This window comes from Marmota flaviventris, chromosome 15, assembly GCF_047511675.1.
Source record: "Marmota flaviventris isolate mMarFla1 chromosome 15, mMarFla1.hap1, whole genome shotgun sequence".
NCBI lineage: Eukaryota > Metazoa > Chordata > Mammalia > Rodentia > Sciuridae > Marmota > Marmota flaviventris.
Genome location: NC_092512.1, coordinates 53,807,212 through 53,879,300, shown reverse-complemented (window position 1 = coordinate 53,879,300; position 72,089 = coordinate 53,807,212). Strand labels below are relative to the sequence as shown.

The 72,089-nt window shown below is 37.4% G+C and overlaps 1 protein-coding gene across 1 annotated transcript; it reads left to right on the top strand.

The window, feature by feature from the left end:
• The first annotated feature begins 14,114 nt into the window (after nucleotides 1-14,114).
• Stmn2 (stathmin 2) lies at nucleotides 14,115-66,885 on the top strand. The gene is made up of 5 exons (XM_027950049.3): nucleotides 14,115-14,162; nucleotides 41,147-41,242; nucleotides 46,851-47,023; nucleotides 59,460-59,651; nucleotides 66,737-66,885. Exons 1-5 carry the CDS (start codon nucleotides 14,144-14,146, stop codon nucleotides 66,794-66,796), a joined length of 540 nt encoding a protein of 179 aa, XP_027805850.1. The 5' UTR covers nucleotides 14,115-14,143; the 3' UTR covers nucleotides 66,797-66,885.
• The last annotated feature ends 5,204 nt before the right edge of the window (nucleotides 66,886-72,089 follow it).

Here is a 72,089-nt window from a genome sequence, read left to right as displayed (position 1 = left end):
AACTCAAAAAAGCAATTCCATTTACAATAGCATCAAAAATAAGGTAAAATGCTTAGGAAAAAAAACTTAACTATGGATGTGAAAAATTTGTACAGTGAAAACTCTAAAAATATTGATGAAATTTTTGAAGAAGACACAAATAAAATAGAATTACATCCCAGGTTTATGGATAGAAAGACTTAATATTGAACCCAGAGTGTTCTACAGATTCAGTGCAATCCTAATCAAAATTTCAACGAAATTTTTCACAGAAGCAAAAAAGCAACTCTAAAATTTGTGTGGAACTAACAATACAAAACAAAAACCTGAATAGCCAAAGCAATTTTGAGCACAATTAACAAACCTAGAGTCATCTCATTACTTAATTTCAAAATACAATTAGTCCTCTGTATCCATGGGTTCTTAATCTGTCAATTCAACTACAGATTGAAAATATTTGAGGAAAAAATTTGTCTACATCTGAACATGTTCAGCTTTTGTGTTCTTGTTGTAATTCCCAAAACAATGCAGCATTACACAGCATTTACGTGGTATTAGGTATTATTAGAAATCTAGAGATGACTTAAAGTATATTCAGTGATGTGTGTAGGTTATTTGCAAATACTACACCATTTTACATAGAGGACTTAAGCAACCACAGACTTTGGGATCTGTGGAGAGTCCCAGAATAGAACCTCCAGAAATACCAAGGAGAAATTGTACTATGATGCTGTTGTATTAGTTATGGTTTGCCATGGAGACAGAACCAAGAAGAGACTAGATAGATGATTGATTGATTGATTGATTATGTACATGATGTACTAAAGAAGTTAATTCATGGGACTATGGAGCCTGACTGAGAAGGCCCACAATAGGCCATCTTAAAGCTGAATATTCAAGGAGGCCAAGAGCATGGTTCAGGTCAAGTTCAAATACTACGGAAGCAGGGAAATGGATGGAATAACTCTCAGTCCAAGACTGAAGATCTGAGAACTGAGCAGGCCACTGGTGCCAGAGTCCAAAGTTTGGAGAACCTGAAGTTCTGAGCTCCAAGAGCAGGAAGAAAGAGGTCCCAGTGCCAGGAAAGAAAAAGGATGAATTTGTCTTTCCCCATCTTTTTGTTCTTTCTGGAACCCCACCTATTGTATGGTACTCACTCACACTGAAGGCAAATGTTTCTCACTGAAACATCTATGAGAATCTATTCCAGAAACACCTTCACAGAAATAACATTTAACCAGCTATGTATTACTTAATGCAGTCAAGTTTTCACCTCACATTAACCATCATATCCATAGCAATCAAAGCAACATGGTAAAAACAGACCTAGAGACCGACAGAACAGAGTAGACTGCTCAGAAAAAAACTACTCATTTGTCAGTTCTCTTCAATAAAGGCACCACATAATAAAGCTGTGTGGAAAAGAAACACACAAGAAAAGGATAGTCTCTTTGACAAATATTGTTGGGAAAATTGAATATTTATGAACAGAAGAATGAAATTGGACATCTATCTCACACCATTCATAAAAATCAACACAAAATTTGTATCAAAGACTTAAACATAAGGCACAAAGCTATAAAACTACTAGAAGAAAACAGGGCAGCATCCATTTTTAAAAGTTGACTGGAAAATTATACACCAATATACTCTTAATATGTTTTACTCTTCTAATTAAATTAAGTGAAACAATAAAAGAGAAAGAAAACATAGGGAGAAAAGTTATTTCACATTGGTCTGGGGAATTGTTTTTATCATGACCTCCAAAACACAGACAACAATAGCAAAAATAGACAAGTAGGATTATATCAGACTAAAAACCTATACAGCAAAGGAAACAACCAAGAGAGTGACAAGACATGAGGAAAATATTAGAATTACCTATGGAATGGGAGAAAACATTTGCAAACCTCAATAGACAGTGTCCTGACTTCAGGAGAGTACAAGCTCCATTGCTACAAAAGAGCACCCAACACTTCTTTTTTTTTTTAATTTTTTTTAAACACAGAGAGAGAGAGAGAGAGAGAGAGAGAGAGAGAGAGAGAGAGAAAATTTTTTAATATTTATTTTTCAGTTTTCGGCGGACACAACATCTTTGTTTGTATGTGGTGCTGAGCATCGAACCCAGGACGCATGCATGCCAGGCGAGCGCGCTACCGCTTGAGCCACATCCCCCGCCCCACTCAACACTTCTTAGTCAAGTTATTTCCATTTATAAAATTTTAATCAACCAAGAGCTAAATGCTGCTCTGATCTAAATCCATCTACCTTACTTTCCCTTCCTGGGGAATTTCATGACTATTTAACCATTGTCTATAATGTCCTGCCTTGAATTAATGTTTTCCTAGAAACTCTAATATATTATTTGTTGATAACTTAGGTCTTTAAAATAATCCATGTATATTTTGTGCTGGGCACTCTATCACAGACTATCTTATTTAAGTGTTCTACTTAACATGCCTTAGAAGTTCATGAGTGCAGTTGTGATTCAGGTTGGGTTCCCAGAAGGAGAACCAGACAAATGTGTAAGACATTTAAAAGGAAGGGGAAAGGATAAGATGGAAGGGAAAGATGGCAGAGGATCAGACTGGACTAATTATGCAGTCTTATCCAAGATTTCAAGCAATGCTATGGAGCTCCAAAGCAGAGGTGACCTTTCAAAATTGTTTCCATTTCAGGGAGAAAGTCTAGCACTTTCTTCAATCACTGCAAATAGGATGATGACCTTGGACCAAACAACTGGAGAAAACAATTTTCAAAAGGGTTGGCAGCTAAGGGACTTGGTTCTTCAGTCCAGAAGGAGAGCAAGGATATCATAGCTTAGTTTCTCCTACAGGCATGTATAAAAGAGGTTTTCTAAATATCTGAGACACCACCATCGAACATGAAGAAAAAAGAAATGACTTATCAGAGGCAGTTCAACATGCAAAGGAAATCTTGGCTGTGAATAAAGGTCACACTTCTGAAGTAAAGGGGTCATTCCATCCATAAACTATTTTTACAAAGCACCTTTCTTGTGGTTAGTTGTATGTGTCAACTTGACATTTGAATCCGTAGACTGAGTAAAGCATGTTGCCCTCTCCAATGTGGCTGGGCATCATCTAATTGCTTGAATAAAACAAAAGATTTCTTCGTGATGATCTTCTAATTAAAACATTGGTGTTCTGCCTTTGGATTTGTACTGAAACTTAAAAACATCAAGCTTTCTTGGTTCTTGGGTCTCTGGGCTGCAGATCTTAGGACTTCTTAGTCTCCATAATCATGTGAGCCAATTTCTGACAAAAATTAAATAAATATATAAACAAATAATTCTTATTATTCTCTCTCTCTCTCTCTCTCTCTCTCTCTCTCTCTCTCTCTCTCTCTCTCATCTCCTGGTTCTATTTAACTAGAAGATCCTGTCTAATATAATCCCTTAATTATTTTGTTATTCTTTGTATTAAAAGAAAATGTCTTATTTCATAAATCCAAAAGTTACACAAATATAACAATCTGTCCTTATAGAGAAAAGATATTTCAGTACTGTCTCATGTACTCTGATAGATTTAGATAGATATTCCCAAGACATTTATTCAGTGAAACCCAAATAAATTTTCAGCACTTGAGTGCATACACTTCACAAATACTCACTATGGCAAAGGCTTATTGGTCCAAATGTCTAAAAAAAAAAATATTGGTGAGGAAATTTCCTCTGGGAGGCTTAACAGGTGACCAAATTTTCTATATTTATCATAACTCAAGAAAAATTATAAAGGTAGTGCAGAACTCACAACCCTATTTCAAGGATACTTTCAATATGTATAAATGGATTCATTTAATTGTACACATCACAAAACTTTAGTAGGATTTAGTAACAATTTTTAAATTTTCTGGGTATATTGAAACTTTTCCTTGCAGAAAGTCGAATACTCAAACTTCTTTTTTTCTTATTAGTTATACATCATAGTAGAATGCATTTGGATATATACATATATGGAGTATAACTTCCCATTCTTCTGGTTATACATGATGTGGAATTACATTGGTCGTGTATTCATATATGCATATAGGAAAGAAATATTTGATTCATTCTCGTATATTTCCCATTCCCACTCCCCCTCCCTTCCCTTCATTCCCTTTTGTCTAATCCAAAGTACTTCTATTCTTCCCTACTCCACCCCCCCACCCAACTTATTGTGAGTTAACATCCACATATCAGAGAGAGAGAACCTTCAGCCTTTGGTTTTGGGGGGATTGGCTTATTTCACTTTGTATGATATTCTCCAGTTCCATCCATTTACCAACAAATGCCATAATTTCATTCTTCTTTATGGCTGAATAATTTTACATTGTGTATATATACCACATTTTCTTTACCTATTCATCTGTTGAAGGGCACTACATTGGTTCCATAGTTTAACTATTGTGAATTGAGCTGTTATAAACATTTATATTGCTGCATCACTGTAGTATGCTGATTTTAAGTCCTTTGGGTATAAACTGAGAAGTGAGATAATTGGATCAAGTGGTGGTTCCATTCCTTCTTTTTTGAGCAATCTTCATACTGCTTTCCAGAATGGTTGCACGAATTTGCAGTCCCACCAGTAATGTATATAACACTTCAACTTTGCAAGGAGAAGTTGCTGAGTTTTGCAAAAGTTAAGTAATTTAATGATGTCTTCTTTTATATCTTTATTTTTTAAATCCAAATTTACAGGAAGTTGCATGGATAAACTCCTACATACCCCTTATCTCTACTCACCTTACCTATACTCATTAACACTGATATTTTTGAAGAGTGCAGGTTAGTTTTTTAATATAAACTTTATATATGTTTTGTCACCATTTGTTCTGAACATTGGGCAGGAATACCACATCATTGATATTGTCTCCTTAACGCATATTAGTACCAAAAGGCACCTAGTGTCAGTTTATTACATTGCCGGTGATGTTCTCTTCAATAACTTAATTCAGATGGCTGCCACTAGGTTTTTTCAGGTAAAATCAACAACATTCTCTTTGTAACTAGTAAGTTATTTGTGGGAAAATACTCTGAAATGGTGTAATTATCTGTTCCCCATCAAACTTTTGCCAGGTAGTTTTAGCATTTATTAATGATTGTTGCCTGAGTCAATTATTACTATTACACTTACATAATAGTGATTTTTTCCAACTCTATCTTTTCCTCTACATTTGTTATATAACATACTATGATAATAAAAAGAATTTTCTGCTTTAGTAGAAACCCATGGTTCTTAATTAATGAGTTCTCATCCGTTACTATTAAATTTATTTTTATGGTTAGATTGTCCCCGATTTTGGCCATCAGGGTCCCTTCAAACTAGCTCCTGTGTCCTTTTTATGATCTCCATTACTTTTTAGAACTTCCTTACTTTTTGAAACAATAAAATGCTTCAGACTCATTTGAACTTCCTGTATCCCTGCCATAGAATTAGTCATGTCTCTAAACTAATCAGAAACTTATTATTTTTTTTAAATCTACTCAAATTTGTTCTCCACAGTTTTATCAATAAGCATATGTCCCCTCAATATACACTCTTAACAAGTGTATATCTTTCCTATGTATCTGAATATTCTTCCTGTGCCAATCCACATGAAAATGTGACCTACACTTTGACGAGGTCAAATATTCTTCCTGTTCTGTTTTTTTTAGTGGAGAGTGACATTGTGGTATTTCAAAAACAGAATTTGGATGCTCACCATGCCCATTGGTATAATTGCTTCTAAGCCCAAACACATAAAATCCACATGCTTCAACTGAATTCTAACCCCACCCCCAAAATCACTGCTGTTACTTACATATACAGACCCCCAAAATCACACTTGGGATGTGAGGGACAGAAGGAAGAGGTAACTAATAATGCAAGTTATGATCCCATATTTTGTCATAAATTAATTCAGAACTGTCACATGATTTATTTAACTCTACCTAGAATGTTTTGTTCTTTGTAATTAGACAAAATACATTCAGGCAGCAACTGATACCAATTATCTTTATGTTACTTCAACATGCACCCAAGGGACCATTTTTCCTGTAATTAGATAGGCCTCCCAAGCTACTGTCATCAAGATGTGACCTACACTTTGTCAAGATCATCCTGCCTTTCCAAGGACTGAAAGAATATGTTTCTGTTTCTTGTATTTTTGGGGAAGCCTGACATAGTAATTTACAAGAAAAGACCCAAGATACCAGGTATTACTAGGACTTATTTATGCTGAAATATGTGATTCCCTGTTTATAACTGATGGCAAAGGAATACAAATAAAACAGCCCAAGTTTTAGAAGCTCACCTAATCAACATAAATTTGTTGGTTACAATAGTCCTAGCTAATAAAATTGTCCCTGTCTATTTACAGAGCAACCATCTATTGAGTCAATACAATAACTAACTCCTGGGTAAACACTTCAGGAAAAGTGGACTCATTAATTTAAAATGGGGGAAAAAAACATATAGTTATTTAAGGTGTCCAGACTATCCATGGGATGGATTTTCCTGGTTGGTTCCAGGAAAATGATATATTCTGTGCCTTTATAATTATGTCAAAATGGATTCTACTGTCATGTAAGACTAAAAATATGCAATAAAAAAACTATATACAAACTGGTATTCCAAATATTTGTCTTTGTACCTTTTATATTTTCTACTAAATGATATGCAGGTGCTTAAAAATTACTACACTGCTGTGATGCTAGGCTGACACTCAGCTAGCTATGTCTTATTCAATCTGAGCTGCTGTAACAAAAATACCATAAACTGGGTGACTTGTAAAGAACAGAAATGTATTCCTCACATTTCTGGAGACTGAAAAGTCCAAGACCAAGGCACTAGCAGACTTGATGTCTGGGAAGTGTTCACTTTCTGTTTCACAGATCGTACCTTCTAGGGGTGTCCTGACACATGGAAGGGGCAAGGGAGCTATCTGAGGTCTCTGTTATGAGGCACTAATGCCATTCACAAGGAATCCACCCTCATGACCTAGTCATTTCCTAATACCATTAACTCCTGATACATTATCTTGGGATTTCAACATGTGAATTTTAAGGGGGACATAAACATTCACTCCATTGCAATGCTGCATCAGAAAGACTAAAACCATCATGACTCACTTAGCAGACATTGACCAAACAAGAAACAAAGTTATCAAAGAGAAATGATGCACTCTTTAACTTAAGTCAGGTGGAGAGTTCAACAGAAGTCCAGAGGAGTGGTCAGCAGTAGGCACATGTAGAAATAAAATAATACTTTCTGTCATTTACAGTCAATAAGATTTCTCAGAAAACTCCCCAATAAATGCCAGGCTACTGTGGGGGAAATGCTTCCCCTGCTAAGTTTTAGCTAATCAGCTTTTCCATGAACAAAAGAAATAATATTTCACTGTTCCCTAGACTGCTGTGGGTTTTGCTTATATAAGCCCTTCCTTGCCTTGATTCCACAGCTGAGTTTTAGCACATGGGAATAAATATCCACTTTGCTTCTAATTAAACTGAATACATCTGAGTAATTCTTTGATAAGATGATCCTGAATCTAATCAACCCTCTGAAGTTGACTTCAACTTACTGGAAACATGGAAATAAGTTGTGATCACATCGAAAGCAGAAGTAACATCCAAAATGTAAGAGAGTTCTTAAGACAAACTGAGCCCAATTCTGCAATAAATTGATGGTGGGAATTTGAGAAATTAAGGGAAAACTGCTCTAGATTAAAAGAGATTTGAGAACCATAAAACCAAATATAGCTTGTAGGCCACATTTGGATCCTATTTCAAATGAAACAAATATAAAATAGCATTCTTGAGACAATCCCAAAAATGTAATTATGGACTAGGTATTAAATGATACAATGAATTTATGTTAAGTTGGAAATGTATTAATACAATGGTATTTGTGTCAGAAAAGTTCCCTATTTTTTAGAGATACCTTACTAAAATATGAAAGAATTAATTTAAATGATGTCTGAGATTTCCATTTAGAAAATAGAGCAAAAATTAAAAAGAGAAAAGATACAAAGACAATGAAATCTTGATAATTTTTACTTGATTGGTTCAAGTTCATTATTGATCTTTCTTCTTTTTTGTTCATTTGAAATAGGTCATGACAAAAATTTAAGTATAGTATTTTTATATTTTGATGTTAATATTTGAGATAAAAGACTTATATATTCACAAGTTTGTGGTTGTTTCTTCTTTCCAAAAGAGGATGTTTCCTATACATTCCAAATAAACCAAATAACACAACTGCTAATCTATGGGCAATTTGTTTTCTGTTACAATAAAAAGCATTTTCCACCTAACTGCACTTTGCTCTATTTTTACTGAACCGAATTCCTTAAAGAGTTGGGTTGCTTTCTTAGCGTATTATTCAGAGAGCAACTGGGGGGGGGGGGGGTAATTCAAGGCCTGAAGAGATAAGAAGAAATGGAATGAAATTCTGTTTTCTATAGTTGAGTTTGAGGCTATGTTATGTCAAATTGAATTTTTGATGAAATAGCTTTTTAAAAAATACTACCTACATGTATTATTTCAATTCTATTTGATAATATGGCAGGATGGGGATGGGGAGGTTAAGAGGGTCAAAGAAGAAGTTAATAAATGACTCATGGGAAAATCTCTCTGAAATGCAATATAATAAAATCCTTTTGCTCTTTTCTTCCCTAAAGACTCCTCCTCCCCTTTCTACCTGTGATTTAGAAGAACTATGTTCTTAGTTAACTGATGTTAGTTGCATGTATACTGCTTTGTATATAGTAGGGCTTCTGTCTTAATAAATAAATAAATAAATAAATAAATAAATAAAATAATGCCTGTGAGAGAAATTAAGTGAGTCATACTTTTAGGTTTCTTTTCCAGTCATTTCAGCACTGTCACCATGTGTTCCCACTCAAGGGCTGTGAGCTAGGATGCTGAGTAGCATCCCAAGGGGAACCAACCTCCCAGCTTCTGTGATGTCCAACTAATATTCTCCCTGAACTCAAGTTGTAAATCAACTCATGAAGAGAAGGAGATATTCATTGCCGGAAAGTCAGAAAAGAATTTTTCAACATTACCAATTTAATATAAAGATTAAGCTTATTAAATTTATATCAAACCCCTTTTATGATTAGAGCAAGTTCATTTTCAGAGAAGTTCAATTATAAAACCATCAATAGGATTTACTACGTTTAATAAGTCATTTTGCTTCCAGGGATGGACTATACTAATTACTAATATGTACAAATTCCATTTAGACATCAAGAAAACCCTAGGTACAGAAAAGGAGATAATAATTAAGCATTTTTCATTGTAAATAACGAAGGAAAAAAATGATGAAATAATGTCCATCTTGCATTTCAAAAATAAATCTAACATATTGGCAAATTCCTGAACCAAATAGATTGTGTTGTCAATAAACAAATACAGCTCTCCCTCCTTGGAATGACTTTTTGAATAAACCATATTGGACAATTCTATTAAAGGCCTCTGATTCTCTTTGTTTTTATTTAAGCATGGCAAAATAATCAAAATGCTAGTCAATTAACTATTTTTTCCTGTGCTGTTATTTTAGATGCTTCCCTAGATATTTTCAGCTGTAACTACATTAAATTCTAAATTTCTAACCACCTAAAAATTTCTGTGGCTTTTATTTTTCGAACTTTTTTTTGTAATCAACTGAGATTAGATCAAAAGGACTAATTCAATTCTAACATGTTTTTATATCTTACTTTTAATAATTACTGTAGGATTCTTTCCCAGGCATGATTATTAATAGCAAAAAAAAAATCATATGACTATATTAGATGACATCAGCTAATCCTCCAAAGCAAACTGTTCCTCTCTAGCTTGGAAGAAAATCAACACAGGCCTCCTTGCAAAGATAATACACAATAGCCTATAACTTGCTGTGATTACAACCTCTGTTAGCATGTCTTTGATTTCCACAACTTCAATGGTTAAAGATAACAAAAATTAACAAAGGCCTTCTAGTGACATGAATTCTAACTACTTCTACCCTTTGGGGAATGAAGCAGAATATAAATAAACAACAGTAAATAGTCTAATACCTACTCCCTGCATGAGCTAAACAAAGAAGGGTATTTGGACCAAGTGTGGTAGCTCACACCTATAATCCCAGTGACTATGGAGGCTGAAGCAAGAGGACAGCAAGTTTAGTTGTGTTATTGTTGTTGTTGTTAATTTGTTCTTTTTAGTTACACATGACAATGGAGTCAATTTTGATATAATTATACACACATGGAATATCTCTTACTCTAATTAGGACCCAATTCTTGTGGATGTACACAATGATGGGATTCACTGTGGTGTATTCATAAGTGTTTATCGGAAAATTATGTCAGAGTCATTCCACTGCCTTCCCTTTTCCTGTCCTCCCCTCCTTTCCTTTTATTCCCTTTTGTCTAATCTACTGAATTTCTGTTATTCCCCTCACACATACCCACTTATTGTGGGTTAGCTTCCATATCAGTGAAAACATTCAATCTTTGGCTTTTGGAGACTGGCTTATTCACTTAGCATGATAGTCTCCTGATGCACTGGCAAATGTCATAAAGTCATTCTTTTTAATGGCTGAGTAATAATTCATTGTATATATATATATATCCCATTTTCTTTTTCTATTCATCTCAAGGCCAATATCATTCTAAACAGAGAAAAACTGAAAGCATTCCCTATAAAAAAAAGAGGATTGCAAAGTCTGAGGCCAGACTGGAGCAATTTAGTGAGACTCTGTCTCAAAACAAAAGATAAAAAGGGCTGGGGATATAATTAAGGGTAGAACACCTCTGGTTTCAGTCCCTAGTACTGAGAAAAAAAGGAAGGAAGGAAGAAAAGAAGGAGGAGGGGAGGGGTGGGGAGGGGAGTGAAGGAAGAAGGTTTAGAAACATGAATATGACTTCACTGGGTTCAATAATTTTTAATCATTTTGAAGTGTATTATCATTTATTATTATTTCATCAGCACTTATTGACAATCTACCGTATGAATCATGAAGTCAAGACCTAGGAAAGGTATAAAAATATGTATTCCTCAGTTCTTACTGTTAAAAAGTTTAAATGTGAGGTCGGCTAGGCTTGTACTAGATTCAGGCCCTCAAACCTACCTGCTTCCCCCATTTCTTCCCCCCAAAATAAGAAACTAAAAAAAGTTTATATGTATTGGAAGCCATAAACATAGTCATAGAACTTACAATTTATTAAGTATCAAAGGTGATATAAGTAGTTTACATATGATAACACTTCAATCAACTGAAATCTCTGAAAGTACTGTTGTCCTTATCTTACACTGGACTTATGTAGCCCCTATGTTTTAATTTGGGTGTTCAGCAATACCCATCAAAACCAATTGCTTCAAGGAAGAAAGACTGAAGCCCATTCCATATTTATAGCTAAATGTGCCAACAAATCCCTTTGCATTGTCAGAGCCAGTTTAGGTTGTTGTTTTTGTTTATATTATTTACAACTAAAAGTATACACAGAAAAACAGTCTTCCTCCAAAATTAATGACATTTTCTTAGGTGGGGTGGCATTTTTTTCCTTCATTTTATATTCTTAGACATTAAGGAGAGGTTTGGCTGACTTCATAATATAAAAGCCTGAAACTTCATTAAATAAACATTTGTTGAATGAATGAATTGACTGAAGAAAGGAATGGATAAATGAACAAACTACTGAAAATGAAATAATTCATCTGTTCATACTTTGCCCTTACTCCCCGCAAGGCCAAGATGCATAATAGAACAAAAGAAAATTAAAACAATAATTGAAAATCACCCAGATCTTTGAATTTGTTTAGTTTTTCTTAGCCAGTTGACAATAACCTGCTATCTTTATATTCTATTGTAAATCAGATTAACCTATTCCCTCCCCAATTGACATTATTTGAAAATCCAATAAAACCAAAGTTAGGGGACTAGTAACCAGAAAGTCAAAACAGAGAAGAGTCATGCCCCCGATAGTTACCCCTGCATAGGGTTTCCTCCTTCTCACATTCTTATCTATCAGTAAGTAATGTTCGCCAGAGAATGAGAAATTAAGACAGTAGAATTAGTATTTTGTTTTCCTTATAGTGATCAAAAGTGCAATAAATCTCACTGAACTGCCAATTGTAGTTGTTAAAGGCATTAATGCCATGACTTAGGGCCCTTTCCCCCCGTGGAAGCTGAAGGAAGTATAGAGGAGATAGCTGAGGGGAAAGAGTGTGGTGGGGAGAAGGGAAATACTTTAAAGATATTAGTCACACAGACATACTGAAGATCCCTCATCTCATGACTGGTAACTACTCCACTGAGAGGGAAATAACTCTCACATTTATACTGGGAAATGACTATAGAGACAAAATGGTTATTTATTTCCAGACCCTGCCAATTTCAATATTGCTCTCTTGCTGTGTCATAGTCACAGACCTATACAATAACAGGAACAATAATTTTTAATCTTCCTGTTCAAAAAATAATTCTATTGATCACCACTTTATTTTTTTGTTTCCCCATGATTCAGCAGATCAAAACTGCTCCAAGTTCCAGTATCTTCCTGTCATTCAGCAAGAAGTCCAAGGTGTTAAGATGTCTCTGTACAAGTTAATAGAAGATGAAGAAGTTCATTTCAGCACCAAGGAGAGTGCTCTGCTATTTAGAAATTGCATATTGTTCATGACACTAAAAAGAAATTTTGAAATGTGGCTTGATTGCTCCAAACTAATTTTTTTAATGAGAAAAATTTGTCAGGGTTTTATATATGTTCATGACTACAAGTTTTTTCAGCTTTCAAATACATTGGAATTAGTGATTCTTCACCTATTTTTTTTTTTCAACAACAAAGCCACAATTTCTTCATGGGCTTAGACTGATTCAGTGCAGTTACAGAAAAGTTAAATTAACAGGGATTAAAATTTCCATGAGAATAAGTCCTAAAATATCCCCCACTGTTATACCCTCAATACTGTGCACATGACAAATGTTCAATAAATATTTAAGTGAGAACGAGTGAATTAGTGACTGACATTCATTAAATGTACAGAAATAAATTAATATCCTATTTGTAACAAAAAAAATCATTTGTTACAGCTGGTCTCAAAGATCCTTACATGCCACACTGCTCAATCTGAAACTTAAACACATCTTTCCTTGGCCTAGATCAGTGGAGTCTCTGGATGGCAGAAAAATATCATGCCCCAGACCCTGTCTTTTGTCTTTACTAAACTTTCAATGAAATGAGTTTTTTTTGTTTGTTTGTTTTGTTTTTTACATTGCCTTAGGGAAGTCACTAAAATTTCAATCTGTGCAATCCTACCCCCTCCCCAGGGAAGCATGGCATCCACTGATGGCTCCCCCAATGCCCTGTTACCAGATGGACAGAATACAGACATAAGAACTATATCACTCTCTTCCACCAGGTCCCCATGTGAACCATGCGGTAACTACTGTCCCTATTCCCAAGCAGCCAACAGCCCCTTACTCTGTGCCAAAGGAAGAAAACACCAGGCCTCCCTGAGTTCAAAGACACTTGAGTCCAGATATAGGGAGGAAAAAAGGTCAATAATGCAAGTCTGCTCCAAGCTGCCACTGCAGCCAGACATAGGCTACCCCTGAAAGACCAGAATCTTCCAAGGACTGGGCAAAGGTGAAAAAGAAAACATGAAAAAGTAAGAAAATGGATTTTTCCATCAGTCAGAATATTTGTGAGGACTTCTCAGGCCTGTGAATCCCTTTCTCTTTTTTATGTCTATTTGTGCAATGAAACGTGTGAACAAAGTCAAGCCTCCTGGTGCACAGGTAGGCACAGCCCAGTTCTTAGCTCCTAGGAGGATTCTAGGCTAAGGCGCACTCTACTTGGACTGTACTATCAGGCCCCCAAAATGGGGGGAGCTGCCAGGGAAGGACTGATTTCCATTTCAAACTGCATTCTGGTACTTTGTACTCCAGCACCATTGGCCGATCAATATTCAATGCTTGGAGATTCTGACTCTGCGGGAGTCATGTCAGGGGACCTTGGGAGCCAATCTGCTTGAGCTTCTGAGTGATAATTATTCATGGGCTCCTGCCTCTTGCTCTTTCTCTAGCACGGTCCCACTCTGCAGACTCAGTGCCTTATTCAGTCTCCTCTCTCGCTCTCTCCGCTGCTGTAGCTGGACCCTTCGCCTTCGCCACCGCTCAGCATCTGCACATCCCCTACAATGGCTAAAACAGCAATGGGTAAGGCATCGCGCCTCGTTCTCCCTAGGTTCAACCGGGAGCTCGCCTCTCACCTTCTTGCTTAGAGCTTTGAAGGCATTCGGAGATATTTTATAAAGAAAAATACGTTAATGGTAACAGGAGCCAGGAAGGTCGGAGGTAGCTTTGGGGGAGGTGGGAGGGCAAAAAAAAAGGGAATCCTTGGAAATCTAAAGCGAAGGATTTCTTTAAGAAGATAGAAGCAGGTAAGTTGCCCTCTCACAGATAAGGAATTTACTTTTTCATATTTAAAATTAAAGCAATTGCGAGGGGAGCGGGCTCCCTTAACTGTTTGCCTTAAATGGGTTAAGGGATATTTGGGAAAGTGCTTTGTAACATCCTATATTTCTTCTGTAGTTAAAAAAGAAAATGGGAAAGGGATAGAGGGAAGGTTGAGAGAAAGGAAAAAGAAAAATGCAAAGTCAAAGCGGTCCCATCTAGGCTGTTTGAAAGATGGGTGGAGACGAGGTGGGGGAGGAGGACAGCGGGCACATTTTATGGTATTGTCTCGTTGGAAAAACCGCTAGTCCCGGGGCGCGGTGCAGGGAGGTTAAGGGAGCAGGGGGAAGGGTGGGAGTAGGACCTTTCCTTTGTTTTAGGAAAAAGGACGGGAAAGAGAGAGGAAGTCGGGAAGGGCGTGGAGGGCGCGGGTGGGCAGCTGCAGGGGCGGGGAAGCGCGCTGCGGGGAGGGGTAGAGGGACCGGGCTCAGAAGGCGCCGGGGTGGGGTTTCTTTGTGTGCCGACCAACAGTCCCCGGGGCGGGGGGGGGGGGGGGGGGAGAAGGCACCTGCAGCGCTGGGCGCACAATGCGGACAGCCCCACCCTGTGCGGAACCGTAAGGGCCCCCACCCCCAACCCCCCCGCCGGTTCTGCTTCTTCGGTGGATGGGGGCCGAGTGCGGAGCGCAGCGCGACACCCAGGAGCCCAACCCTGCGGGGACAGCGGCGCCCCGCCCCGCCCGCACTCCGCACTCCTGGCTCTTGGCCCTAGCTTCCGAAAGAGACTTGACCACTGACCCCACCCGCCCCACCGTAGCCTCATTGTCTGTTTTGGGGAGGGAAAAGGAGAATGGATTAACATTTTTTCTTTCCAGAAACGCATTGAATAGGCTGTTTCAAATCACAGAAAAAAAGGCTTCTTTGAACTCCTTTGATCGTTTTGAAGAAAAGCTTCTGGAACCTAGAAATGTGTGCAAATATACGGATAAAGATATGTAAACGTGATATAAAGCAAAGAAGTCAAAGTCTTAAGTTGGGCGTCTGAAATTTCTATTTTGTGGGTTTGACAGGGCGAACTGCCGGCAATTTCATAGGTTTAACCTATATCAGAGAGACCCAACAAGATTCCGGATCCAAGGCCTTAATTTCCCAATAGGTCTTGCGCTTCCAGTGTCCCATGGTTCAGGAGCTCAGTGATCTGGGGTAGACAGGCTGGGAGACCCCTGAAATCTGGAGGTGGCTGGAAGCACCCCTCCCCCAGGACCTGGCTGCGGAGAGGGTAAAAGCTAAGGAAAAGGCTGGATGTGGACGGCTACGCCCTGCCCCACCCTTCTCGCCTAGCTGGGAAGACCTCAAGCTCAGGACTGGAGGGGAAAGGGAATCTGGGAGGGGCCGTTGACAGGCTGAGGGTCCCGGGACCCTTTTTCCAGCCCCGCTGTCCACATCATCCCAACTCCTTTGGGGATGTGCAGACACCTGGCGTGGCTCTCAGTCCTGGCGCGGAGCCCCTCCCAGCCAGTTGGGTGGCTCTGCAGAAAAGCTGATTTGAGCCCCACCCGGATACACAAAGGCGCAGCCCCACCCCTCCAGGCCTTTAGACCACAGAGGTGACCCCTTCCCTAGGGTGCGGAAAGGTTTCTGTTCTCGCCCAACCACAGCCCACCTAGAGTTCAGGGACATTTTCCCCCTAACTCAAAACCACAATCCACCCTCAGTTTTCTCCGATTTCCCAGGATGGAGACCCCGTAGAGGGTCTCAACTAGAGACCCTCTGTCCTCCAGTGGGGCGCGGCTCAGCCCCACCCCTCCCAGCTGGGGCCTGAAGCCGCTGGCAGTTGGCCGGGTGGGGGCGCACTTGGCGACTGGGCGCGTGGAGCGCTGCCAGCCCTGCAGAGCCTCCCGCCGCGCCCTGCGCACCCCCCCCCCCCCCCTTCTCCAGAACTGGGCATTCGCCCCCGCGGGAGCATCCCCAGAGACTGGTTTCTGCGCAGTGTCCTGAGCTACTCCCGTTTGCCAAAATTCGCACTTCTCCCGCATGGAACCTTTCTGAGAAAGGAGGGTAGGAGCGATCTTGCTCAATGCTCTTCACCCCTACCGAGAGGTTTCTGCTGCACAAGGTGTCTACAAACTAATCATCATCGGTTTTATTATTTCAAATCATCATTATTATTCCGTGACTCTGTAGCCTTTTTTTGTTCTCATTTGTTTATAAGAGACTGATTGCTTTTGGTGACGGTTTAACCCTTGCACTCAATTTTCGTCCATTTTTCTCTCGCCCTTCTTTTCCTTCCCTCTCTCCCAGGGGGGAAAAAAAAAAAGATTTTGTCTCTAGTTGCTCCTTTAGGTTATAAAGCAAATATATTTTGACTTCCTGTTGGGATTATGTATGTTCATGTGACTGGGATATATATATATATATATATATATATATATATATATATATATATATATATATATTCAGGTACTTGGAAAGGGCAGGGTCTGTGTGCTAGCGATCGCTGGAAAATTCTCCAGAGACTGTTTGTGGCTGCAATGGGTGAATATTATATAACTATGATATGCATGAGGTTATAGCTGTAAACATATAAATATAGGCTATGCACAGCATTTTAACTGTTTTTCCCCAAAACTATTCTTCCAACTGCTGTTCTTGATAATGGTCTCATTTCTATGCCGAAATGAGAATCGTAAAATGGTAGCCACAATCTAATAAAAATCTCTCCCCAAATATGGCAAATGCAAAGATTATTTCTGCCATAATCAAGCTGCATTTGCAAATCATGAAAAGAAACACTACCTCTACAATGTTAATAATAATAGATTTTTGCAATCATTCCAATTAAAAAGCATCACCAGAGTGGGTTCTTTTTTCTTTATTCATTAAACAATTATTGTATTCAGCATGATTGAACTAAGTAAATACAATATTACCCTTCTACGTGAATATATAAGTAACTCTGAAGATTTTGATTGAGATTGAAATCTCAAAGGATAAAACTGAAAGAGAAAAGTAACATCAGTTAATCACATATATCTAGTTCATACCAGATGAGTAAGCTGAGCCTGCAGTAAACACTCTGTGACCCAGTGTAGTACATTGCCACTTGCTAGTATAATAGATCTGATGTCTATGCATGTTCAAATTCCCTGAAAGTATATTTTTGAATAATAATTGATTGGATGATTTGAGATATTAAAATCTAGAACTTTGTTTAATCAAAATTCACAATGATTTTTCAATATGACTTAGATTTCTAATATATTATTCTAGTCTAAAGGAGAGAAAGGTATTTTTACTAACAAAACAATGCTTCTGCTCTTAGTCATTAAAATTTTAGCAAGATATTACTTGTTTCATTAAAAAGTTTAATTACTTTTGGTTTTTGATTTTTATTTGTTAATGGCTAGATTTCAAGATAAGCATGTGATTATTTGACACAATATCATCAGATCATTCATTATCAGGATAAAAATGCTGCAAACTACATATATTGAGATTCAAGAAATGCCCTCTCAGAGAGCCATAAAGCTGATTCATACAATAATAGTTTTCCTCTTTATAATTTAGGATCGAAATAGTCACTTAATTCTGTGAATATATAAATAGTAGCTATCAAGCAGAATTTTTAAGTAAAATCTAAATAAATGAAATGAAAGATTAATTAATTACATATTGAAGCGAAGGTTTTGTCATTGATAAATCCAGGCCATGTTTAGGAAAATTACTGATTTGTCAATTACTGTTGATTTTTATTTCAACTGAATAAGATGGACTATATACTCCTCCAGGTCAGTAGCTCCTTGCTCCTGCAAGCCTGGATGAAGCTGGCCTCAGAGCAAGTGGAAGCCAAGGCACACACTGGACCTGGGTGTGGCCAACCCCACAGTACTGATAGCTAAACCCAGCTAACACCAATTTACTTTTGGTTGTGGAAAAAACATACATTATTTATTTTCACGAGATCTGTGCCCCTATAATAAAAATTCAAGAAATATGCCAGAGCAAAGGAAAATACTGTATTAGTTAGTGACCCAGTTGTTTCTAGAACCTAAACAGCTCTTCTTGATTGTCTCAGTTGTAAAACCTTGGCATCCGCATTAACTTTCACTCCACTAGAGGGCAGTCAAGTTCTCTAAAGAAGTAGATGATTTAAACCTAGCTTCAAATATTAACTGTTTAAAGTCTTTTCTTTTAATGGGAACTTTCAAATGTTGGTTCAATAAATTAGTATTGTGCTTTGCTCTAGTGAATGAAAATGGTCTGTCTGTTTTACACTGAGATAAAATGAAATGAATGATCATAATTTGCAAGTAAGCATAGGCCTTGGTTAATTATTGCATTATGATTTTACTTTCTAGTTTCATTACGTTATTATAATATAGTTTGTGTTACTTCTGAAGTTTGGTAGTGAATAAGTAGTAGAGAATGTCAGTATTGTTAGCAAAATTATTAAGGAACAGAATGTTTTCATATTTAAATAAAGAAATAAATTAAAATTGTTGTTTACCTATTTCTTTATTTAAATGTGCCTCATGTTGGGGACACACCTAATATTTGAGTCTCCACCCTCAGGGAAAAAAAATCTTCACTTCAATATGTAATTAATTCATTTTTCACTTCATTTTAGTTATTCAGGCTATCTTGATAAAGCAAGTAGCTATAGTGTGAGAGGGATCCTGAAAACTGTTCCTATTTCCCATCTTCTATTTCTCTTTTCCACTTAAAAGATGGCTTTTCAAACCAAATATAATGTGATTTCAATCCAGTTTTTTTTAACAACTATCAAGTATTTTCTTGTAATAGTTTCCATTAGTTTAGTAGAAAATGGATGTTCATCTTAAAGAAGAAAAGGATAAGCACAATTTCTAGTATCATCACTTGTGAATTTTTCTCATGTTTGCATTAGAAGGAAAACTATTCTTCTCTTATATTTTATGTAACCATAATCTACCTGTAAAATATTTAATAATGTCATATTGTTATATTCCTCATACTTTAATGCATATATGAATTATCTGATTTTCATTAAAGTACAAATTTTAATTTGTTGTGCCTGGGATGAGGCCAGACATTCTGCATGTTTAACAAGCTCCCAGATGATTCTGATACTGACCATCAAACCATCAATTTAAGAATTATGATATGCGTGTACCCCTCATAACTATCTTCTATTATGTCTTAACAAGTTTAAGTTTATGGCAATCTTTACAAAATATTTCACTTCCAAACTCATGCATACTTAGGGATTTTATTCCTCTGAGGATTATGTGTTCTGTGTCCTCACTCTTTCAGGTAGATTTTTAAAATATATTTATATTGCAGGATTCAACAGAAGACCTTCAAGAGGAATGTGGGGAAAATAAGGAACTGGCTCTGTGTGTGTGTGTGTGTATGTGTATCTGTCTGTCTGTCTGTCTGCTTGCCTGCCTGCCTAAAAAATGAATGCAGCTTGTGGCATAGTTGAAAAAGATTGATAAATAGTAATGTTAGCTTACTGTTATTCACAAATGATATGCAGAATAAAAGTTCAACCCCACACTTTTTGGATATGGGAAAATGCGCAAAAATTTGTAACCTCGATTGAAACTTTTCACCACAAATACGCCACATAATGAAGAACTTAAAAGAGGAGTGAGCCACACTAACTTTATCTATAGTTTTATCTCATTATCAAATTATCCTAACAGAGTGTTTCTTCCTGGGTACCACGTGAGAAAATTATTAAGAATTTATTGATTATGGAAGTATATTCAAAAACAGATTATTTTTTCCTTCTGCTTACTTAATCCAACAGAGGACCCCCATTATTCAATACTACCCTTCTAAGGAAGTCAACCTAGAAGGGGAAAACATGGGTCTTCAATGAATATCGTCAAAAATATCATATCTCACTTATCCCACACAATTGTTGGCTGACTATGCAAACATTACCACATTTCTGGAAATGTTAACCGGCAAAAATCATACTATATATAAAATGTCTCAAATTAGAAATACAGCATTTCACAAATAATGCATTAAAAACATAATCCCAAATAAAACTGGGCACAGAGGTGGTAGAATATGCTGTTACTCAACATGAAGTTGGATAAAGTCTCAAGGTTATCCATTCCTTTCTTCTTGTTTGTTGTTGTTGTTAACAGTTCATTTCAGGGTCTCAGAAACTGAGAAACTTTCAATGGTTGCAATTTCTAATTATATTTAAAGAAATACATGCTAATACAGCATTACGAAAGTAACGTGTGTTTTAAACATTTAATCCTGACACTCTGTCACAGCTATATGTAAATTTCATTTGGAGATGTCAAAAATCTAAACTTGAAGACCTTTGAACCAAAAAGTCTCCCTAACTAGATGTTTAATCAACAATTGTCTTGCAATGTTGCTTCGAATCATTTTCCTGGTGTAATAAATACCAGAATCTCTGCAAGTAGTGATTTATTGTTTTGTTTTGTTGTTGTTTTTGTTGTTTTGTTTTTCAGTACTGCGGATTAAACCCAGGGGTGCTCTACCACTAAGATAACATCCATCCCCAGCTTTTTGTATTTATTTTGAGACAGGATCTCCCTAAGTTGCCCAGGCTGGCCTTGAACTTGTAATCCTCCTAGTTGTTGAGGTTACATGCATGCACCACCACACCCAGCTAAAGAAGTGATTTTTTTTATTTATTGAATTTAACCTCTATCTATTTAACCTATAATTTAACCTCTAACATGGGAAGGGACTGTTCTGAGCAGTTTGCAATTATCAACTATGTTAATCATCTAACAATTCTAAGTAGGAGGTCCTGTTACAGTTGAGGAAACAGACATGGAAAGATGACATGACTTGCCCAGGCCCTGTGTTTCTGATTCTGTATCTTTAACCTATACCTGCTAGTTTCACATCTATTGCTTGTCAGAAGTGCTCCCACCATAGGCGTCAGACCTGACACTGCCATCTTGTTAACAGGCCTGAGAGGATCTCGTCTTTTCCAAGCTCAAACTCACTTTCAAGATGAAATGCTTTCCAACATGACTGGTTTTAATAGCTAACCTGGAGCTTATTAAACTAATGGCCGTGGATTAATCTTTGGGGTAAAGATAGCCGTGAGGGGTTTGTAATGTATGGAACACGATACTCAGGGTAAGCAGGGCGGCCACTCGGATGTGAACAAACTGGGATGATGAATTGTGGAGAAAGAAGCTGGCTTGATCTCATCCAGCTCAGGCTTGCTAGCGCATTTCAGAATGGATCCTAACTCCTCCCACAACCCCAGACATTTGATTTTAATAATTGGTCTAATAAAATAAATTTAGAATTAAAAGAGATATATAGCACAAGCATCCGCATTAGTTGAGGATTCTCTTATTACCTCAGAAGCAGACAGTCAGGCGAGATCTGTGGGAAGGCTCAGAATCCCTTGTGAAACATTTTTAATTATGTTTAATAAAAGAATCAGGCCCTGTCATTTGTCAAGGAGACATTTGCAGTAGTAAAACCTGTGTTTATAATAACCCATTTTTATTAATCATGATTAAAGATAACATTTTGTGTACATTTGTTCTCACAAAACACTTTTATGTGAATGTAAAGGTTAATTAATGCATTTCAGTGCTCATTTTGCTAGTCATCTGGAAATATAGCTTTCCTAGGATTTGTACTTAAGAGAAGCCACACATTATACTCTAAAACCACAGCGGGGCTGGGAACATAACACAGTGGTAGACCACTTGCCTAGCAAGTTCAAAGCCCTGGGTTTGATCCCAAGCATGATGATGATGATGATGATAATAATAATAATATAAAACCATAACATAAATATTTTAGGTTTTTTCCTCACTTGTAATGTTGTTAACTTCAAAACTAAAATATTTAACACTGAAAAAAAATGCTTCCAAATTTGATTTTGTGACAAGAAATAGACTATTATAGTTCTCAAATGACATATTAAAATAATTTTTTATAGAATAAGAATATTGTCCAAGACTGAATTCTTTTTACAAAAGCATAAAGCAGTGTATATAAGAGTACCCATTTAGCAGTTGGAATAACTGCATTTCAGATACTATAAACTAGAGTTTGTACATTCTCCATGAGTCCAAGCACTTATTATAACAATAGATCATCCATGATATTAATCTGTCAATCTTTTAGTTGCATGTTTTTATATCAGGGCAAAGAGAATTAAATCAAATTTAAATCTAGTCCCACAGATATTTTTAAAAGAGATCAAACTACTTCTTTTAGAATATTTTTTCCTATGAACTGCATACTTAAAGTTTAATTTCCACTGGGGAAATTACTGCTCACAGTAAACCTAACAACAGTCTTCTAGTTCTGGTGTCCTGGTTTAGTAGGAATGAAACTCACCTGAAAAACTCCAATTTATCCTGTGTTGACTGTTACTGACTCATTGCAGCCTCCCTGGGAATCATGATTTCAGGATACCATTGTCTTACTACTGCAACATTTTCATTAATTTCCAACACAAACATCTATCATTATGTGAGTTTAGAGTAAGATACCCATTAACATCTTCCTCTTGGTAATTTTATACATGAGAAATTACCAAAGCCAGTTCAAATCTTTTTATAACAGATCATTCCTGTTATTTTAAAAGTCATCTTTTCATTCTACTTCTGAAAAACTTTTTTCTTTTAGAGTTTTTTTTTAAGAGCACATAAGCATAGAAGATTGGAAATTAAATAAATAAAATTAAAAAAGGAAAATAGAACAGCACCATCTAACTATATGGGGATCTTGTTGTTTCTAGAAAACATTTTACTTGTCCCATCTTTTTAAATCTCCATATAATCCTTGTGAGACAGGCATAGTATACATGTTACACTATTTAAGGATGAGTAAATTTCAGTTTGAAGGATTTACTTAATCAAGTTCACATATGGTAAGCTTCAGAGCCAGTACTAGAAGAAAGTTCTAATAAAAATAGATCAGGTAGGTTTTAATATAGGTAAGACATAGATATAAAACTAATGAAATTTAGCACTCAATCCTCTGTCCTATTTTCAGGCAGGAACAGTGAGGAAAGCTATACGCTAGGCATATTTGTCTCTAGTCCCAAATCATTAATAGTTAATGTCAGTAAAATAAAAATAGATTTGAATGCCGGCTCTGCTTTACACAGAGATTTTCTAAGATTGACAGCTGCCATCCCAGGCCACTACTTATCACCCTTTCCTTAAAGAATCTTGGATTTGGGAAAAATTGGATAAGGATGGAAATAAAATTTTGGGTGAGTTAATTCCTTCTGTTCCAGAGCTGCAAGGTATTATAAGAATATAAATAAACATGGTCTTCACACTTGGGGAATTTAGTCTTAAGAAAATGAGATCCTGTACATATCAAAAACTTGAGCAGCAGTAATGGAAGCTCTTAACTATAGGGTTTTACCATTTTAATAATTTTGTAATAACTTTGATTAGGAAGTACTAAGATCCAATCCACCCAGAGGATTGTTTAGTTACACTTCTCGAATTTTCTGAGCATCAGCAGCACTTATGGAACTAGGGCCATGCTCCCAGAGGTTCTGAGTCCATGGGTCTGAAGTGAGGAATTTGCATTTCTTACTGACTCCCAGGTGGTGTTGGCCTGGCTGGTCCAGAATCACTTGGAGGAAGCTGTACAGCGGGGACCAATGGGGAGCACAGGAGAATGTGGCCTTCCAGGGGAAGAATTATGATCTCTGACTTACTCTACAAAAGGACAGAGCCCAGCAGCTCTGCCCATCTCCACCAGTGTCAATACTATGCTGAAGGAGGAGCCCCGGAGCAGGATCTGAAGCCCTGAGTTTTCATCTTCACTCTCACTAACTTGGGCCAAAATTTTCTTTCCCTGTATCTCTAATTCAACACCAGTAAAATAGTCTGTCCATATCAGAGGGTCATAGTCAGAACTAAGGAAGTGAATTTGAAAGTGATTATTATCATTCAAGTGCTTTATAAATACAAGGGCTTGAGTTCTTTATCATTAGATATAATAACTGGAATTTTTTGGTGGAAATACTGTGCATGCCTTTAAAATGAGTAAAGTGGGAACAAGAAGCATAGTCAGAAAGTAAGTCATTTGGCTTTGAAAAGTACTTTCTAAATGCTGAAAAGTGAACTAAAATGTTGATTGAATCTTTTAGACAATAGCATTTGACATTTTGAAGGACTTCTGATTAGAACCCCTCGAGCCCTATGTAGATAGATATTTAAGCTTGTTTCTTAGATTTCTTCTTCCTAGAGTTCAAATCAGAAGAAGCAACTAACTCACCCAAAGTATTATTTCCATCCTTATCCAATTCTTCCCAAGTCCAAGATTCTTTAAGGAAAGGGTGGTAAGTAGTGACCTGGGATGGCAGCTGTCACTCTTAGAGAATCTCTGTGCAAAGCAGGGGTACCCGAGGTACAGGAAATATGAGAGGGTTAACCAGCCAGAGGCAGCTCTCCTACCCACTTTGCTTCTGGTCCCATGTTTGCCCTTCGGTGGCACCACCTTGGCACTCTACCCTCTTGAGTCAGCCTCCCTGAGACTGTACAAGCCCTACTTAGACCAAGTGACCCAGGCCCAAATGTTCAAGTATGCTGAAAGCTTGGTTTACAGCAACTTGTCCAAAGAATTCAAAACACTATGAAAATTAAAAAGCAGTTCTATAAGTTCTCCCAAAAATGCTTAGGTAGAAACTGTTCCTGTTCCTGCTTAAGAACTGTAGCAGAGTAGTAGTGGGTGTGGGGGTTAGATGGCCTGCTTTACTGCTCACCTCCTAGAAATCTTTGAGCAACTAACTCACCATTTGTATAGTACAATTTTCACCATTTTTAAATGGGGAAAATAATACCCAAGTCACATGGTTGTTAGGAGGATTAGGAAAGCAATTGAATATTAAGAAATTGATAATAAAAATATTGATCCCCTTCCCTAACTCCCTAAATGAATAATGAAAATACTAAGTAAGTACAATAAAAAGTTAAACATCTCAACTTTATGTTAATTTCTTCATATACTGACAAAGTTATTAGAAACCTTGGAATTAAGGAAATAATCACTAACCTTCGATGCTTGGTGAGAGAGGGTTGAATACACCTACAAATATAATATGAGACGTCATATTCAGTGGAAATAAATAAAAACTGATTTCAGAGGCATTAAAATACAAAAGTATATACTCAAAGCACTATAAAGAGTAGGATAAAGGGGAATTACACCACACACACACAAACTCTCATTCTGAAAATATTCCCAACCCATAAATTTCTTCCAACTCTTTCATCTCAGCTCACCTGACTGATGCACAATTTTTCATTCCCACCTGTCCATCTCCTCCCTGCCTGGCATCCTATCTCCTACTTGCATTTTCAACATTCCTCTTTCAGCGAGGTATCTTCTTTCTGGGCTAATTCCAGGTACCTTCTTTTCTGAGTCTACTTTGCCTTCCTGTTCACCCAACACTGGATGAGCATAATAAAGACCCAAGAGCCATACAATACCAACAGAATATTCCTGAAATGACTGCCAGAGAAATGGATTTGATATTATTCTCCCAGTTGTGCATGAAAGTAATACCTTTTCAAACATTAGTGTTTCACATACCAATCAATAATCTATTACTGTTTTTTAAAATCTGTAAGGAGTTAGCAGAATATAATTAGAACAAAGGTATCTTGAAAAATCAAATTTGTATTCATCTGGCATCTGACTTTGCAAAGGCTTAAGGGAGGATAACTGACTACCAATATAAAGAGGTATATTAAGCATTTTGTTTTTTTTTAAAACAGCAATTTATATAAATGTATGGTACATAAACTAAGAATTATACTTATGACATAACTGCATACTTAATTAGAGAAATATGTGCTTATATTGACAAGTATAATATTTTCCTTTTTCAAATTAGATATTGTTGATGATATATCTGCATATAAAATGCCCAATATTTTTTTCACATTTATAAGCTATAAAATACAATGGTAAGATATACACCTACTTTCTTGTAAATATATAGACATGGAAAAATGACAGAGTAAGAACTTTATATGAAAAGCTCACTATGATTCAAGTCTTCACAAGGTCATAAGATATTGCAGAAGAGAAGAGTAGGTCAGCTCTGAAGAAAATGTAGCCATTCTCCTCACTTTAAAAAAAATTAACAAGCCAAAGACAAAAAGGAATTCCATCTCTTCTATCAATGACACTTGATTTTTAAAAATCTAGTAATTCAACAAATAAGATGAAATTAGTACTTTCCATGTTGAGAGCAAATTCAAGAAATACTGAATTAAGCAGCTTCAAAAAACTGGATTGCATTTGTTGACGTTTTTCTTAAAATGAAATATTAATAACTGCACAGTTGCAATATGTATTGTTCATGAATTGTGGCAAGTTGTATTATAACTCATCTAAGGTAAGAAATGCAAAATATATTATGTTTTATATAATATATAAAATGTGTAAAATATTATATAATATAAAATATATAATACATAAATTATATATAAATATGTATAAACTACATATTTATATATTATATAATATAATTATATAATATTATACTATATATAATAATGTAATTATATATAATTATATCATACATAATATGATTTTATATTATATAATTACATTATATAATATAAAATATATAATATAAATTATGCATATACATATGTATCACTTAGGAAAGAACATTGGACTTTGTGTTCAATTTGCATAACTGAGAAGAATAAAAACCTGCACACTTAAACAAATTGCAGAGATAAAATACTGCTTCTGACAAATAGAAAACAGTCATAAAGTTATTCTACCCAAAAAACTGGCAACTAAGCCAGGAAGCCCTCCTGGATCCTGGCTGGCCATCTGCTTCTCCTCTGTTTGATCAAACTGCATGAAATTCATTTTTCCTTTTTCAATCATTTGCCTATTACTTAACGCCAAATCCAGGCAAGGAAGGGAGGTCTTTGGGCTGGGCTTTGGTATATATATATATATTCATTCTATCATTTTTAATGAAGTTTTAATGAAGTTTAAATGTAAACTGTGAATACATAGGATGAGAGTTCTTTCATTTATATTTATGACATAACTGAACTGTGGCAACATAGTATGAGGATAATCGGCTACAACATCAAAAGAATTTCTCAGAGTTGCTTCTGAGTCATGGCACACTCTCCAAGACAGAACAGCATCAAGTGACCTCGAGTCCAGCTTTCCTTGATCTTTCCTTGCTGTGAATTCTTGGGAGTTTATTATCTAACAACAAGTTTGGCATTTAGCTATGTCATATTTTGTTAAAAGTTTTTGCTCTTATCTCCCTGTAGTTTATTCTTCTCTTACTGTGCATGAACCAGTTACAAGTTGCAGGTCTCTATGCACTTTTTTCCATTCAATTTTCATGGTAGCTCTGAAACCAGTTTTGTTATCTCTATTTGACAAGAAGAGCAAGAATAAAGCAAGGGAAGTTATGTGATTTTCTCTGGATCACAAATTCAGAAGCCAGGTTTCCAATCTATCACTCTGCACTGTACTCCAGCTTCCTTGTCTTAAGCTAATTTTATTTTTTGTTTCAATAAAGACATTTCTTTATCTTATATCCAACTATATGGAGGGCTCCTTTAAGCCCAGATATAGTTGGCACTTACTTTGTTTTCCCCAGGGCACGTATGGGGCTCTCTGTGATGACAGTGTTAGCTGTTATGTTTTAGATACTGACTATGTGAAGTATATTCTGTGCCAAGAACCTTACAAAGAGTATCATCCACATTTTTACAGATGAGAAAAGGAGGACGGTATAGTCACATGCAGGCCACTAATGAAGGGGCCAGAATTTGAAATAAATCAGTATGACCCCAGAGCCCATTTAGTTAACCACTACATATGGTCTCCTTGGACAAACAGTAAGAGCTCTGGTTCTGTCAAGTGATTTTATGATAAGGGTGAAATAAGTAAGGGAAAGAAACAGGATTTTAAGAAATAAAAATCCACACACTTTTCTTTAGCCAAGCCCTTTAAAACTTCAAAAGGTCACTCTCAAAAAATCATGATCCATTTGGAGAAGATTAACCTTTATTAAGTTTATCTTACATCAGTTCAGCACTTAAATTTTTCCACCCATTACCTGGCTCATTCCTTAAAATAATGCCTTACCCTCCTTTTGTGCATGAACTCTTATTGGAAAGGTTTAATAAGGCATATAAAGCTGGATAGATCCCAAACTGGAGCACAAATCTTCAGTTCCCACCTATATTCTCTCCCTTAGCTTTGGGTAGTATTTACTCACCTCTAGTCATTATTAAGAGCAGCATTAATTCACCTGCCTCTTTTGTCCCCCCAGCACAAACAATTGGTTGTTGATGCAAAGCTGCATAGAACGATGGAAGTAGGAGAACTTTCTTAATGTGTGCATGTAAACCAAGTAATTCTAGTCATACCACTAACTGGTGTCTTAAAAATCAACAACCTACTGGTAGGGGCCAAGGGCCAAGGAAGAAAAGGCTATTTGAAAGTACAAAAACACCAGCCTGTGGCATAATATAAAGCTAGTGAATTTCATGGAGCAAAGAGCTGACCTCTATTTGGCTCCCATCTGGGATTATTAAACCCTACCCTAAACTTAGTCTCTATGAGGACGTCAACTGGATCACTAACAGAATCAACAGCTATCCTTTGCCTCTGAAGGATCCCCCCTCCCTCTTCAGCAACATTGGATAAGCTAACTGCTGCACAAACTCACATACAGGGGAAATACAGAAACAGTAAAGCTCTTAGACACCTTCCTCACTCTCAAAAAACTTGAGAGTTAGGAAGTAACGACCAGCAGCAAACAAAGCAATTGAGGAATGAGGGCTAACCTAGGTGCATCTATCCAGGAAGAGGACTGTCCTGGAAGACATGTCACCACAAGGCTTTTGCAATGGAAACCATTAAGATTGATTCTGTTTCTGGGGATATACAAACCCAGCCTCTTGAACTGCAGTCTCAAATGATTGGAGGCATTTAGGAGTCGTCTCTGAATCTGAGTCCATATGACCTCTGTCCTGCTCTACCTATTACAACTCTGTTAAATTTTTGAAGATATGAGCAATGTTCCAAACCACAAGTTATTTTTTATGAATAACATTGAGACTGAATAAGTCCAGAGAAAATAGAACATAAAGGAGAACCAATATTGTGCCTTTAGGTAGTTTGGATTTCCAAGTTGTGACTTTTTTATGCCAAATTCTAATTCACATATTTCTCTGCAGGTCAAAGACTTGATTTAATTTTTTTCTTCACTTTTATTGGAAATGTTTATGACTGATAAACATGGTATTTGCTGCCACAAATAAAATAAACTACATAAAATTCTTCCAGTCTCACTCAACCAGTTATACCAACATGTAACCCTTCTCTTAAGAATGACTCTTACAAATTCAAAGAGAGTTCCAGATGGCATCCAAAAAAGCTTATATTTTATGCATCACTTACTCTGCCTCACTGTGAGAAAAAGAATATTTGAAGCCAAAAATAGACCTTTCATGTAATATGGGGGAAAGTAGAATTTGCCCTGATAGTTTAATAATTTGAAATTCAAGACAAGCTTTGCTCATGAATCATTTGTCACATTAGATATAATATTTTATGTCTATCATTTAAATGGTTATGAAATACCAAGATTCAGAAAAAAGAAATAATTTACAAAGCAGAAATATGAAGATTAAGTTTCCCTTTTCTTTAATATGAGGCATAATAAAATGATTTGTCTAAAATAAGGTAAAGAAAGCTCTTACCGCAGAAAGCACAAAAAGATGAATATGTATGTAATGAGAAAATTACTTAAAAAGCAAAATTTGCTAAATTTGTAGAATCATAGAATCCCAAAGCATTGAGAGACTAATTAAAAATGAGAAAAAGGAATCCAGAAATGGTAAGTGACATGATCAAGGTCACAGAATAAAAGCATCTGAAGTCCTCAGAGTCCTTAAAGGTTATTTAAGCCAATCACTATCTGATGCTTATTTTTCTATCCATAGCAGGAGATTAATCCAGACTTGTGCTTCTATCTAAGATAGAAGCAACACATTTCATAGTTTTTTGTAAAACCAAAGAGAAGTGCAGTTTTTCACGAAAAATTTTGTAACTGAAGAGATTCTGAAAGTATTAGAAATACACATGTATGACAATGATTAGAAGAAGCAGCAGAAAGGACCACAAATTAATACCCAAACTTGAAACGCGGTCTTCAGACTGAGGACTGGCCTTCCCAAGAGGGACTGAAAAATAGGACCCCTTTAAAGTCTGCTCCAAGTGCTCTGGAAGGGGTCTCCCACAAAAGCAAGAGTTGTTTGTTTGTTTGTTTGTTTTAATTACCCAGTACCAAAAATGTACAAGTATGTTTAGAAACAGAATAAAAATGTCTAATATCAAATAAAAATACTGATTTTCCTTTAAAGGAAAATCCAGTCCCACCTCTTTCCCACTTTGTTTGCCATTCTGTCCCTGCTTCTGCCACCACTTAACCAACAACAACCACCAAAGGGAGGAGGAGCAGGGTTATAGAAAAGGGTTTTAGGTCTGATAGCTTTGTCTATAAATTGAAAATATCATTAGAAGATTTCTACTGCTCTTTCCAGGTATGAGATCCTATGGCTGGTGATTCTAATAGCACAAGCTAAAATGCAAACTTATTAATAGTCTAAACTTATCCATATTAATGAACTGAAAGTAACTTTTTGGAAAGATAATTTTTACCAATCCAAATAAACCAGTTCCTCTTCACAATATATTTCTTCACGGTGTGAGCAAATGTCCCTGATCTCACTGAAATTCTCATTTTTAGCTTATTTTAACAGACCTTATTTTAAGTGTGTTTTAAAATTCACCTGCAAAAGAATATGGTTTCTTTTTAAGCCTTTCCAACTTTTCTGTGCTATGTAATTGCTTATTTCAAGTAAATCAAATCCAGTTTTCAATGGCTTTATCTACTATGTGGCCATTTGCTAAAAGCTGAATAATATCTGAGCATAGAATAATAACAAAACTACATTTATCATGGCACAAGCATGCAAAACTTGTGCTATCAAACCTTTTTTTTTTTCATTAAATTTTTACTTTAAGACCTACTCCCTAAATAATGCATTATTACTAACTGGTCACCATGTTGTATACTCAGTCTCTAGAATGTGTTCATGCCATCTGAGACTTTATACCCTGGGACAAACATCCCCTTATTCCTCCACCCCTATACCAGGATCTGGTAACCACCATTCTACTGTCTGCTTCTATGTGTTCAACCTTTTTAGTGAAATCATACAGTTTTCATCTTTCTGTGCCTGGTTTATTTTACTAAATATATATCTTCCAAATGTCATCCATTTGTCTGAGGTGACAGAATTTTCCTTTTTTTAAAGATTGAATAGTGTTCCTGTGTGTGTGTGTGTGTGTGTGTACATATTTTTTAATCCATTCATCACTTTATGGACATTTGATTCCATATCTTGACTTTTGTTAATAGTACTGCAATGAACTTAGGAGTGCAGATGTCTCGACATACTGATTTTATTTTCTTTGAATATATAACCAGAAGTAGGATTCCCGGATCCTACTATTTTTAATTTAGGAAACTCTGTACTGTTTTCTGTAATAGCTGTACTAATTGCATTACACTGTGTAATGCAATTAGTACAACAGAAAAGCGAGCCTTTTCTCCCACTTCCTTACCAACACATGTTATCTTTTGTCTTTTTTTATAATAGCCAGACTAATGGGTGAGAGGTGGTATCTCATGTGGTTTTGATTCGCATTTCCCTGATGCTTAATGACAGTTGAACATTTTTGCTCATTTACCTTTTGGATTTTTGTATGTCTTCCTTTGACAGTATGTGAAAATGGTCACTTCTTAAAGCTTTTATCTCCAAATATCCAGACAAACTAGGTTCCTTGGCATATGCCTGTAATCTCAGCTACTCGGGAAGCTGAGGCAGGAGAATTACCAAGTTTGAGGCCAGCCTGGGAAACTGAATGAGATCCTGTCTCAAAATAAAAAGACACAGGAAGTATATCTCAGCTATAGCGCTTGCCTACCATGCTTAAGGACCTAGGTTCAATCCCTAGTACCACAAAAAAATAAAATAAAATAATAATAATAATCCAGGGGAAAACAATAAAATTTGGAAAGTTTATCCTAAACTAAGTTGCCTTTTATATTTTTATCCTGTTTGTCACATAAACGGGATGACGCAAACCAACTGTAATGCAAAGTCCTCAGATGCATTGCTTACTTGCTCTGTATGTTGCTTTATATTCCTGGCAGAAAATTATACTAAAATTCTAGAGTATTATTTGATGGGAACTATTTCAGAAAATGAGTCCTCACATGACAAAGCCTGAAGTCACATTGGAATTCCAAAATGCAAAAGCTATGTTCAGTGTCATATCTGGGTTAACCTGAAGAATGCCCTTCTCCCTATTCAGCTGTCTCTAAAATGGATGCTGAACATAATTGCATCGTGGAAGCGACAGTAAGATGCTCACCTCAGGCTCTGTCACTCTCGCATACTGCCAGAGTTGCTCAAAACAAAATTACTGCTTCTGCTTTTTTGACATAGATAGTTATAAACCTTGACAGTATTTATATTTCCCACTTTTAAAAAGCATGTGTATATGTTTGTGTGTATGTGTATTCATTTTATTAAACACAAAATTTTCCACAGAACATGTGACTTAGCTATGGACTAGCAAACTCACAAGACTTTTTATCATTCAGTGGAAAATCTTAGCCAACTATTCACTTTTGCACCAGGTACACCAGCAATTTTTCAATGAATAGTTAACACTACCATCAATGTGATTTTGAAAACCCATCTTTTAGGACACTATTGAGTAAATGCTACATATTTTGCATATTACGAAGTTTCATTGAAGGAAACCCTGGAATTCTCCTTAGGTTTGGGTAAACAAGAAAATGCCAGCTCCTACACAAGAATTTCGTGACCTTTATCTGAAATACTTATCTTCTATTAATTATTTACATACCATTCGTTTCCTAGGAAAACATTTAGGAAGACTACCATAAGTACAATTTGTACCAGATAACAATTCTATTTTGTGGAAACCTGATACATACTGTTTGGTGATAACACTATGTTAAAATACTTATTTTATTCATGATTATATTAATAACCATCATACATAGCATGGGTTTTCTACCACACACTCAGAACTAAAACAGTGATGTGGACCTCTTCTAATACAGTGAACCCTTGTGCCAGTTTAAGGAAATAGAAATTTACATGCAAGGAAAAGTTTACATGCAAGAAACATGCTTCAACAAATGTGCTTTGAACTTTCAGCAATTTCCAGATTGATAGAGGAATTAAATCAAAATATAACTGATAGGGCCTGTCGCAGAAATTGCTGCAGGGTCCCTATTCAATTTCAGTCTGTTTCTTCCCCGTGTTCTTTATAAATTAGCATATTCCATTATCTGAAGATAGTCAACCCCATCCTGTGATGATAAATAGGGTTCCTTTGAACTCATTAAGTGTATCTTCAGTATTCAAACCACTGGTTAATTCAAATGAAAAAGTCACCTGGCCCATGAACTGAGATAAAGTCATCTGGATTTTACGATTTCTTTTTCACTGTAATAAAAGTCTTGCACTTTCCATCTCTGAAAGTTCCTGCTTTCACTGAGAACATAATAGGTAATCTACTATATATATAGCCTTCCTTGAAGTCACACCAAATTCTAAAATTCATGTGAAGTAGAATCCAGGGTTTACTTTCTGGAGAAAAGCTATTACAACAAAGTGAGCAAGAGACTAATGTCCTTATTATTGGTGACCAAAACATTTGCCACTCTGGATATTGACTCCACAGATGCAACAATCGTTCTGCATAAGAAATGTCAAGTTTTGCTGTATTATGAATGTGAGGCATGTTCAGCCATTTTGGAGGATCAACCCAGAAAATGCAATAGCAGCCTTCAGCAAGAGCCTTCCGGCTCAGGAAACTGCAGAAGGAAGAGCAAAGTCATCCTTAGAGCGATTTCTATGTAGCCAGATGAACAGACAGGTTTTAATATCTTGGCTTTGCCTCATTATAAGTCACAACCATCCTAGCTATTACTTCAAGGTTTGTTACTGCTACGTAGAAGCATTTAGGGGATTGGGAATGGGAGAAATCCCTCAGTACGCAGAATTAGGCTTGGCGATAAAATCTTGACACAGAAGCAGATTAAGTACTAATGTTCCTTTAAACTACAGTATAGTTCTGACTACAGTTTAGTCTCCATCAAGGACTATAAGAATTTCTTTCATCAGGGGAAGGAAAAAAAAAAAGACAAGACCCTGCATGATGTATTGGAGCTCTCATTAAACACAGCAGGAGCTTTAAGGAATCAAGAGTAAGGTGAGATCCAGGTCGGGACAATTTACTGCTTTTATTATAGTGTTGATCACAGGAACTGATTCATGTCATCCAGTTTCTTTTCCTTGTCACCATTTTACTGAGGCCAAAAATCCTTTGAATTGAAATTTAAGAGCCTCATATGTTTCTGTAACACCCAAGTGATGGGTTGTTCTGTTTTAACCTTGCTCAGTGTCCTTTTATTTGATTGGATAGCTATAGTCTACAGAAAAACTGGGATGCTTTGGTTGGTCAAAATATGAATCTTTCAAAACTTCGCTATCTGAAGAGACCATAATTCTTGTAGTGAGAGATGTGTTGAATGAATGCAGATTGAATCTAATTTTATGTTAAACCAATTAGCATTACATCACCACAGCAGAAATATCTAGAGCATTACCTCATATCAGTGATTTTTTTCTGGGATGTTAAAATAAGCCTTTAAAAATCTGAGTGATTTATTTTTCTTTCTAAACGTTACATCTTCAGTTACATATTCATCAACCAAAATATTTTTATGCTCCAATTTGAGCCACTATAGTATGTAAGTAGTATTTTCAATAAAATTATGTTATTCACTTTCATCTTTAAAGAAAAATATCACAGTGATGGAAGTCCCAAAAATATTTCTAAATAAGATGACATACCTGAGTAATCATCATCATCATCATCATCATCATCATCATCATCATCTGACCTTCAGTTGTAGGACTCCAAAGCAGGCAAACTACCAAACACAGACACAGCGTGGTCACAATCTAGTTAAAACAAGCACCAGACAGAAGCTTAAATTTATGAAATGAAAAAAGAAAAAAAAAAGTACCTAAAAGAGCTATAGGTAGCTAATTGCTCTCCATGTTAAAGAATCAAGTAGTGGGGAAAAGAGAGAAAGGACGGAAAAAGAAGAGCAGCAGTGTAGCGGGTATAGTCCTAGCTCTTTTAGAATCAATTATCAGAGTGTTGTTTCTCCCGTTGTTTGTTGACCTTTGAAATCCTTGGCACCAGCTGGGGACGGCCAGGGAAGTAGGGTCCACAGTTATCACCCCAGAGTGCCTGGGTGACAATATTCTTCCTTGAAAAAAAAAATGGTTTGTGATTGTTTACATAAATTAGTAAGTTTCAAGCAAAGGGCTTTTGTCCTTTTATAAGAAGCCATGCAAATCTAATTGCTGTAAAACCAAGCACAAGAGATCTTCGTCCTACATTTTATAGCATTTGACTGTATCCTTTACTATCTCCCCAGAGACGTTTCAAAAGCAATTTAAGTTGAATCCAAAGTGACTCTTTGAGACTTGCCAAGAAAACCTCCCTCTTAGACTAATTAATGTGATCTCAAGGAACAAAATAAAAGTAAAAAGAAAAGGGAAAGGCGATGTGCTGACAGACCCCAGGGACTCTTCAGTGGCATCCACCTAAAACACAAGTCATGGGGCAGCCATGCAGTCTTCCAATGCATCCGTATGGTCTCCCAGAATGCCAAAGTGTCAGGACAAAGAACCCTGTTCAGATATTTCCTCCAAAACTAGTATATCAATGACATTTCCAAAGTATTATCAGCAAGAAGTCTAAAACAGTTAACTCATTTTTCCCACTCAACATAAGGCAAAACTAAGGAATCAAACAGTGGCACAGAATGAATAACAAGAAAAAATGTTGATTGTACACCAATTACAAATTAAATAACAACAAAACAATATGTATGAGAACTCAAATGAATGGTTCTTCCCACATCAGCCAAATGAAGTGGAAAATTGAAAAAATTTAAGCCACTTCCTTCTAATTGTTTGGGCCTTTAAAAATAATGGAGCATAATGTCATGACTAATATATATATTATTTTCTTCTTAAAACAAGATCTATATAAAATTGAGATGTATTTGAAAGTGAGCAAACAGCTCAGAGTTTACATGTTTAAAAGAATTAGGGAAATGCATGTGTGTGTTTCTATTTTTTATTTTACCAAGTAAGCAAATCTCTTTACTGTCTTAATCTATCCCAAAATCAAAGCTGATTATTGAAACTGTATATTATTTTGAAAAACTATTCCTGAGGTCTCTAACCATCTCTGTAACCAATATATATTACCCAGTATGACCTATATCAAAAACTTTATAGAGCATGTAACATCCAGCCCTCTGTATCCATGGGTCTTGCATCATAGATTCAACTGTGAATTGAAAATATTTTTTAAACATTCATCTGTACTGAATTTGAACTTGAAGACTTTTTCCTTATCATTATTCCTAAAAAGTACAGTATAACAAATATTTTTATTGCATTTGTATTGCTTAGGTATTATACGCAATCTAGAGATCATTTAAAGCATTCAGGAAAATGTGTGTAGGTTATTGGCAGATACAATATCATTTTATTTTTTATTATTTAATTCAGACTGGTTCATTGTAGTTACACAGAATAGCTGGTTTCATTGTGGAATATTTGCACATACATATAACATAATTTGATCAATTTCATTTCCTAATTCACCATTGTATATAAAGGACTTCAGCATCCTCAGATTTGGGCATTGAGAGGGTGGTCCCAGAACCAATCTGCCATGATACCAAGAAACTAAAGTACAATAGCCATGTAGTCAATCCCCACTCACATGTGGGAATTAACTAAGGAGCAAATGCCAAATAAAACTGGAAAGAGAAAAAAGCCTTAAGACACTTTACCTTAACAATCAATATGACACTTTAAAAATTAATAAAAAATGTTATTCTTGTTAGAAATATTGTGGACAGTGAAGACAATGGCAAAACATCTGAGCAAATTATTGGGGAAGTGAAGAGTATTAAAACAAGTCAGAGTCAGACAGACCTACATTCAAAATAAACATCACACTTGGAAATCCATCAGACTTTAGACACATAGAACAAACTCTCTTGAGTCTTTTTTTTTCCCCATCTGTCAATTTACACTAATTATAGTACCTTTCTCATAGCATTGTGGAGATGATTAAATGAGATGCATGCAAATGCCCTCGTACATTGTTTGTGCTCACTAAAGAGTCTCTGTTACTATATAACTCATGGTTCATTGTAGCCATTTGGAAGAATGGAATAGTACAATTAGTGTTTACACATCATTAGGTTAAGTGACTATTGCTACAGAACCATTATACTTCATGTGGGATGAATTTTAAACGAATTCACCAGAGAAATGCACTTAACTCTCAAACATTAATAGTTAATAGCAAATGCAACCAACCATTTAAAAAAAGTGTTTGGAATTACCTATCACGTCCTACATTCTTGCAAACACATTCAACATTGCTTGGTATTGGAATGTAGTGAGAAGATCAATATGTGTTGTTTTCTATATACCCATAAAGAAATGATTGTTCAAAGCATGGAAATATCAGTGGTGAAACCTTATTAGCGTATTTCTCATAGTCCTTTGCATTTGCCAGAGATTCTTTTGTAGCTAATTTTTTAAAATATCCAAATTATTTATATCTCACTGCTGAGCCCTCATCCTGTTTTCCTCAGATCAAACCATCTAACCAGACTCAGGTTAGGGACACTTTTCTGGAAAACTTCCAGGGATCTTTCACACTCTTCCCTCCTCACTCTTTCAGAAACTTATCCCCAAATTCAGTCATTCTTTCCTACCTGCTCTTCTCTCATGAGGTCTCCTGCATCTTCCTTCTTTCCCCTTTGCATCCTAAGCCACACTGTATTCCCTGCCCACTCATATTCATTTGTTTCTTGATGTGCCTCCTGGTGTATCCTGCATAAAAAGGTCAGAAAAAAAAAATCTTTCCAAAAAGAAGATCCTGTGAGGGCTCTCCTCCTTTCAACGTGTTCAGACACTTCCTATTGCTAAAATGATCAGAATGGCTGAGCCAGGACACTTTGAGTAGTGAACGGCATTATAGGCAGGTGCCCATTTCTTGTATCCTCACGTGGCAGAAAGAGATTGAGCTAGTTCTCTGGCCTTTTTTAAGGAGCCATTTCGGAGGGCTTTGCCTGGATGACCTAATTACTTTGTAAGACCTTGATTCTAAATGCCATCATGTTGGGGATTAAATTTCAACATATGAATGGAGGGGGGAATTGATACAAACATTCAGTCCAAAACAGTCAAGATTATTCATCATGCCTGGGGCTCTGTGTGTGTTGGTCCCTGACAGTCTTTACACTCCCCTCTCTTCCCTAGCTTCTCAAGCATAGTTAGAGTCATGGTCTTACTGAACATTATGAATTTAATTTCCAAGAAACTAAGGACAGATGTTGAGGAACATTCTCTTCAGTAGAAATTCATTAAATTCAGCAGAAATTCTACAAATTTAATCCATTACTACTTTATGAGTTGGAAAATCTTCTCTTTTATGTATAAATTATTTCTTAATGAAGTTGATGCCTATAATATATATTCATTCTTCAGTATGCATGGAGATTGGTTCCAGGACCAAAATCTGCAGTTGCTCATGTGCCTTATTTAAAATGGCATCGTATTGGCATATAATCTACACATGTCCTGTCACATATTTCAAATCATCTCCAGATTACTGAAAAAAGTCTATGTGTCCCGCACCAAAGCAGTTTTTATTTTGAATATTTTCCATCAAAGTTTGGTTTAATCCATGAATGTGAAACCCACTGATATGGATGGCTAACTGTATATTTAATTTTGCAAAAATTTTTTGGATGCCATATTGCATTTTCTTACAAAACAGTTACCACCATCCGAAAAAAGCCTGGATGTTATTGTTTTCAGTCAGCTCATGGAATTAAATGTATTAAACCACCAAATGTGCTAACTTCTGATAGAAATTGTGATTCACACTGAACATTCAAGTAAAGATCTGCTTAGGTCTTTATAAAGGATGGAATTTCATTAACCAAATATTAACCAAATAAAGACATAAGACAGGGGCTGGGGCTGGAGCTCAATGGTAGAGCACTTGCCTAGCACATGCGAGGCACTGGGTTGGATCCTCAGCACCACATTAAAAATAAATAAATAAAATAAAGGTACTATGTACAACTTAAAAAATATATTTAAAAAGAAAAAGAAATAAAACAAAGAAGTATGGCTCAGCCTTCTCAAATTGCAAAGGCATTTAATAAAGTTTCTCGGAATGCAAATGGCCAGGACTTCTATGGCACATGGTAAATTGTGTCGTTTATTTTAAGGTAATAAGCAGCAGAGATTCTTTTAGTAGGTCCTATCAACGTGTCAGGTTGAATTATTATACACAACTGAAAATATTTGATCTCCGTATGTGGTTCAACAATATGCCAGCATTCTCAGCCCTAACTGTGGCCTATTGGGTCTCCTTCTGTACGTAAGCTAGAAAACTCTCAGCAATCTTGAGATAGATTGATTTACTGCATTTTATCCAGAGATCCCATCTTCATCATTGTCCATGTATGGACTTTGGCCTCTTTGGGGCTTAGTTTCCTATTTGCTCTTAGAAACTTCTCATTCTAACATTTTGTGGCTCCTAAGCATCTAATTATTGAATCCGTTTCTTAGTGGACAAAAAAAGATGCACCTGTCAATAACGTCCAAACTCATCTTCTAGGATTTCTTTCCTTTCTAAGGTCTTCACTTTCCCTTGGGTTACAGTGATGATTAAATGACCTTGTCAAGATGCAAATGTTACCTGTTAGGTTCCATGTGCTCGGTCATAGCCTCTGTGTATGCCTTATTTTCTTATGCCTCTTTTCTTCCTTTTTCCTTCACTTACTGATTTTATTAATTAGATAATCAATAAAGGTGAGGGTCCTGCATTCTTATCCCTTTCTGTTTAAAACCAATAGTAATGAGATGCTCACCAAGTTTACCTCGGCAGGAAGAGGCCTCTTCAACAGGAAAGGAGAAAATGAAATAGAGAGGGGGAGGAGGAACAGCAGAGCCTGAAGTCCTGCAGCTGCTTGACAAATCCCAGTGGTTGTGAGAAGAGGGAAAGATAAGAAAATGTACTTGAGGATAAAAAGAAAGCAGCAAGAATAAGTCCCTCGAGGATGTACCTACTTAGTAACTGAGTTCTCTGACTGTGCCCAAATGAGTATGTGGTGGTTCAGGCTGAACCCTCCTGAATCTTCCTTGGATACAATAGACCTGCTCTTACATTTTCTAGAACAGGCATGTCTCTGCTAATTGTGCCTGTTTCCTCTATATATTTCCTATTTCTCCCTCCTATCCTATCTAACTTTTTTAACTAACTTGCAATACTATGCAATTCATGTCCTCTGTAATAAGGAATGTGCTTCTCAGAGCTTTGTCGACATTTTTATTCATTGTGAAAAAAAGCAAAGCAGTGTACCTGGCGGTATTCATTCTGCAGGAGGCTTACGATTATTCTCCAAGTTTAGAGAAGCATTCAGAAGCAATTCAGAAAACAAAAGATCCTAACTTGAGTCTTTCTTTTCAGCCTACAAGGAAAAAATGAAGGAGCTGTCCATGCTGTCACTGATCTGCTCTTGCTTCTACCCGGAACCTCGCAACATCAACATCTACACTTATGATGGTGAGTGCCTAAATGGAGAAGCCCTGCCAGCAAGATCATTTGCAAAAGCTTGCTTATATTTGCTTCCTTCTCATAGCTCTTGGTATAATTAAATCAATATTTTTGTAGATCTCGCTATTGACTTGCTGTGTCTGGCTATTAGGTCTTATTGATTGCCTATTGCTCAAAACAGTTTGAATTTGGTGCTAACAACAGCACATTAATGTCTCTTAGGAAGCATGACTGGGTTGTTATTAGCAACCACATCCAGTAGATCAACATGCACAATATGTCTAAGGCTTCTCTTAGCAAATAATGTAATATATATTAAGCTGCAATTAGAATAGATCAGCATTTGCAACAAAATGCTTTATACTTAGAATGCTCAAGAGAAAATTAAGAACCATCACTATTTTTCTTTATGAAGTTCCTGTATTTTGCATATGTATACCAACAAGTTCATTAACAGTAAGCAAATTAAAAAAACAAAACTGACTAATGACTGAGGCCCCAGGCAAAGAGGAATTAAAAGGACAACCCCCTAAAGAGCTGGCATGACAACTTCACTGAAGCACAACCTTCTAGGTCTGATCTATCTTGATTGATTGTGCTTAGTTTGGTTTCCTTTCTGACTCTGCCACTCTCCACGTGGCCTCGGGCAAGCCAACACTTAGATTCTCTGGGCTTCATTTAACACTAGCATCTCCTCCCAGGGATGCCATGAAGTTTAAATGACTGAATGCAAGTCAAACATCAGTACCAAGCCTGGCCCCTCAAGCACTTGACAATGGTAACTGTTATTATCAACAATATTATCTTCATCCAATTCAGTCATCAAAACGTTTGATGTCAGGTATAGCTGAGGCATAGTTTGCTACCTGATAGGCTCACAATTATTTTTCCTTTCCACACGTGTAAAGAAAGACATTCAAGACAAGACAAAATGACCTTGTAGCCGGTAACCCCTTGTATGCCCTTAAAGCCTATTTGAGGACTCAAAGGCAAATATTTTCCCTCCAAGTTGTTCTGTTGTGGTGCCATCATTGCAAGTGCTAATTAAGGGCTCTTGCGTTCCAACCATAATTTTCACTGGAATGCAGAACCAATGCCTACTTTGTAACACGTTCATTCAGTCAACAAATAAACTACACAGATCTTTATTATCTGCCAGATGTAGCTGCAGCTGGGAATCCAGCAGTGTTTCCTATGGGAATCTAATATCTCCATATTGTCACTGAGGGTCCAAAGACTAATATGGAGTGGTCCCCACCTTCAAGAGACTCAGGGCTTAGTAGAAGAGTCTTCCAGTATACAAATGATCAGGAAGTGGAACACAGTGGGTAGGAGAGAGGAGGCCATGGTGGTTTCTTCCAGCTTAGGGACGGAGGAGACGGGTAGAAGAAAGCAAAACTTCCCTATCACCAGCTCTTAGATGTTGAGTTAGCACTAAGGACCCAAGTCCATTAGCACTCATGCACTGCTTTGCAAAGAAAGTAGGTGGGGAATTTCAAATTTCTGAAGTTTTTAACTCACCATCCTTGTATTTCTATCTTGATGATAATCTGACAATCTAACAGGAATTAACAATAATAATTATTATTACCGTTTACCTTTATAAACAGGCAGTGCCATGGCCTGTGATTTATATTAAGTGTCTTTTATTTTTTGATCTTTACAACAATTTTATGAGAAAAGTGCTCTTTTGTTCTCTGTCTTTTAATAAGGAAATGAAAACTTAAAGGACTTAATGTTCCCATGTCATATAGCTACAAGAGACACTTACTATACTAATGCAAATACAGGAAGTTCTGACTCCAAAGTCTAACCTAAACTATTTAAAATTCCATCAGCTTACTAAATAAGCTACTTTCCCATGCTCCCTTGTAACCCTTTTCCGTAGGCTTACATAGTTTTTATTGAGTCATTTAAAATATAAGTATAATCATGAATGCCTTCAGGAAATTTAAAAATACTTTTACCTTTAAAAAAAAAATGTGGCTGGGTGTGGTGGCTCATGCCTGTAATCCTCAGGAGGCTGAAGCAGGAGGATCACAGGTTTGAGGCCAACCTCAGCAATTTAGCAAAGCTATAAGCAATCTAGTGAGACCCTGTCTCAAAATAAAAATAGAAAGGGTTGGGAATATATCTCAGTGGTTAAGCGCCCCTGGGTTCCATCCCTGATACCAAAAAAAGAAACATGATTTCCAATATACTTGCCGAACTAGCTATGACTAGATTATGTGTTAGCATTTAGGGATCTGTCAGCCTGGGGTTTACCTGACTGCAGCCTCACTGTGCGCTGTGTCTGCCCAGAAGAATATCAGTGGAAGCATCATCTTCACATTAGAAGTGAAGCTGCTTCTCTGCTCTGCTCTGCTCTGCTCTAGTGAGAGCTGGCCTGGAGACCTGGCCAGCTCTTTGCTACAACTTAAAAGGGACATCAATAAATTAGAGGTTTAGGGAGCAATTTTACTCTAGGGCACAGAGGGTGTTTAACCTGGGGAAAAGACTTGAAAGTGGACATTGTAACTATTCTCAAATACGGGAGGCCTTCCATATCCAGGGTTTTGAATCAGCAGATTCAACCAACCTCAAGATCAAAAATACTTGAGAAAAAAACTGTGTTTGTACTAAACACATATGAGCTTTTTTTCTTGCCATTATTCCCTGAGCAATACAGTATGATAACTATTTGCAGAGCATTTACTTTGGATTTGATAGTATAAGTAATCTGCAACCAGTTAGTGTTCAGGAGGATGTGAGTGAGTTACGTGCAAACACTACACTGTTTTACGTAAGGGGCTTGAGCATCCTCAGATTTGGGTATCCTCAAGGGATCTTGGAATAATCACCCAAAAGTCCCAAGGGACAACTATACCTGAAGATTAGTGATGCACAACAGAGAACCACCTAATCTGGGAAAGGTTCAGGCTGCAAACAAAGACAAGCTGACATCAGAGGGATGTCAGCTGGGACTGAACACAAAGACAGCTAAAAACGAGAACAGACCATTGAAGTTTTTCTAAAAAAAAAAAAAAAAGAAAGAAAAAAGATCATTATATTTCACTGTTATAAGTTGTGTAGTTGTAAGTGTCCTGGCACATGCTATTGCTCTTTTTTGTTGTAAATTATATTATTTTCATAATGGCTGCCAATCTAACTGGAGTGAAATGGTATCTTAGGGTGGTTTTGATTTGCAGCCATTATGAAGTCAAACAACAACAAGTGCTGGCGAGGATGCGGGGAAAAGGGTACACTTGTACACTGCTGGTGGGACTGCAAATTGGTGCAGCCAATTTGGAAAGCAGTATGGAGATTTCTTGGAAAGCTGGGAATGGAGCCACCATTTGACCCAGCTATTCCCCTTCTCGGTCTATTCCCTAAAGACCTAAAAAGAGCATGCTACAGGGACACTGCTACATCGATGTTCATAGCAGCACAATTCACAATAGCAAGACTGTGGAACCAACCTAGATGCCCTTCAATAGATGAATGGATAAAAAAATGTGGCATTTATACACAATGGAGTATTACTCTGCATTAAAAAATGACAAAATCATAGAATTTACAGGGAAATGGATGGCACTAGAGCAGATTATGCTAAGTGAAGCTAGCCAATCCCTAAAAAACAAATGCCAAATGTCTTCTTTGATATAAGGAGAGTAACTAAGAACAGAGTAGGATCGAAGAGCACGAGAAGAAGATTAACATTAAACAGGGATGGGAGGTGGGAGGGAAAGGGAGAGAGAAGGGAAATTGCATGGAAATGGAAGGTCCCTCAGAGTTATACAAAAGTACATACAAGAGGAAGTGAGGGGAAAGGGAAAAATAATACAAGGGGGACAAATGAATGTCAGTAGAGGGGGCAGAGAGAGAAGAGGGGAGGGGAGGGGAGGGGAGGGGAGGGGAGATAGTAGAGAATAGGAAAGGCAGCAGAACACAACAGACACTAGTATGGCAATATGTAAATCAATGGATGTGTAACTGATGTAATTCTGCAATCTGTATATGGGGTAAAAATGGGAGCTCATAACCCACTTGAATCAAAGTGTGAAATATGATATATCAAGAACTATGTAATGTTTTGAACAGCCAACAATAAAAAAAATAAATTAAAAAAATTATATTATTTTATATTATAAATCACATTATTTGGGGGTAAAACCTGAAGTCCTAATAATCTGTTTGTCTTTACCACATAAGCCACTGGTGAAAAAAAAAAATTAGCTAGCCATTCTTCAGGAGTTTTTATAATTGACAAATAAAATATTATATATGAGTGTGAAGTACAACATGTTTTGAAATATACATATATTGCAGAATGGCTAAATCAAACTAAATAACATTATTATACCATTTACTTATCATATATCATTTTTGGTGAGAACACTTAGAATCTACTGTCTCAGCAATTTTTAAGAACACAATTCATTTCACCATTTTGTACAATAGACCTCATGAATGTATTTTTCTTGTCTAACTGAAATCTCTTACTCTTCAACCAACATCTCCCCATCTCCACACCCCCTACCCTCAGGCTCTGGTAACCACCATTTCTACTCTATTTCTATGAGTTCCACTTTTTTCAGATTCCATACAAGTGAGATCGTGTGGTATCTGTCTTTCTGTGCCAAGCTTTTTTCACTTGGTATAATGTCCTCCGGGTTCATCCATGTTGGTGCAAATGGCAGAATTTCCTTCTTTTTAAAGTCTGAATGCTATTCCACATGTATGTATACATATTAGTAAGGAGATGTTGTCCCCTCACCCCCACAACTACAATGACTCTCCCTGGCTCCTGACTGCATCTGAGCTGTGCTGAAGGAGGATATTCCAAATAGCAACAAAATAGGAATGAAGATATTACAGTGGGCTCATGTCCATTGTCCCCATTAGATTATGATCATCTTGAAGACAAGGATGCCCACATTTAATCACTGGGAGCAGCAAACATACAGATGGACAAGTCAAAAACCAGCAGGATGTTTTTCACATTAGCATTGACTTTGTCAAATACTCCAACTGCTTAGGGGCCTATATTGGTTCTAACAAAATTCCTGTGAATCCCTGCTACAGGAATGATAATACTGCAATAATATGTAATTTATACACTCACACACACAAACACACACACACACACACACACACAGGCAGGGTCCTACAGACACACACATAATTATATCTGAGAATCTGATAACTGTGTTCTTTTCCTCCTCCATCTAACCAAAATGTGCCTGCAGTCATGGTAATTCCAAATCAATCAATCAATCAATCTGTGCTACTTGATTTTCATGCAAAGTTCATATTTATCCAAAAGGAAAATAGACCTCAGTCTAAAATAAATCCAGGCTATTTTTTGCAAGTATGCCTAACATTATTCAACTTCTTGCAGACATTGTTGAGTTCTTGAAAGCTAAATATTTATTCTGTTAAAATATACCCACAGTTCTACTAAAGAGAGGTCTTATACGTTCAAACTAATGTAGAGCAAATTATCATTTGCAGCAATTTATTTCTATTTTTTCCTAGAAAAAAATATACTACTTTTAATTGCTGAAATCCAAATTATTAAAATAAGCCTCCGCTTCAAGTTCCACTTGCTTAATATTCTCCGATTTTCATTTCTTAGATATGGAAGTGAAGCAAATCAACAAACGTGCCTCTGGCCAGGCTTTTGAGCTGATCCTAAAGCCACCATCTCCTATCTCAGAAGCTCCACGAACTTTAGCTTCTCCAAAGAAGAAAGACCTGTCCCTGGAGGAGATCCAGAAAAAACTGGAGGCTGCAGAGGAAAGAAGAAAGGTAATTTTCCATAGGTTTTGAAGTTCTTCTCTCTCTCCTTCCCTCTCCTCCCTCCTTCTCCTCCTCCAGTTCTCTCTCTCTCTCTCTCTCTCTCTCTCTCTCTCTCACACACACACACACACACACACACACACACATACACTTCAAGTAAAGTTTTCAGGGAACAGTGACACCTGAACCTGTCATTCCACATGTGTAGGTCTTCAGTAGACACTGGGTCGGGCTTTCTGGGGTAATAACTTCCTCAGTTAAACAAACACTGAGTTGAGGCTAGCCAAAACTGGAGATCTCGAGCAGGCTAAAAGAGCTTCAATGTCCTGCTGCCTTTCTTATGTCTCTTATGCAACCTCCCTCCTCTAGTCAGCAGCACAAACGCACTAGAGAAAGCACAGCCTTAGGTGACTCCAGGGGTGGAGCCCAGAGGTGGTGATTGTTCCCTATCAGGGTCTGTATCACACCCCCAGTGTCCTGCATGGTTTCCTTGAAACCATTAATTACCAGTTCTTCTCCCTGAGATCTTTCCAGTCCAGATGTGGTTTGCCACCTCTGGCTAAGGGCCAGAGCTTGACCCTTTCCTCCTCAGAGTCTCCCTGTCTGCCCTTGAAGTCAGTCCTTCCAACATCTTCTCTGAGATCTCTGGTATCTTCCTCTACCCATCTCTAAGCCTTGATGGGATTATTTTCTTTCTCATTTTGTCATTGGTCCCTGACAATATTAAAGAGCTTTTCTCTTGCCAAATCTTTAATTTTCTGTACTCAGATGCCAAGATATTAAGATATCAAGGATATTAAGATTGGAGGATACCAAGACATCCTGGAGGCTCTATGCCTAGAGAAGTTGCCTGAATACCTCTGTTCCAGCCATGTGGTTTTGGTAGTTCACCCATCAAGGTACACTTGATCACACAAAAATTGAATTATCTTAGGTAATTCATTCCTACATTGTATTTCCCAGTTACTTTTTCATAATATATTTTTAGGCTCATGTAGTCACTAAACATATGCTCCACATAAAGTGGAAACTGCATTTTTAATACTTTTCTAATTTTATGAAGACACTCTCTACAAAAAGTCAGCCAACATATTATACACTTCTGTGTTGAATAATTACTAAGAGAACAAATAGCATCCTTTTAGTCTTTAGACTAAATTCTCCAACAAGGAACACAGAGCAAACACATGTGTGTGTATGTGTGCTTACAGGTGTGTATAGTATATGTGCATACATATGTATGTATATATACACATATATACATAAATGTTTGACATCAAATAAAAGGCCCAAAGATTAGAAGCTCTCAGGGTAAATTTTCTGAATGAGAAAATGTTAACCTTTGTGCTTAAAAAAGTCTTCCCATGATACATAACATAATAATCTAATTTTCACTTAAGAGTGAGGTTCTCCAAATATCTGAAGAATATTACACACACACACGCACGCTATTGTATCAATTACTGCTGATACGAATACAGATTTAAATAGGAAGAAACTGAACTATTAACCCAAGGATATCTACAGAGATTGCCATTTTTAAAAAATCATTATCTTTTTGTTGTTTTTTTTTTTCATAGCTTTTTTCTCATAGTAAAGCTACTAAATTATTCAATTACAGTTCACTAAAACTTTGCTACCAACAGATATAACCAACTGGAACACTCAGACAGCTTAAGTACCCACCCAAACATTGGCATCCTGCAGGTGGTAGGTATAGAGATGGGCATAGGTGTATGTTCAGGCCATAAGTTGATGTGCAGAGATCACAATACAAAGTTACTGACTGACCAGAAATTAAAATTAGAAACCAGAATTCAGCACCATGGTTGAGAACATCAATGGTACTGCAAGGTGTGGAGAAAATTATTGGTGGAAAAAGAAAAACACAGAGATGATCAAAATTAAGTGGGTGTTAATTTATAAGTCACATAAAACTCCCTCTGGTAACTAATGATTCTGGTAAAACTCCTGCTACCTGACAGCAATAAATTATCAACAATTGCACGTTTAAACAATTAAATGCACATTTAAACTCAACTGGAAAGTGAACACATAGCTTAACAACATTTACAAATGTAACCATTCAGCATTATGACGCCAGAAATATATATGTTCTTTGGAACACTTTTAAAAAGCAGTATTCTATCACATTTTTCATATTATTTGTTAAAATCTTTCAATCCCAAAATCATTATGTGGATTATGTCCTAGTGGCAGACTTTTAATTAGAAGAAAGTGTAACTAATTAACAGAAAGAACCAGCTTAACGATTCATCAATTGATTTTCTTCTATTGGATTGTACTGACTTAATTAGCACTCATTTGAAGTACTGTTAATTCTCTTTAAAGAGTCTTCAGTAAGTAGATATATCTCCGTAAATATCTTAGTGAGGATATGCAAATAACCCAAATCCAATTCAACTAGCTGAAACAAAAAGTGAATATATTACTAAAAAGTCAAGGAATGGCTACAGCATCAGAAACAGCTGTATCCAGGTAATCAAGCAGTTTGATATCTGTCATTTCTCCTTGCATCAAATTGGTTGCATTACTGGAAAAAAAATTAGTTTCAGTCAATACCAATGCCAAATTACTTTTATTACAACAGCAACTCCAGCAGAAAGAAAGTTTTTCTTCCCCAATAAGTGCTAACAAAAGTCCTGGAACTGACTCTCAATGACCTTACTTGGATTGCATGCCCAACCCCAAAGGAGTCATTGCAGTAGTTTAATTAGCAAACCTGGATCACATGCCCACCGCTGACCTGCAGGGAAGCTTAGGTAAGATCCCTGGGGTAAAGGGGTGGTTCTCCAAAAAAAAAAATAGGTGTTCTCATCAGAATAGAAAATGGATTTTAGGCATGCAAAATTACTGATGTGCTCCATTTTTAATCTGCAAATATTTAGTGTTACTAAAACAATTAGAATAACTGTTTAGCTTATACACTAATACACTATACAATTTGTAATTCTATTCCCCCCCACAGTCCCTATTGTGCTTATTTTTATATGGAAAAAAATCAATCAATGTGGCTATGAAGAACCACATAATCCTTTCAAAATATAATGTGAGCCATAGATGTATCAAAAATTTTCTAGCAGCTACATTTAAAAGAATAAAAAGAAATGTGTGAAATTATTCTTAATAATATATTTGAGCCCAACATATCCAAAACATTATTTCAACATGTTATCAATACAGAATTATTAATGAGATTATTTCACATTATTTTGTTCATAGTAAATCTCTGAAATCCAGTGTGTAGTTTACACTTACAATGGAGTTAAATTCAAACTGATCATATTTCAACATCTTTCAAACCATCCATGGCCAGTAGCCATGGAACTGGATAGCACAGTTGCCAGTGACTAGCCGAGAAAACCTCTAGTGAACAGTAGGGGAACTTCAGCCTAAGTCTTTCAAATTGTTACCCAAATCTTATTCAGATTTAACTTTTTAAAAATATTGATTCTCTAAAAATTACATTGATGTAGAAATTCAGAAAGTTAAAAGGAAATTTTTGTACTCTGGTTTCAATATTTGAGTTATGAAGTTGAGGACCCTCTGAATCTCACACTTTCTTCCTTGGCCCTATGGTTTCTGTGTGCATGTTGATTCTAGACTGAAGAGGGGACTTCTCTGAGCCCAGGCTCATCATCTTCTATTCTGTTTCATTTTACCCAGGTTTTCCTTAGTAGCACTTAGCATAATTGGTAAGAATATGTTTATCTGCATATTTTTTATTTAAACCCTTATCTCCTATTAGAATATAAACTCCCTAAAGGTAGAAATATATATCTTTTGTTTAATAGTGCCTAACAATAGTTAGTACTGCAAATACTTTGTGGTGAAGGGATTGAATCCAGGGCCTCATGCATTCTAGACAAGTGCTTACATCCCCAGCCCTTTTTAATTTTAGGACCTTGCTAAGTTGCCTAGCTGGCCTTGAACTTGCAATTCTACTGCCTCAGTCTCTAGCAGAAAGGACAGGCACTCAGCGCTACAAATACTTTTAGTGAATAAATAAATTATAACCCTTAGGCCAAATGTTAAAATGGCAACATGTAACTTATTTTGATTTTTTTTTTCTATTCCATCCTCCCATCCTGAAACAAAATTACAGTCAATAAAAATGGCATCTGAAATTGCACTAAGTAAACTCTAAAACATACCAGAAATTCCTCATCTGGGGAAAGGCACTCTATGGCCATATCCATCAAGCACCTGCTGTTTGGCAGACAATTTTCTAGGTGCTAGGAAGACCCCCACCAACCTTAACATTCCGATTAGAGAGAAGTAGCTAATAAGTTAATATAAAATATGTCAGATGGTACAAAACAAAGCAAAGCAAAGGGAATCCAGAGTGTAGGAATGAAAGGAGCTATTTATATAGTGCAGATAGTAAAGGTCTCTTTAGTAAGAGACTATTTGAAAAGAAACATGAAGCCAGTGAGGGAGGTAAAACATGCAGATCTTCTCTGGGGGCAGGACACTTGAGAGTAGCAAGTGCAAAGGCCCTGAGGTGAGAGTATAGTGGGTGGGTTTAAGAAGCAACACAAAGACCAGTGAGGCTGAAGCAGCGAGTGAAAGGGGAGACCTAGCAGGAACTGAGGTCAGAAGCTAGTATTTGAAGGTCTTTGACTTCAAATGGAATAAAGGTCATGGGAGAAAATAAAATCATGTCACTACTTGATGTGAATCGCAGCATCGTTTCAAAGAAGTATCTGTTCCTAAGAGGACGGTGACTAGAAAAGTAAATAGTGTTTGATAAATACAGAGAAAAAAGAAAGATGTTCTAGACTAAGAGAATCAAGGGCAGGTTTTACAATGCAGAAAGTGTGTTTTCAGGGCACTAGGTGACCCAGTTTGGATTAGTTGCTTTGAGGAGGGAGTAGAAAGCTGGGAGGTGAGACTGGGGAGGGCCTTGAATGCGAGGTTAGGGTTCAGCTGCATTACACAAGACACAAGGAGTCAGTAAAGGCTTTCCAAACTACACATGCACATACCTGGATCCAGTAGTCAGCAATAGCCCCGTTGCCCTGGACTCATTAACTTTCCCATGAGTTAGAAATTTTTAAAGAGTCTTCCTAGAACTCATACAACATTTAAATAAGTCTTAGTAAATTTTCTTGCCATGGTTATAATCAAAGACACCTATACCTGCCAATTCATATTTCTGATTATCCAAAGATAGTAAGCATTTTCTCACTACATTGATGTAGTTCTAACTCAAAGTAATTATAAAAAGATAGACTTGGATATAGATGTGAAATATAATTTCCATTAGGACTTTTTAAACACAAAGCCACTTGTGAGATCCACACACACCACCATCCCCATTGATATCTATAAAGCCTGATTCTGGGAGTTCAGGGAGCCTATCTGGGAACTGGAGACCTGAGCTGTGTGGCAGAGGCTTCCTGGATTCATAGCCAGAAGGCTTGCCACAGTGGTGTCTCCATGTGGGATCAAGTCTACTTTGTGTTAAATGTTTTGGCAGCTTCTCCAACTCCTCATTCCATCTGTGGACACTATTGCAGCAGGGACCATCTGGTTACTAGGTGGACAATACTCCCTCAGATTCCCTTGAACCAGAATTAATGTTCCACTGATTGGCTAGTAGAAGCTTATTATAAAAATAATACATCTTTTTCCTGCTTTTCTCCCTTTTGTAATTATCTTTGGGAGTCAGTATTCACCCCCACTGAGACTGTGTTAATATCATGCAATCATCTTGAAGCCTACTTCTTGAAAACAAAGTCTCTATACTGCAACCGATTATGTTGAACCATTTACCCATTCACTTATTTATTCATTCAACAAACACTTATCTAACAAGACGTAGCAGGGCTAGGCTACCAAATGACCTAGGAAAACTTTCTACCTTTTCAATACCATTATTATGATTCCTCTTTCCTTTCTTCAGTGTTCTAGTTTGGGCAATCATTGAGATGCAGCAAAGTGCAATGTTTAAAGCATTTTTAAAACCATGGTAGCTGCTGGGCATGGTAGCATACACCTGTAACCCCAGCAACTCAAGAGGCTGAGGCAGGAGGATTGCAAGTTCAAGGCCAGCCTCTGCAACTTAGCAAGGCCCTAAGCAACTTAGTGAAACCCTATCTCAAAATTAAAAAAAAAAATAAAAATAAAGGTCTGGGTAAAACACCTCTGGGTTCAATCCCCGGTACCTAACTAAATAAAACCATGGTAGCTAAGTATATATGATTAAGGAAATGGGTGTGGTTATATTCTATACTGCCACTTATTAGCTTTGTCACCTAATCTCTCAGTCTTCTCTTACCCATGTATGAAATGAGACTTGTAGTAGGTCCCATTTCATGAAGTGATTCTGAGAATCAGAAGGTTACTGTACATGAAGACATGTTAACAAGCACTGTGAAGGGGTTAGCTATTATTTTGTAAAGATGCTTCCAGTTTCAGATCTCACAGAGGTAACAGTCTAACAAACTCATGATTTTATAAAGGAAAGTGTTTTATTTAACACAGTGAAACGTTACCATATGATCCACTTTATAGATATTTTTAATATAAAAAAATATTTCTTATCAAATCGCATACAAGTATAGGCAGCTTGATAGATAATAGTCCAATTAATGTGGCTTGAAAAAATTAATATGAAAAAATGATGAACAGGATCTCAGTGATGTTGATAAAATTGCACACTGAAACAGATTAAATTAAAATGTGCCCTACTGAAACCAGTGCAGTGAGATTTTAATCGACATACTGACATTACTGGCATGATGAACCCCAAAGTCATTGAAGCCCTAAATAGAACATGTGTTGCTTACTCTTAATGAGATGGCATAAAAGTGAGGTCATTATTCACCAAACCTGGTAGACTCACCCTTTCCATTTGTTGGCATCTCTCTTGGTAAATGGCAATTCAGATGGGATTCAGGGAAAGATGGGTGGTTTGTTTTGTTTGGAGGGAGTACCAGGGATTAAACTCAGGGGCACTAGACCACTGATCCACATCCTCAGCCTTATTTTGTATTTTACCTAGAGACAGGATCTCACTGAGTTGCTTTTGCTTTTGCTGAGCCTTGCTTTTGCTGAGGCTGTCTTTGAACTCTCAATCCTCCTGCCTTAGCCTCCCAAGCCACTGGGATTACAGACATGCATCCCTGTGCCCTGCCAAGATGGGTGGTTTTTACAGCACTGGATTATGAAATCCAGGACTGGATTATTCATTGTTTGGCATTCAGGAAGCCAGTTGGACACACAAGCTGCAGAATCCTGCTGGGCCTGTCCTCTCAGCGAACAGCACCCCAAATTTCTTTTCTTAGGAGTGAAAACCATCACGGGTGTTAGAATAGGAAAGACTCATTCCAAAGGTCTTTGGGGTTTAATCATTTCAAATTTCTTAATGTGCTTCTAGCTCTGAACATTGCCCCCTTTTGTTGAACATAATTATACTCAATTGTCATTTAAACAAGACATTGTTTGTGATTTTAAATGGGTTAATAATGTTTCTTCCTGGTTAGCCATAATGCCAGTAACTACAGACGCATCATCTAACCTACCAGCATAGAGGCACTTTGCTACTAGGAGTTTAGTGTCTGATCAATTGTCCTGGATAGCAAGTAATGAGTCTTACAAATGAAAAGATGCCATAAAATAAAGGATAGAAATGTGTTTATTCTAGAAATAATGGAAAACTAGAGCTAACTAAACTGTAGCCTTAAATCTCTTATGTGTACATAAAGTAAAATGAGTTTTATATACCAGTTAACTCAAATTTATCTTCCATTTCATTTGTGCAGTAATTAAACTCTTATACTGGGTAATAAAAGAAATGGTAATTAACCTCTTTGGAAAAACGTTAAAGTGTTCCTGAACGTACAATAACTCTTCTTAGCTGTCTCATTACTTTCCCTTCATGAGCCTCTCCTGTCATTATTCAGAGATCTGAGTTCCACGTGAGGAGGTTTATGCCTAGAAAAGGTGTTCACCAATAATGTGCATTCGTTTCTACAATAGTCCCATGGAGAAGCTTTCCTAGTCTCCCAAGATGCCACCTCAGACATCTCAGCTCTGTACTTTGCCTTGACATTTGCTTTGTATCAGCTGATCATCCACTTGCCCTAATTTTCCATTTCAGTATATCAGCAACCTTTCACAATTAGGTACACGGTCTTCAGAGATGTTCCTCCAAGGACAAAGGCCTTTTGGCACGAACCATTTATTTTTAATCACTTTTAGCAAATGCCACTTCTCCAATCTCTCAGCCCACCTGATCAGGATTCCTTTCTGCTAATCTGCCCATCCAAAGTATAAAATAAGAAGGAAGACCTATCTGAACATGTAATGTAAACTTGACTTCTACTGAAAATGAAAAGATATGCTACCACTTTTGTATGTCACATTTTTATTCTCCAGCCTTACACTTATTTCATGTCATATTTCAAGGCAGTTTTTCTCAACTAACTTCTTACTTGCTCATTGATACCAATACCGGAATCAGAACCAATTTTCTTCCCTGAGGGTATAATTGGAACATTAAACTTTATTCATGTGGGAATCAATTTCTTCCCAGGAATAAAGCTGAGAAGTTATAGGCAGAAATAGCTGGAAACTAGGCTGTAAGAAAGAGCAACAGTTGTGACTGTCTGCATCAGTGGAGTAACAGAGATCTTAGGAACGGAGGTAAAGGACCCCATGGCTACTAGCTCCACAGAAGAATTTGTCTAAGAATTGAGTTCTTGTGAGTAGGGACTAAAATAAGAAGCCAGAAGTACTTTCTCAATGAACAATGCTTTCCACCATATTGGACTCCACATCCTGTATTTTTTCACAGAATTGAATTTTAAATAGATCCTCCAAAGGCATTAGTTGAGACCTTGGTAGATGGTATATTCGCTTTGAATGTATAAAGAAAGGCACCCCAAAAGTTTGCAGCCCTGTGTCCTAGATGTTTGTCAACTAGCCTCAGACTCAGGTGATGACACTCTGTATTGCTTTCTGTTTCTGTTTCACCCTATTAATTGTGCTTAGAAAAATGCCCCCTGACACTTATGCTGTGTATCTTGTTTAGCCCCAACAGCTGCAAAAGTACTGACCCTATGAACAGGCATTTCCAAGGGAGCCAAGTGTTGCACTCCAGTAAATGCAATAGACAATACCCAGGGTGGGAATTCTCCATTACTCACAGTGAAATCTGTGGGAGGATGCGTGCATGCAGACTAAATATGTCCCACCAAGGCCAGAAACTTAAAAAGGTATGTGTTGCTATATTACTCTTTAAAGTCATCTCAATCTTCCTCCCCTGCTGCCTCCTCCTGATTCTGGCTCTTTTGCAAAGAAATTAAGAATGTAAATATACACACTGAGTTAAAACACAACTGAGCTAAGTGCCAATTTAATTTGAACATCTGAAAATGAGACATTCAGCTGTTGCAGTGGCCTCCTGCTAACTGTCCATCCGAAGTGCCTTTCTCTATGAGCTGACCCTGCCTGAGGAGCAGCAGGTGCATGCCCCTTGCCTTGTCAGGGACTCCATGTCCACAGCACTGAGTTGGGCCCCGCACTCAACAAAGCAGCACACAAGCACAGGTTTTCTGAACACCAGGTTGGAACCCAATTTTAGTGTGCTACAGGAGCCCCTGTAGAAAGGAACAAATGTCCATGAAAAATCCAGCTGGATCCTGCCAGAGGAGGAGGAGGGACAGGGAGGGAACTGCTAGGCAGAGAACTGGCCATCTTCCTGCCTTAGCAATTGTGTTGCTCAGAACATTCCCTAACTGTGTGTTCAGATGAAAAACAATTTTAAGAGCACCACATTGAAGGGTTTTGACCACTGAGTTTCGTTTTGATTCATTTGGTTTGGTTTTGTTTCCCAGGGAACTTTCATGGGTTCTCCCCCATCCCGGTGCATTATAAGAGAAATCTACAGCTCTGATCTAGTCCCTAGTTCTTGGACACAGCTCACCCTTGTTTGGTGGTAACCCAACCTTCTTATCTTGCCTGGAGGTTACCTAGATTGAACTTTCTGAAATGGAAGATCCAAGTTGCTTCCTCTTATTCTCTTTGTGGTGCTCGCTTCACTGTGAGATTTCCTATCAATACAGTCTCATTCCATGGACCGTGAGTATGGTGGAGAGGAAGGAGTTTTAGGGAAGAACTTGAACTGTCCTTAACCATGACCCCTGAATCCACTAAATATCCAAAAATCTGAGGCGTCTGAACAACATGCTCACATGAGATGACCAAAAGTTTACAACTGCTCTGAGTTATACTCATAGCTTCTATGCCCTCATCTCCTGATCATATGTGACTTGAGTTTTATTTTCAATAGTAATGACTGCCGTTTGTGCAGCACTTCAACCAATTTTCCGTGAAAAATCTAGCTGGATCCTCTCAGGGCAGTGTTAGAAACACTGACCTACAGGCGATGCAAGGAAAACATTATATTTGATCCTGATGAATAACCCTAGGAAATGGATACTATCCTTATCCATATACCAAAAAATTAATTTCATTAAGACTTTTCTCAGAGAGAGAGACACTTTAAAAGGACACCCCCCCCCCCGATATCCTATAACAATACATCTCTCACCCTCTCCTTCGCCGCCCCCCCCCCCCCCCCCGCCGTCTCTATCTCCTGCCCTCGCTCCCTAGCTCCCTCTTCCTCCCTACCACCTTACACCCAACAATTCACAGTTCAATAGTCCTAGTAAAAAAGAGTAAATGAGCAATGCTGGAGTTGAAGCTCAGTGGCAGAACACTTGCCTAGCATGTGTGAGGCACTGGGTTCTATTCTCAGCACTGCATAAAAATAAATAAATAAATAAAAGGTATTGTGTCCATCTACAACAAAAAAGAAATTTTTTTTTAAAGTGAGCATAATCTATATAGGCTGCTTTAACAACACCACCCTCTAGAGGCAAGAAGATAAATCATCTAGAAAATGTGTAATTTGGTGTTATCATTTTCTCATTATTTTTTTATAATAGCTTTTCTGAAAGCTAAATCAAAGAAAGAATGTGAGGAGTCCAGTAAATGTCCAGTAAGACCCTTATGAAGTTAAAGCAAGAAGTAAGACTAGTTCTCAGGATTTTGTCTAACCGTCAGTGACCACAGATCTATTCCTGATGAACTTCCAAATAAACATGGGAGCCAAGACTTGTATGGCTGTCTGGTTTTACCATTACTGTAGCATTTTACTTGAAGAGAATTTTTTTTCTTTTCCAGGCACTGTATTGCCTGTGCATCAAGATCTCTCCAGTAAATCCCCACAACCGCTACCATCAACTAAGGATTTTTCCTAGTAACACTTTTGATTGTAATCAATATTCAACAGGCCATTTTTTAAATTTTTTAATCCACATTTGTTTAGATACTCACATTTATCGTTACTCCAGTGAAGGCTCACCTCAGAGCATCAGTTCTAAGTAACTGCCAAGGAACCATGAGTGTACGATAATTTGGTCTTAAACTTGGATAGTTCAGTATTGGGTAAGACTTCTCTCAGTTACATAGTGAAAAGGAGAAAATAACACATCTAGAGTCACCAACAAAACTAAGGCTTAAACACAGACCTGACTCTAAAGCCCATGACAGTGTGTTTTTCAAAAAAGTAGACTGTGGCCTGCCTTGCAGTAGATCTGCTTATCAAAAATGTAGATATCTGGGACCTCACCAAAGAACCTTGAAATCAGGATTTCTGGAGGTAGCCCAGGCACCTGCATTTTTATCAAGTACCCCTGAAGCTGGAGGAGAATTACAGTGTACAAAGTAACAAGGGGGATGTCAGAGGCACATGTGACTCTGACATTTCTGCTCAAATCACTGAGCAAGCCCAGGATTTTAATGAATACTCAGAATGTTCAAGAAAGGGTCATAACAAGGAGCTTCTGCTGTCTCTTGGCCAAGTGAGCATTAAATTTGTACTGTTTTCAGGTCTCCAAAGGGAACTTGGCTTATGGGTAAAAAGACAGGAGTGGGCAGGCATATAATAAAAATAGAAAGTAATTTGTTGATTTCATTGAGGAAAGGTGAAAAAATCTTATTGTAGGTCCCAGCCTACAGTTGATCAAAAAAAAAAAAAAAATAGGGCAGGAAAAAGGAAAAAAAAATAGCCCCAGTCCTCACCGATTTTTCTCAGGCACTGAAGGAACATTGCCATCCAGTGATTAATTATAGCATTTCCTGTTGCACAAATGCTTAACGGAAACGTATTTAAAAAAAAAAAAAAACACTCCTCAATGAGGGTTAAATACTGTTTCTTCTAAGACGGTCTGTCCAAAATATCCACAGTGGAAAATTGAACTAAGCACATTTCCCGAATAACCACATTCTATAGAAAATGCTAGAAGTGCTATTCATTTCAAAAGAGCACTTCCTGGAATCCATGGGCCATTATTACTCTGCCACATTGGTGTTCAGGTAATTATAAGATGGATGTGTTTTTCTTCCACAGTCTCAGGAGGCCCAGGTGCTGAAACAATTGGCAGAGAAGAGGGAGCATGAGCGGGAAGTCCTTCAGAAGGCTTTGGAGGAGAACAACAACTTCAGCAAGATGGCGGAGGAAAAGCTGATCCTGAAAATGGAACAAATCAAGGAAAACCGTGAGGCTAATCTAGCTGCTATTATTGAACGTCTGCAGGAAAAGGTAATCACAACCCAGGCCTGAGCAGACAGGTGCTTTCATGTGCCACGCAATTGAATGAACCCCACAAGTGTGAGCACAAAGACTTAGTCCAAATTTGCTGCATGTACTAGGACAACTTGACCCCATGAGGAGGGTCTCAGAGTAGTGTTGGCTCAGCTAAGGACTAAAACATAGTAGAGAAAGTGGGACACCCACATTAACACTGAAATTTTTAAAAATTGTCCAGTGATGAATGGGTTCTGTGAGGCAAATTCATGCTTTTCAAATGTGTGTCTGTCAAACCTTAAGAAATAAACTATTGAGCGCTGGGGTTATAGCTCAGTGGTAGAGCGCTTGCCTAGCATGTGTGAGGCACTGAGTTCCATCTTCAGAACCACATAAAAAAATAAATAAATAAATTAGAAATAAACTAGTGGGAAAATATTAAATTGGAAATATTACACATTTAATATAGTAATGTTATATTAATATATAATGCTGATGTATATTTCATTTAGTTAATATGTATTTAATAGAAATATTAAGTCAGGAAAGGCCAGGATATTTATGTACACTGGTAAGCCCATTCTCTACATTTTGGGAAATCTACACAGAAAACTGACGTGTAATAACATTGGATGGAACCACAGCAAAGGGGAGGTAATAGTGGATGTTTGGTTCATCAAGTTCTGCCATCCTGCTGCCTTTCTCCTCAGCCGTCTGCACATACACTCATACCAATTAATCAGCATGAGCGGTGCTGGAAACCCTCTGAGAAATGTTTTCTCTTTCTATTTCATAGGCTCTATGCTATCTGTCCCCCACCTAACTTTCCAAAAAACCTTTCCTTTGAAAAATGTACAACTTAACTATGAGCAATTTAGCTTTCTCCAGTTCCAAACATTGGGTTAAGCTCAAAACACAGGAACTTTGAGAAAGATGCCTCAATCCTTTTCTGAGTAGTCACCTTCCTGGCCAATACTGAGGACTGTTAGATGTGAAGTTCTGATGACACAGAAAAAAAAAAAGGACGGTGCTGTCATCACATGCTGAGAGTTTAGACAGATCCACTTCCTGTTTTTTTTTTTTTTAATATTTCTTAGGAAGCTTCATGTCTTCTGTCAGAGTTGGCCCATCTCATTAAATGTCCAGGCAGCCTTATTTGGAAGTACTGCAGTCTTTCACTCCTGTTCTCTGACTACAAATTCTGACTAAGAGAAAGGACATTAGGCATAAAACCCTTTAAAAACTGTAATTTCAAGGTTTTCATGAGCATCTGTGCTTTTAAGAAATTTTTGTAAGTTTTGCCAGGGAAAGGGCGAGACATTGAGGCTATTGGGACGTGAGCAGGAGCCAGAATAGCCACTAGATGACTCAGCCACAACCTGAAACTTGAGATGGAAATTTTTATTTATATGCCAGTGTTTCCAAACTCTCAGAACTACATCATCATGTTTTCCCCAAATGAGTCAGGTCAGGATTTGAAGGAAACAACAGAATTTGGCTCTCAGTAGGTTACTGTATAGTGTCAAACAAATGCTATGTACAGATGAGAAAAGTTTATTTGCTAAAACATATTCCTCTGACCTTGAACCAGTCAGTCTTGCCCCAGTTATCCTTAATTCACACTTTACTAAAGAACTGAGGAAATTCTTGCTTGGCCAATGTTGGTACCATGGACAGCAGAGAGTCACTGTGTGCTCTGTGTGCTATACCAGTGACTCACTTTCATTTCATATTCTAGGCCCAAATAAAAATCAAGTGTAGTTGCTTGGTATGGCATATGCTGATTTTATTCCAGCATTCTCAATTACACCTCTAGTATCCAATGTAAAATTTTCACCCACAGTCCAGGAACATTATTTTTTTTAATTACACATTTGCAAACTTAAAGCATACCCTTCCTGATGTAAACTATAAAATTGCTCATAAAATTTGACATTTTAACCAGTATTTCCAGAAGTACTATATTTAAATAGACAATTTTTTCCTCCATTTTTTAAGTGTTCGCTATCTGGAATCATTGTGGAGAGTTAAAAAGAAATTTATATATATATGCATATTTATATATTATATGTGTAATATTATGTTACATATGTGTAATATAATTACACATAATACATATGTGTAATATAATATATAAATGTATATATATGTATACATTATATGTGTATATCGTATATAATATGTGTAAACATATTTTTATATAAAATATATTTTATATATAAATTTACTTATATACACATTTCTTTTTTAACTCTCCACAATGATTCCAGTATGCAGCCAGGCTTGAGAATTTGTGGTTTGTAGCCTTTTCTGATTTTAAATCTCAGCTATCAATATTCTATCCCATGGTCAAATAATGCAGCCAACATCATTTCTAGAACCTCTTTTTTTTTTCTGGTATTCCATAGCTAAAGAGACACTTTTTAAATATAATAGGATCTTTGACCACTATCAGCCAACATCTTTATCTCTTCAATAAAGTAGAGATATTTCTTAGAAAGTAAGAAAATAAGTTCCATTTGATATATTTTAAATAGATTGTAGATTTGGTGCAAAATTGTTGCATATTGTATCTGTATAGATTAAAACTACTAAGTAGTTTTTTGTATATACAAAAACTATTAAGTTTTTTGTTATGATCACTATCTATCCTTTTGTTTAAACAAAATCATCTTATGAAATTAGAAATTTAAAAGATCAGTAATAATGCTGGAAAATGTGTAAAACTGACCATATAGCATAAGATCTTCTGAAATCTGCCACATTAAATGATGATTACTTCAGAAATGACACCTATTAATGAGTTAATTCTCCAATGAGTATTTATGAAATCCCTACTATATGTTTAGGAACCTGAAAGGCAGTGTAACATCAAGATATTTACCATTTCTTTCCTGATGCAGGTAACATAAAATATATCACTAAATAGCATAGATAGCACCCACAATTAGAGAAGATGACAACGTGTAATATGGTCCAATCCAGTCAGTAAAGACCTAGGTGCTGAAGAATATCAGTGTAAGCGAATCCACATCAAGGCTGCCATACCAGGGAAAACAGCTGTTCTATCAGCAGGAATGATTAGAGAGATACTTTCTTCTTTCCCTAACACGACCCTTCCTCCCTTGAAACTCTTCACTGTATACTGCCAGAAATTCTCTCCTGTCCCACCTGCCTACCCAACTTATAATGTCATAATAAATACCAACAGAGCTTTTGGGGTGTTCCAGAGCAAGAAAGGTAAATCACCTAGACAAGCTTGGCATCTAACTCAGCCTATCCAACCACAAAGGATGGTACCTAGAAAATAAAAGACGTGGTCTCAGGGTAATTGGTAATTTCACTTCTAATAATCTACCAAGTGCCAAGCAAAAGCCTTCTAGCCATTGTTCTGATGAAAACAGTATCACATAATATAATATAGCTTAAAATGATAAAAAAAAATTCTTGTTCTCAGGGAATTAAATGCTGTGGTTCTTTTCCTATGACTGATTTTGATAACATCGAAATCTCTAGGCATAGATTCCAACCATTCTCAATTTGTATCTGTTGTAACCTTACGTTCTTCTCATCTGGCTGGTATTTTTTTTTTTTTTTTTTTTTTTGTCATTCTGATTCACAAGTGCACGTGTGAATGGTGGTATAGCCATTGAACATGTGATGAGTGAATAATGAAAGGGGAAAGGAGAATTAAAATTAACCTTTATCCATTGCTCACTGTAGGCCAGGCATTTTTGCATTTACTGACACATTTAAGCCAAACAATGCTGAAAGAAAATACTGTTAGTATCGCCATTCCACATCTAAGGAGCCTTATAAAGGTTAAGCCATTTGGCTGAGGTGACAAAGCTGAGTAGATTGCAGAGTCTAGACCAGACTGTGTATCTTTGACTCCAAACTTTTATACTAAGCTAAAGCTACTACTATTTACTGAGACATCAAACACTACATCATAAGCAGTCCCGGTATAAGGACTGGAAGTTGCACTCCATGGCTACCCATGACCCCACGGCCACCATCATCTTGATGTTTGAAATGGGAGCTTTCTGGGCTCTCATGACTCATCCTTGACCTCTCTTTCTTTCATATTAAAGAAAGATTCTTGATGACATCAACATCATTTTGCACTTAAATAGACTCAGTAACAAATTTCACAGGTAGGACTAAAACCCTTGGTCATCTCGTTCAAGCCCCTTGATTATATTTGATACTTAATGAAATTAAATGGACATTAAGAGACAAAGAAAAAAAAGAGATCTCATAGTTCTTACCTTCCAGTGGAGAAATCTACTAAATTTCATTTCTGGTGGACCAGAATTTTTCCTAAACTGACTTTAAGACATTTTTTCATATCAAAAAAATAGTTACATACAATGCAAAAATACTATATGTGACACTTCCCTCTTACTAAAGGGAGAAAAAAGGTTAATTAAGAAACCTTGTAAATTTAGATGTTTGGGTCTGCCTAGCTGAGAGGTTCTGACAGTGCCTGGCCAATTTTAGGAGCCCAATAATGAAATGAGTATTATCAAAGAACAGTATTCTGAATGAGCTTCTTAGAGTCCCCCAACTGCCTTAGGAAACTCTGGACTACAGGTTTTCTAATAATAACAGTTTACTGATAAGAAAAGCAGATGATGCTAACAATTGCATGTCCCCTATATCTCTGCTTTTGGTTATCCCACATGTTGATGTAAAGTCGCATTAACATTTCATGAATACATATTTAATAATTGGAATGTAAAGTTTTCAAGTAATAGACTGATTAGCAACTTGGAAGGATGTATCTAAATTTCCTTTTTCTCATGTTATCTAAAGCTCACAGATTATATTTGTTTTTCCCTATGGCAAAATTCATTTCTTTGCAACAAATTTTGAGTGTAATAAAAAATGCATCTTAGAGGAGATTAGTAATACTAATTATAATGCTTCCTTTTATGAAGTTGCATTAATATGAATCTTTAAGCTTGAGGCTTTGTGTTTTTCTAGCATAGTAATGGTCTAGGCTTTTTCTCAATTTTCCTAAGAACTCGGCACTCAATAATTAGTCTCTTTTTCCATGAGAAAAAAAAATTTTGCTGCATCTTTTCCTTATAATAGCAGAACAAAAACAAGAATCAGCTGCATCCATGCTAACTTCCCCAGAGTCATTTCCAAACAGGACTTAATTTCTCTATACATGCCTCTTCCTTTTCTTCATGGTTTTTGAAGCTCATTTAAGCCAATTAGATAAAACTGCTCTGAAACTGTCCTTCTAGCATCAAAGTCCTCATTCCTCCAATTATGTATCATTGAAGGAAGGGTAGAGTCTATGAACTTTTCTTCTAGAATCTAGAGTGGAAAAGACTCATTTTCCTTCACTCCTATGCAACTGTCTCCTCACACTAACCCTGAGATTGTACAGCAGTGGTTAGAGAGAGTGCACTGTAGAACTGGGGTCTCTGGGTTTGGATCTCAGCTTACTACTTGTTAGTTAGGTGAACTTCGGCAAGTAGTGTAACAACTAATGTAGTTTCTTCACCTCTAAAATGGGGATGATAATAGAGTCTATATGATAGGATTGCCATGAGGATTAAGGAAATTGATAAAAGTAAAGTCTGTGTTGATATAGGCCTGGTACATATTAAGAGCCTAATAAAAGCTCAGTATTTTAAAGAATATTATAAACATATAATCCTTGAAGTGAATAGAGTTTAATGATAAGATTTCCTTTATATCTGTTCAATGTCATTGTCCCTGAACTAAAGGAAACTTCAGAACCTCAAGAAATTTCTGGAACTTTGAGGAGGTGGGAAAGCAGTATAAACAATATTCTAAATAAAATAATAAATAACACTACTAATAACTAACATTTTTATAAGTTCAGTTTAATACATACTTGACATGTGTTATATGGAAAACAATATGCTTATAATCATCCAATATAGAACCATGTATTAAAAAAATACTGGATCCACTTTTCCTCCATCAGTTTTCTCAGAAGTTCAGTTCAAGGCTAATGCCTCCATTCCTTGTGAAAATAAACATCCACCAGTCCTGTGTTATGTGCAAAGCAGGCTTGCTAGTGGAACAGAAATGAAAAACAAAGGACAGACCCTCAGTGAACCTGTAGCCAACTATAACAGATGAGACAAGGACAGGAATGCTCTCAAGTTTACTTAAGCCACAGAAAAGAAGAAATACTTCTTTATGCAGGTGTTCACATAGAAGTTAAGATTACTTTAACCTATGGTGTCATGAAAATCTTCATGGTGAAAGGGACAGCTGCCACAGGGCTTAAAGAGTAAGGTCACAATCCTGGCCAGTGGCCCTGGAAGACTAAGAATCTCAAGCATGAAAATACAATTTCATTAAACAGAAACATCGTGTAGGTGTAGGGGGGGAAAAATGGAGCTAAGACTGGAAAAGTCATTAGACAAGTTATAAAGGGAACAGGTCAAGAGTTTAGAAAACAATGTGAAAGTTCTTCTTCCTGGATCAAATCTTTCCAAAGTGTCCAGAAGCAATGATAAAGACCTAAATATTAGGGAAAAGGAAATGCACCATTAAACACGATAGATAAGGCAAGCCGGGCATGGTGGCGCATGCCTATAATCCCAGGAGCTCAGGAGGCTGAGGCAGGAGGATCATGAGTTCAAAGCCAGTCTCAGCAATAGGGAGGCGCAAAGTAACTCTGAGACCCTTTCTCTAAAATACAAAATAGAGCTGGGGATATGACTCAGTGATTGAACGCCCCTGAGTTTAATCCCTGGTACTTCCCCAAAAAAATTCTAAGACAACCAACAATTTGATATTTTATTGCTATTCTCTTGACTTACACAGAATTCATTATATTCAAATTTCTCTTAAGTCATGGTTTAAACCAAAAGAAAAAAAGAAACAGTTTCAAAGGTGCTGTAAGTCTTGTAAAATCCTCTAATGTAACATTTCTCAGTGCCCACATTTTCCCTTCTTGTGAAATGAAAATTTACACAGGTAGAACTCAAACCTGGTCACTTCCAGCCACGTGCTCATTATGCAGAGGATGGAGCAGGCCATCCTGCTCTGTGTGGACCACACGGCACGGCTCTGTGACGTTCTGTCCCTTCTGTGTTTTCTAGGAGAGGCATGCCGCGGAGGTGCGCAGGAACAAGGAACTCCAGGTGGAACTGTCTGGCTGAAGACATGGAGGGTATGGCACGCCCCACCGATAGTAAATCCCCCTGCCTATATTATAATGGATCATGCGATATCAGTATGGGAAATGTATGACATGGTTTAAAAAGAACTCATTATAAAAAACAAAAAAACAGAATCAAAAATAAAAAAAAGTCAATGCGGTCTCTTTGCAGAATGTTTTGCTTGATGTTTAAAAAATACCTTGGATCTTATTTTGTAAATACTTACATTTTTGTTAAAAAATACAAGTATTGCATTATGCAAGTTATTTCATAATCTTACATGTCCTGTAACAGGCTTTTGATGTTGTGTCTTTCCACTCAAATGGATTTGCTAGGTCTGTTCTTTTTGAAGCTCCCCATGTCTTAACTCCATTCCCTGCCCTTTTCATTCTAACAGAAAAATGAGGTCAGTAGACAGTCTATGGTGCTAGAAACCCACCATTGCCTAATGACCTAGGTGGCTTTGTAGTCTCTGAGCTTGACCAAGACCATACCTAGACCACAGGTATTGACTCCACATGAACCTCCACATTTGTTTGCTCATAATCTACTTACTGCCTATAAACTATAAACCAGGCTAAGAAAAACCATCAGTCATAGCATTTACTTCTGCTTCTCCTGGATTATGTGCTACAAATGTGCTTTGGCTTTAGAAAGGGATGGATGAGAAGACAGATCTGAGATCAATCCGGGTAGAAGCAAAAAAGTTGAAACTTTTAAAAGTGCTGAACACAAATCCACATCCAATTGGTTCGAGCAGCCGCAAAATCGCTCTTCATAAAGTGGGCTGACTTCTCTAGTTTAAGTTCTTTTGATGGAATGAATTAATTAATGTGTCAGGTGGCTTATTTGTGGATGCCATGATTGATGATGTTCATTTTAAGCTTTTACCTATAGTACAAGTACATGATGCTACTGAATATTTTTCCTCTTGGAAACTGTGAGCTGGTTGTTGCATTCAAACACAAACTAAATCAAAAACACTGCGGACTTCCACTCAAGCTGGTCTTTCTTCCCCAGTGTGAGGCAATCCTGCCTATTAATAAAAATTTAAAAAAAAATCACTCCATCTGTGAAGCTGATACAGTCATAGGGGGCTAGGCAGGGCATTTGTGCCAACTAAGAGAATCACCAGATACCCACCATAAGTACCTATCGCAGTTTTGAAGTCGTTTCTCCCCCAACTCCCACCTCCCAACTCCTGAAGGTTGCTGCCTGCATATATACTCTTCATTAGTGCTATTTTCCTGTATGTCATTGTGAGCAAGCTGTGATTAATAAAGAATTGGAGTTCTGTGAACTAATAAAGGTTTGGTCTGTTCACTTGCCCCTAACACATTCTAACCCTGGAGTTCCAATTTTAAAAGGGTGGCCATTGGATTGGATGCTCTCAGAAGCAAAGAGACAGTAGTAAGCTAGAGAGAAGCCAGGACACTGCTGACCCCTTCCCTTCTGCAGCAATGGGCCACTCCTCTTTGCCCCTCCCAGGGACAGGCCCACAGGTGACCGAGTCTTCAACCTCTTCCCCTTAACTACACATAGGCTGAAGGATAAACTAAAAGCTCAGATTGATAAGGCCAAGGAAGAAAGCCCCTCTCAGGGTACTGGAAGTTTCCAGGCACCTTCCCAAATCCTCTTCTGTCACCCACAGGACACCTCCCCCTGCCTGGGCCGTCTGTTGATTTCTCTGCCATACTGCTGAATTTTGTACTGCCAATAAGCACATTGCACACACGGACACAGCAGGGTCCTGTCACTGGCCCAGATGGATCTTGCAGGACCAAAGGAACAACATCCAGTTTTAACAGAAAGTCGTAAAGGATAGAAACCACTCAGATTTATGAATAAGCAAATTGGGTTATTATCCCCAGGACCACTAACAACAAGTGTAGCACTGAGGCCACCTGGTCTCTATGTCAAATATCCTTTAATATTTGTCAGAATCTAACACTGCAACAAATGAGACAAATGCTTTAGAATACTCAGTTTAGCATGAAATATCTATTTTCACAATGATTTATACAAATCAGTCCTCAAAACATGATTTTCCTTGGGCTAGACCCTGTGTAAATCCCTGGGAACATGAACATGAATGGTCATCAGCTCATGGTCTAGTAGCTTATTTTGGCTCTAAAATAGAAAACAGGGCCATATTGGTCAGTCCATGCAGCGTATGAGGGAAAGCAGATCACTGCCATGAAGCTTTCTAAAATATTAAAAATAATTGACAGACCTCTCGTACTACTGTGACTGCCCCTGAACTGCAATCACTGACCACTCCAAACTGCTTCATCTCCAGTCTTCCCACCACTTTACACCAGCTAATTCTAAGTGAAGAAACAAAGACATGGAGAGCTAAATAGTTTGTTCCAGGCAACAACCACTTCTCATGATTTTTTCCACACTAATAGTTCATCAGCAGACCACTCCCAAGACTCACATCTCTGGTAAGGACGAATTATGTCTATGAAGCTCCCCTAGACCAGCCCTCCTCAAACTTGAGCATGTCTCAAGGTCATCTGGAGGGCTTATTAAAAGCAGATTACTAACCTCTAACTCTAGATTTCTAATTCCTGAGGTCTGTGCCAAAGCCTGAAAATATGATGCTAGTACACTCACCTGCTATGGACACAGAAACTGACCCAGCATGTGACTTGCAGTGGCTATCTTAACAAGGGCACCTTGTTCAGTCAGACCATGTTCCATGCCAGATGGCACATAAACAGAAACTCATTCAAACTTACTCAAAAAGTGGAAGTAGAAGAAATCTTAAAAAGAAAGAAAATGAATAACTAAACTTTGCAGGATACTGAAACAAAGAAATAATGCAGCTAGGGACTGGGCAGTGCTAAGAAGCATGTGAGGTCAGGGAACAACCGTCTGGTGCCTCTCACACAACACATTATGTTAGTAGGGCTTAAAAAGTCCTAAGATACTCCCAACCCTTTAAGCAATGACCTAAGCATCTTGCAGGGGTGATGTCAGTCAGTGAGTTATCCGGTGTGTAGCCCACCCCACTTAAAGATGTTTTTAAGTCTTGGTTTCCTCAGTGCTATGTTTAGCTTCTTTAAATGTCTTTAAAATATTCTGTGAAAATTCACAAAATCACATTGATGATTCATCTGTCTCTCATATCTCTGCAACCCTCCCAAAATGTATGGAACAATTGAATATTGACAAATGGTGAGAGCCCTGCTGTGTTAGTCTGCTGTTACTATAACAAATATCTGAGATCATCAATTTATTTAAAAAGGTCTATTTCAGATCACAGTTTTCGAGTTTCCATGGTCAGCTGGGTCAGTTGGCCCCTTTACATTTTAGGACCTATGGAGAGACAGCACACCATGGCAGAAACCACAAGATAAAGCAGCATTGCTCAACTCATGTCCAGAAAGCAAAAGAGAGAGAAGAAGGGAATAGCTCCCACAATCCCCTTCAAGGGTACACCCCCAATAACCTACAGACCTCTCTCTAGGCCCCACCTCTTAAAGATTCCACCACCTCCTGATAGCACCACAGGCTGGTGAACCTTGGGGGACATTCCAGATCTAAATTATAGCACCTGCCTTGGTTCTTCACCAGCCTCCACATCACTTAAGAAGAGAAAGCAAAGTAAGAAATCTACTGATAGGGCATATCCACACCATCCATGGGCTCCTACTGAGAGAGAGAACAAGAAGGTGGAAACATGGTATCCTTGGCTTTAGCAACCACCTGTCATGTTCCCAGCCATGGACAACACAATCATTCTTAACTTCTAAGCAGGCCGTTTGCTGAAAATTGCTAAAGCAAACACAGAGCAAGAGCTCCCCAATTACCTCACAGTTATCTTGGATTTCTAATTGTCCCTTATCAATCATCCCCACCTGACCATTAAGTAGCATCAATTTGACCTCCACAGTATCCCTCATTCATTGTTGTTTCTAGTTCCACAACTACTGCCTACTTTGGCTCGTATTAGACTCTTACTCCAGCCTCTTCACATGCCTTTGCTCCAGCCTGCAGGCCTCCCAACAGACTGTCCACTACTTTACACTGCACTTCTCCCTTACCTGAAGAATAAGATCCACACTCCTCTGAAAGGCTACCCACTGGATAATCCACTCACTGATGGTGTCTCACCATCTCTCTCTCTTTTCTCCTGAATGTTACTCCCTTTGCACACAGATTATTCACTCTGACATGCCAATGATGTGACGTTTCATGCCTTTCATGCACGTGCTATAATCTCTGTACAGAGGCATTTTCACTACAATTTAAGTCAGGAGAGGCTGCTAGGTTGGGTTGTGGTATATATTAGTGAATTAAAATTGCAAAGTTTTGTTTCATACACCTGCTACTTGTCCAATGTGTGTCACTGTGAACTCCAAGGGCAAAGACCAATAAACTGCCTCTCTGGGGCATCGCTGGTCATTGTGGAAGAGGGAAAGAACAAGCACGGCAAGTCATGCACTGGCTCTCTTAAAGCTTCCAGGTAGCACACATCAGATTTTATTTGAGCAAAGCAAGTGATATGATCTCATTTGACTCCAAATAGACAGAAAGGTACAATCTAATCATAAACCCAGGAGGAGGAAAGTCAGAAATACTTGGTGCACTATACCAAGGTCTACCACCCTGTTGGTCACCAAATCTGCAGCTCACTCTCCTCCCTGCATGTCAAGTACATTCACACAGTTCTCAAGATACAAAACCTCCAAGTCCCATCTGGTCCTGGCATCAAGCTCAGTGTCCAGGATCTCTGGGTGTTACATGTTCTCTTTCTCTCTCCCCATGTATTCGGGTCATCTTTCTCCATGTATTTAATGGTGAATCTCCACAGAATAATCACCATTATCATGCTCATTCTAGAGGGAAAGAATGGAAAATGCACAGGATTCAATGATCACAGAAATTCTGGTGTCCCCTTGCCACATTGGTTTATTTTGTGAGGACCTCTACCCTTGGGATAGAGAGTGCTCCTTGACTCTGCCTCTTTTCTGCTCTAGGGAGAAGCTCCCCAGGCCTTTTTTCTTCAAAGTTTTGTCCTCTCGTCAGATCTTCTCAGTTCTTTATTCTCCTTGGCCACATTTACAGGGGCGTTGGGGAATATGCCCCCCTCTTGCTGAAAACCTGCTTGCTGCACACCAAGCTTGGGGGCCCATGGATTTTTACCTTTCCATTGATTGTCATATTGGTCTAGATCCCGGCAGGAAACAAGGGTACACCACAAAGGAGGAAATGAAGAAAATCTAATGACCATTCTTTAAAAGGGAGCGAGTGAGTAGTTTAGGAAAAACCAACAGAGGACAGT

Coding starts and splice junctions, on each gene's coding strand:
- Stmn2 (XM_027950049.3), top strand. Junction 41,243..46,850: donor CAACATCTACACTTATGATG/GTGAGTGCCTAA, acceptor TTCATTTCTTAG/ATATGGAAGTGAAGCAAATC. Junction 59,652..66,736: donor TTGAACGTCTGCAGGAAAAG/GTAATCACAACC, acceptor TGTGTTTTCTAG/GAGAGGCATGCCGCGGAGGT.